The following is a 72,089-nucleotide window of genomic DNA, read 5'->3' on the forward strand; positions in this document are numbered from 1 at the left end:
ACAGCTCAGCAGACAGTATCACACAGGATAGGATTAGATACACAGCTCAGCAGACAGTATCACACAGGATAGGATTAGATACACAGCTCAGCAGACAGTATCACACAGGATAGGATTAGATACACAGCTCAGAAGACAGTATCACACAGGACAGGATTAGATACACAGCTCAGCAGACAGTATCACACAGGATAGGATTAGATACACTGGCTCAGCAGACAGTATCACACATGACAGGCTTAGATACACAGCTCAGCAGACAGTATCACACAGGATAGGATTAGATACACAGCTCAGCAGACAGTATCACACAGGATAGGATTAGATACACAGCTCTGCAGACAGTATCACACATGATAGGATTAGATACACAGCTCAGCAGTCAGTATCACACAGGATAGGATTAGATACACAGCTCAGCAGACAGTATCACACAGGATAGGATTAGATACACAGCTCAGCAGACAGTATCACACAGGATAGGATTAGATACACAGCTCAGCAGACAGTATCACACAGGATAGGATTAGATACACAGCTCAGAAGACAGTATCACACAGGACAGGATTAGATACACAGCTCAGCAGACAGTATCACACAGGATAGGATTAGATACACTGGCTCAGCAGACAGTATCACACATGACAGGCTTAGATACACAGCTCAGCAGACAGTATCACACAGGATAGGATTAGATACACAGCTCAGCAGACAGTATCACACAGGATAGGATTAGATACACAGCTCAGCAGACAGTATCGCACATTATAGGATTAGATACACAGCTCAGCAGACAGTATCACACAGGATAGGATTAGATACACAGCTCAGCAGACAGTATCACACAGGATAGGATTAGATACACAGCTCAGCAGACAGTATCACACAGGATAGGATTAGATACACAGCTCAGCAGACAGTATCACACAGGATAGGATTAGATACACAGCTCAGCAGACAGTATCACACAGGATAGGATTAGATACACAGCTCAGCAGACAGTATCACACAGGATAGGATTAGATACACAGCTCAGCAGACAGTATCACACAGGATAGGATTAGATACACAGCTCAGCAGACAGTATCACACAGGATAGGATTAGATACACAGCTCAGCAGACGGTATCACACAGGACAGGATTAGATACACAGCTCAGCAGACAGTATCACACATGATAGGATTAGATACACAGCTCAGCAGACAGTATCACACAGGATAGGATTAGATACACAGCTCAGCAGACAGTATCACACAGGATAGGATTAGATACACAGCTCAGCAGACAGTATCACATAGGATAGGATTAGATACACAGCTCAGCAGACAGTATCACACAGGATAGGATTAGATACACAGCTCAGCAGTCAGTATCACACAGGATAGGATTAGATACACAGCTCAGCAGACAGTATCACACAGGATAGGATTAGATACACAGCTCAGCAGACAGTATCACACATGATAGGATTAGATACACAGCTCAGCAGACAGTATCACACAGGATAGGATTAGATACACAGCTCAGCAGACAGTATCACACAGGATAGGATTAGATACACAGCTCAGCAGACAGTATCACACATGATAGGATTAGATACACAGCTCAGCAGACAGTATCACACAGGATAGGATTAGATACACAGCTCAGCAGACAGTATCACACAGGATAGGATTAGATACACAGCTCAGCAGACAGTATCACACATGATAGGATTAGATACACAGCTCAGCAGACAGTATCACACAGGATAGGATTAGATACACAGCTCAGCAGACAGTATCACACAGGATAGGATTAGATACACAGCTCAGCAGACAGTATCACACAGGATAGGATTAGATACACAGCTCAGCAGACAGTATCACACAGGATAGGATTAGATACACAGCTCAGCAGACAGTATCACACAGGATAGGATTAGATACACAGCTCAGCAGACAGTATCACACATGATAGGATTAGATACACAGCTCAGCAGACAGTATCACACAGGATAGGATTAGATACACAGCTCAGCAGACAGTATCACACAGGATAGGATTAGATACACAGCTCAGCAGACAGTATCACACATGACAGGCTTAGATACAATGATAAGATAAACACAGTGAATGTTGTAGCATTTATTGCTATTTGTATAATCACAAATAGCAATAAATAACAACAAAATACCATAAATAAATAAACACAATCCCAGGACCATATCATTCCTCATTCCTATACATTACAGAACCACCTAGACCAGGGATCAGCGACCTCCCGCACTCCAGCTGTTCTGAAACTACAACTCCCAGAATCCTCCTTTCACATCTATGGAAGTTACACGAACAGCCGAGTATTAGTGTGCATGCTGGGAGTTGTAGTTTCATAACAGCAGCTGGAATGCCGAAGGTAGATCAGCAGATAGTAACAGCATGACCATGAAGCCTAAACCCCCAGATCTCAGATGTAGTCGGGTTGTCTTGCTCCAGGGTCTTCTGTCTGATCTGTCAGGAGTCTATCAGAAAACCGTCCCATTAATAGTCTATATGCAGACCTATACAGGTAGCCTGCTGCCATCTAGTGGATGATTCTTACAATTACCACTGACAGCTGGCACTATGACTGCTTGAGGCACATATAGATGCTGACAACCGTTTCCAACAAATCCATGGAAGATAATTAGTTGTCAGATCAAAGCAGAAGTATAACACTGACTTTCACGGGATCCAACAGGTCCCCATGTTTTTTCTTACTAGAAAACTGCCCTACGCTGCTCACCAAAAGCAACAGAAACCTGATGAATAGATGACGAGAGGCTTACTGAATCCAACACATGTAGTTTACTGTAAGAAAAATCCCACTGGGGACATGAACAGGAAAAGAGCCTTAAAATGAGCAATATAGTGCCAAGATAAATAGTGCATGTAGAGCTCAGGTAGTGTCAGACAGTGCCAAGATGCAGAGTGCATGTAGAGCTCAGGTAGTGTCAGACAGTGCCAAGATGCAGAGTGCATGTAGAGCTCAGGTAGTGTCAGACAGTGCCAAGATAAATAGTGCATGTAGAGCTCAGGTAGTGTCAGACAGTGCCAAGATAGATAGTGCATGTAGAGCTCAGGTAGTGTCAGACAGTGCCAAGATACAGAGTGCATGTAGAGCTCAGAGAGTGTCAGACAGTGCCAAGATACAGAATGCATGTAGAGCTCAGAGAGTGTCAGACAGTGCCAAGATACAGAGTGCATGTAGAGCTCAGAGAGTGTCAGACAGTGCCAATATACAGAGTGCATGTAGAGCTCAGAGAGTGTCAGACAGTGTCAAGATGCAGAATGCATGTAGAGCTCAGGTAGTGTCAGACAGTGCCAATATACAGAGTTCATGTAGAGCTCAGGTAGTGTCAGACAGTGCCAAGATAAAAAATGCATGTAGAGCTCAGGTAGTGTCAGACGGTGCCAAGATACAGAGTGCATGTAGAGCTCAGAGAGTGTCAGACTGTGCCAAGATAGATAGTGCATGTAGAGCTAAGGTAGTGTCAGACAGTGCCAAGATAAAGGATGCATGTAGAGCTCAGGTAGTGTCAGACAGTGCCAAGATACAGAGTGCATGTAGAGCTCAGGTAGTGTCATACAGTGCCAAGATACAGAGTGCATGTAGAGCTCAGAGAGTGTTAGACAGTGCCAAGATAAAGAATGAATATAGGGCTCAGGTAGTGTCAGACAGTGCCAAGATAAATAGCGCATGTAGAGCTCAGGTAATGTCAGACAGTGCCAAGATAAAGAATGCATGTAGAGCTCAGGTAGTGTCAGACAGTGCCAAGATAAAGAGTGCATGTAGAGCTCAGAGAGTGTCAGACAGTGCCAAGATACAGAATGCATGTAGAGCTCAGGTAGTGTCAGACAGTGCCAAGATACAGAATGAATATAGGTCTCAGGTAGTGTCAGACAGTGCCAAGATAAAGAATGCATGTAGAGCTCAGGTAGTGTCAGACAGTGCCAAGATAAAGAATGCATGTAGAGCTCAGGTACTGTCAGACAATGCCAAGATAAAGAATGCATGTAGAGCTCAGAGAGTGTCAGACAGTGCCAAGATAAAGAATGAATATAGGGCTCAGGTAGTGTCAGACAGTGCCAAGATAATAGGTGCATGTAGAGCTCAGAGAGTGTCAGACAGTGCCAAGATGCAGAATGCATGTAGAGCTCAGGTAGTGTCAGACAGTGCCAAGATAAATAGTGCATGTAGAGCTCAGGTAGTGTCAGACAGTGCCAAGATGCAGAATGCATGTAGAGCTCAGGTAGTGTCAGACAGTGCCAAGATACAGAATGAATATAGGGCTCAGGCAGTGTCAGACAGTGCCAAGATACAGAATGAATATAGGGCTCAGGTAATGTCAGACAGTGCCAAGATACAGGATGCATGTAGAGCTAAGGCAGTATCAGACAGTGCCAAGATACAGAATGCATGTAGAGCTCAGGTAGTGTCAGACAGTGTCAAGATAAAGAGTGCATGTAGAGCTCAGGTAGTGTCAGACAGTTCCAAAATAAAGAATGCATGTAGAGCTCAGAGAGTGTCAGACAGTGCCAAGATAAAGAATGAATATAGGGCTCAGGTAGTGTCAGACAGTGCCAAGATAAAGAATGAATATAGGGCTCAGGTACTGTCAGATAGTGCCAAGATAAAGAATGCATGTAGAGCTCAGAGAGTGTCAGACAGTGCCAAGATACAGAATGCATGTAGAGCTCAGGTAGTGTCATACAGTGCCAAGATACAGAGTGCATGTAGAGCTCAGGTAGTGTCAGATAGTGCCAAGATACAGAGTGCATGTAGAGCTCAGGTAGTGTCAGACAGTGCCAAGATAAAGAATGCATGTAGAGCTCAGGTACTGTCAGACAGTGCCAAGATAAAGAATGCATGTAGAGCTCAGAGAGTGTCAGACAGTGCCAAGATAAATAGTGCATGTAGAGCTCAGGTAGTGTCAGACAGTGCCAAGATGCAGAATGCATGTAGAGCTCAGGTAGTGTCAGACAGTGCCAAGATAAATAGTGCATGTAGAGCTCAGGTAGTGTCAGACAGTGCCAAGATGCAGAATGCATGTAGAGCTCAGGTAGTGTCAGACAGTGCCAAGATAAAGAATGAATATAGGGCTCAGGCAGTGTCAGACAGTGCCAAGATACAGGATGCATGTAGAGCTAAGGCAGTATCAGACAGTGCCAAGATACAGAATGCATGTAGAGCTCAGGTAGTGTCAGACAGTGTCAAGATAAAGAGTGCATGTAGAGCTCAGGTAGTGTCAGACAGTGCCAAAATAAAGAATGCATGTAGAGCTCAGGTACTGTCAGACAGTGCCAAGATAAAGAATGCATGTAGAGCTCAGAGAGTGTCAGACAGTGCCAAGATAAAGAATGAATATAGGGCTCAGGTAGTGTCAGACAGTGCCAAGATAATAGGTGCATGTAGAGCTCAGAGAGTGTCAGACAGTGCCAAGATGCAGAATGCATGTAGAGCTCAGGTAGTGTCAGACAGTGCCAAGATAAAGAATGCATGTAGAGCTCAGGTACTGTCAGACAGTGCCAAGATAAAGAATGCATGTAGAGCTCAGAGAGTGTCAAACAGTGCCAAGATACAGAATGCATGTAGAGCTCAGGTAGTGTCAGACAGTGCCAAGATAAAGAATGCATGTAGAGCTCAGGTACTGTCAGACAGTGCCAAGATAAAGAATGCATGTAGAGCTCAGAGAGTGTCAGACAGTGCCAAGATAAAGAATGAATATAGGGCTCAGGTAGTGTCAGACAGTGCCAAGATAATAGGTGCATGTAGAGCTCAGAGAGTGTCAGACAGTGCCAAGATGCAGAATGCATGTAGAGCTCAGGTAGTGTCAGACAGTGCCAAGATAAATAGTGCATGTAGAGCTCAGGTAGTGTCAGACAGTGCCAAGATGCAGAATGCATGTAGAGCTCAGGTAGTGTCAGACAGTGCCAAGATACAGAATGAATATAGGGCTCAGGCAGTGTCAGACAGTGCCAAGATACAGGATGCATGTAGAGCTAAGGCAGTATCAGACAGTGCCAAGATACAGAATGCATGTAGAGCTCAGGTAGTGTCAGACAGTGCCAAGATAAATAGTGCATGTAGAGCTCAGGTAGTGTCAGACAGTGCCAAGATGCAGAATGCATGTAGAGCTCAGGTAGTGTCAGACAGTGCCAAGATACAGAATGAATATAGGGCTCAGGCAGTGTCAGACAGTGCCAAGATACAGAATGAATATAGGGCTCAGGTAATGTCAGACAGTGCCAAGATACAGGATGCATGTAGAGCTAAGGCAGTATCAGACAGTGCCAAGATACAGAATGCATGTAGAGCTCAGGTAGTGTCAGACAGTGTCAAGATAAAGAGTGCATGTAGAGCTCAGGTAGTGTCAGACAGTTCCAAAATAAAGAATGCATGTAGAGCTCAGAGAGTGTCAGACAGTGCCAAGATAAAGAATGAATATAGGGCTCAGGTAGTGTCAGACAGTGCCAAGATAAAGAATGAATATAGGGCTCAGGTACTGTCAGATAGTGCCAAGATAAAGAATGCATGTAGAGCTCAGAGAGTGTCAAACAGTGCCAAGATACAGAATGCATGTAGAGCTCAGGTAGTGTCAGACAGTGCCAAGATAAATAGTGCACGTAGAGCTCAGGTAGTGTCAGACAGTGCCAAGATAAAGAGTGCATGTAGAGCTCAGAGAGTGTCAGACAGTGCCAAGATAAAGAATGAATATAGGGCTCAGGTAGTGTCAGACAGTGCCAAGATAATAGGTGCATGTAGAGCTCAGAGAGTGTCAGACAGTGCCAAGATAAAGAATGCATGTACAGCTCAGGTAGTGTCAGACAGTGCCAAGATAAATAGTGCATGTAGAGCTCAGGTAGTGTCAGACAGTGCCAAGATAAATAGTGCATGTAGAGCTCAGGTAGTGGCAGACAGTGCCAAGATAAAAAATGCATGTAGAGCTCAGAGAGTGTCAGACTGTGCCAAGATAGATAGTGCATGTAGAGCTAAGGTAGTGTCAGACAGTGCCAAGATAAATAGTGCATGTAGAGCTCAGGTAGTGTCAGACAGTGCCAAGATAGATAGTGCATGTAGAGCTCAGGTATTGTCAGACAGTGCCAAGATAAAAAATGCATGTAGAGCTCAGAGAGTGTCAGACAGTTCCAAAATAAAGAATGCATGTAGAGCTCAGAGAGTGTCAGACAGTGCCAAGATAAAGAATGAATATAGGGCTCAGGTAGTGTCAGACAGTGCCAAGATAAAGAATGCATGTAGAGCTCAGAGAGTGTCAGACAGTGCCAAGATACAGAATGCATGTAGAGCTCAGGTAGTGTCATACAGTGCCAAGATACAGAGTGCATGTAGAGCTCAGGTAGTGTCAGACAGTGCCAAGATACAGAGTGCATGTAGAGCTCAGGTACTGTCAGACAGTGCCAAGATAAAGAATGCATGTAGAGCTCAGAGAGTGTCAGACAGTGCCAAGATAAAGAATGAATATAGGGCTCAAGTAGTGTCAGACAGTGCCAAGATAAAGAATGCATGTAGAGCTCAGGTAGTGTCAGACAGTGCCAAGATGCAGAATGCATGTAGAGCTCAGGTAGTGTCAGACAGTGCCAAGATAAATAGTGCATGTAGAGCTCAGGTAGTGTCAGACAGTGCCAAGATGCAGAATGCATGTAGAGCTCAGGTAGTGTCAGACAGTGCCAAGATACAGAATGAATATAGGGCTCAGGCAGTGTCAGACAGTGCCAAGATACAGGATGCATGTAGAGCTAAGGCAGTATCAGACAGTGCCAAGATACAGAATGCATGTAGAGCTCAGGTAGTGTCAGACAGTGTCAAGATAAAGAGTGCATGTAGAGCTCAGGTAGTGTCAGACAGTTCCAAAATAAAGAATGCATGTAGAGCTCAGAGAGTGTCAGACAGTGCCAAGATAAAGAATGAATATAGGGCTCAGGTAGTGTCAGACAGTGCCAAGATAAAGAATGAATATAGGGCTCAGGTACTGTCAGATAGTGCCAAGATAAAGAATGCATGTAGAGCTCAGAGAGTGTCAGACAGTGCCAAGATACAGAATGCATGTAGAGCTCAGGTAGTGTCATACAGTGCCAAGATACAGAGTGCATGTAGAGCTCAGGTAGTGTCAGATAGTGCCAAGATACAGAGTGCATGTAGAGCTCAGGTAGTGTCAGACAGTGCCAAGATAAAGAATGCATGTAGAGCTCAGAGAGTGTCAGACAGTGCCAAGATACAGAGTGCATGTAGAGCTCAGGTAGTGTCAGACAGTGCCAAGATAAAGAATGAATATAGGGCTCAGGTACTGTCAGATAGTGCCAAGATAAAGAATGCTTGTAGAGCTCAGAGAGTGTCAGACGGTGCCAAGATACAGAATGCATGTAGAGCTCAGGTAGTGTCATACAGTGCCAAGATACAGAGTGCATGTAGAGCTCAGGTAGTGTCAGATAGTGCCAAGATACAGAGTGCATGTAGAGCTCAGGTAGTGTCAGACAGTGCCAAGATACAGAGCGCATGTAGATCTCAGGTAGTGTCAGACAGTGCCAAGATACAGAGCGCATGTAGATCTCAGGTAGTGTCAGACAGTGCCAAGATACAGAGTGCATGTAGAGCTCAGGTAGTGTCATACAGTGCCAAGATACAGAGTGCATGTAGAGCTCAGAGAGTGTTAGACAGTGCCAAGATAAAGAATGAATATAGGGCTCAGGTAGTGTCAGACAGTGCCAAGATAAAGAATGAATATAGGGCTCAGGTAGTGTCAGACAGTGCCAAGATAAATAGTGCATGTAGAGCTCAGGTAATGTCAGACAGTGCCAAGATAAAGAATGCATGTAGAGCTCAGGTAGTGTCAGACAGTGCCAAGATACAGAATGAATATAGGTCTCAGGTAGTGTCAGACAGTGCCAAGATAAAGAATGAATATAGGGCTCAGGTAGTGTCAGACAGTGCCAAGATAAAGAATGCATGTAGAGCTCAGGTAGTGTCAGACAGTGCCAAGATAAAGAATGAATATAGGGCTCAGGTAGTGTCAGACAGTGCCAAGATAAAGAATGCATGTAGAGCTCAGGTAGTGTCAGACAGTGCCAAGATAAAGAATGCATGTAGATCTCAGGTAGTGTCAGACAGTGCCAAGATAAAGAATGAATATAGGGCTCAGGTAGTTTCAGACAGTGCCAAGATAAAGAATGCATGTAGAGCTCAGGTAGTGTCAGACAGTGCCAAGATAAAAAGTGCCTGTAGAGCTCAGGTAGTGTCAGACAGTGACCAGATAAATAGTGCATGTAGAGCTCAGGTAGTGTCAGACAGTGCCAAGATAGATAGTGCATGTAGAGCTCAGGTAATGTCAGACAGTGCCAAGATAAATAGTGCATGTAGAGCTCAGGTAGTGTCAGACAGTGCCAAGATAAATAGTGCACGTAGAGCTCAGGTAGTGTCAGACAGTGCCAAGATAAAGAGTGCATGTAGAGCTCAGAGAGTGTCAGACAGTGCCAAGATAAAGAATGAATATAGGGCTCAGGTAGTGTCAGACAGTGCCAAGATAATAGGTGCATGTAGAGCTCAGAGAGTGTCAGACAGTGCCAAGATAAAGAATGCATGTACAGCTCAGGTAGTGTCAGACAGTGCCAAGATAAATAGTGCATGTAGAGCTCAGGTAGTGTCAGACAGTGCCAAGATAAATAGTGCATGTAGAGCTCAGGTAGTGGCAGACAGTGCCAAGATAAAAAATGCATGTAGAGCTCAGAGAGTGTCAGACTGTGCCAAGATAGATAGTGCATGTAGAGCTAAGGTAGTGTCAGACAGTGCCAAGATAAATAGTGCATGTAGAGCTCAGGTAGTGTCAGACAGTGCCAAGATAGATAGTGCATGTAGAGCTCAGGTATTGTCAGACAGTGCCAAGATAAAAAATGCATGTAGAGCTCAGAGAGTGTCAGACTGTGCCAAGATAGATAGTGCATGTAGAGCTAAGGTAGTGTCAGACAGTGCCAAGATAAATAGTGCATGTAGAGCTCAGGTAGTGTCAGACAGTGCCAAGATAGATAGTGCATGTAGAGCTCAGGTAGTGTCAGACAGTGCCACGATAAATAGTGCATGTAGAGCTCAGGTAGTGTCAGACAGTGCCAAGATAAAAAATGCATGTAGAGCTCAGGTAGTGTCAGACGGTGCCAAGATAGATAGTGCATGTAGAGCTCAGGTAGTGTCAGACAGTGCCAAGATAAAGAGTGCATGTAGAGCTCAGGTAGTGTCAGACAGTGCCAAGATAAATAGTGCATGTAGAGCTCAGGTAGTGTCAGACAGTGCCAAGATACAGAGTGCATATAGAGCTCAGAGAGTGTCAGACAGTGCCAAGATAAAGAATGAATATAGGGCTCAGGTAGTGTCAGACAGTGCCAAGATAAAGAATGCATGTAGAGCTCAGGTACTGTCAGATAGTGCCAAGATAAAGAGTGCATGTAGAGCTCAGGTAGTGTCAGACAGTGCCAAGATAAAGAATGAATATAGGGCTCAAGTAGTGTCAGACAGTGCCAAGATAAAGAATGCATGTAGAGCTCAGGTAGTGTCAGACAGTGCCAAGATGCAGAATGCATGTAGAGCTCAGGTAGTGTCAGACAGTGCCAAGATAAATAGTGCATGTAGAGCTCAGGTAGTGTCAGACAGTGCCAAGATGCAGAATGCATGTAGAGCTCAGGTAGTGTCAGACAGTGCCAAGATACAGAATGAATATAGGGCTCAGGCAGTGTCAGACAGTGCCAAGATACAGGATGCATGTAGAGCTAAGGCAGAATCAGACAGTGCCAAGATAAAGAATGAATATAGTGCTCAGGTACTGTCAGATAGTGCCAAGATAAAGAATGCATGTAGAGCTCAGAGAGTGTCAGACAGTGTCAAGATAAAGAGTGCATGTAGAGCTCAGGTAGTGTCAGACAGTGTCAAGATAAAGAGTGCATGTAGAGCTCAGGTAGTGTCAGACAGTGCCAAAATAAAGAATGCATGTAGAGCTCAGAGAGTGTCAGACAGTGCCAAGATACAGAGTGCATGTAGAGCTCAGGTAGTGTCAGACAGTGCCAAGATAAAGAATGAATATAGTGCTCAGGTACTGTCAGATAGTGCCAAGATAAAGAATGCATGTAGAGCTCAGAGAGTGTCAGACAGTGCCAAGATACAGAATGCATGTAGAGCTCAGGTAGTGTCAGATAGTGCCAAGATACAGAGTGCATGTAGAGCTCAGGTAGTGTCAGACAGTGCCAAGATAAAGAATGCATGTAGAGCTCAGAGAGTGTCAGACAGTGCCAAGATACAGAGTGCATGTAGAGCTCAGGTAGTGTCAGACAGTGCCAAGATAAAGAATGAATATAGGGCTCAGGTAGTGTCAGACAGTGCCAAGATAAAGAATGAATATAGGGCTCAGGTACTGTCAGATAGTGCCAAGATAAAGAATGCATGTAGAGCTCAGAGAGTGTCAGACAGTGCCAAGATAAAGAATGAATATAGGGCTCAGGTAGTGTCAGACAGTGCCAAGATAAAGAATGCATGTAGAGCTCAGGTACTGTCAGATAGTGCCAAGATAAAGAGTGCATGTAGAGCTCAGGTAGTGTCAGACAGTGCCAAGATAAAGAATGCATGTAGAGCTCAGGTACTGTCAGATAGTGCCAAGATAAAGAGTGCATGTAGAGCTCAGGTAGTGTCAGACAGTGCCAAGATAAAGAATGAATATATGGCTCAGGTAGTGTCAGACAGTGCCAAGATAAAGAATGAATATAGGGCTCAGGTAGTGTCAGACAGTGCCAAGATAAAGAATGCATGTAGAGCTCAGGTAGTGTCAGACTGTGCCAAGATAAAGAATGCATGTAGAGCTCAGGTAGTGTCAGACAGTGCCAAGATACAGAATGCATGTAGAGCTCAGGTAGTGTCAGACAGTGCCAAGATAAAGAGTGCATGTAGAGCTCAGGTAGTGTCAGACAGTGCCAAGATAAAGAGTGCATGTAGAGCTCAGGTAGTGTCAGACAGTGCCAAGATAAAGGATTGCAAATAGAGCTCAGGTAATTCTTGACCTATTTCTTGGCGGGGATTTTTTAAAGTTTTTTTTTAAAGTTGTATGTATATATTGATCATTTGTTGGTAGTTTTTAATGTAGTATTTCCTGAGGCATAGCTTCCTGACAAATTTCTCTATACCTATAAAGGTATCAAATTTATTAAGTTTGTAGGGGCAAATTTCAGTCCTTTATTCAATAAATTATTTTGAGCTGGTGTAAGTATCACTGAACTTAAGTTAACTATTGCATCATTATTAGTTGTTTCACTGTTTAATTTTTGTAGTAATATCTTCCTTCCTCCTCTTCGAATTTACTTCTTTTTCCTTCGTATTCCCTGATTGGGTATCTGTGTTTGTGAGTGTACCTCTTTTGATATGTCCTTTCCATCTGTGATTGTGTTTGGTGTGGATAATATGGTCCGTGATTGTCCTCCTGTGGTTGATACCTGTGTCTCAGATTGTATTGGTGATTTTGTGGAGTCTTTTGTATGTGTGTTGGTGATGGTGACCTTCTCTGTCGAGTGCGAGGTTTGTGGTGTGGGTGGGGGGGGGGGGGGTTCCAACTAAAAAAGGTTGATCTTGTAATACTTCAAATCTATTATTTGTTGGGATAAAGTATTTAGTTTGTGTATTCGTGTTTGTCACCACAGTGTTTGTTTGTGTTCACCTTATTATATTGTTTTTTGATGATTTATTTGTGTCCTCTATCTCCTCAATGTGATAGGTGTTTATATTATGTTTCAACTTTTTAATTTTCTTCTCCATAATTTCTTGCTCAGATCTATCTAAATTTTTACATGATCTCTGTTGATAGGTATCATACTCTTCATTTTTGTAAATTTCTCCATAGTTACTTTTAATTGGTTAATTTGTGATGTAATTTGATAGAAATCAAACAACCAAGAATTGCTGCATTCTACCACAATCCAAAGATACATAAAAGCACAACAGACCCCCCGGGAAGACCAATAGTATCAGGAGTGGAATGACTGACGAGCAACTTGTCCGAATACATAGATTGCTTCTTACAACCATGTGTAAACCTGCTACCAACACACCTGAAAGACACCCAACATATTCTGAACATCCTAAATCAGGTGAAATGGGAACCAAACTACATTCTAGGGACCCTGGATGTAAAATCCCTATACACCATCATTGAAAATGATAAAGGATGCGATGCGGTAAAAACATGCCTAAAAAAACAAATTGATTTTATTGGAGAATGCTTCATTTTAAAAAGAAGTTATTTTTTATATGAGGATAAGTCTTACATACAGCAGTGGGGTACCGCGATGGGGACGAGATTCGCACCAGGGTTCGCTAATATATATGTAGGCCAGTGGGAACATCAGGTGATTTACCCCCACGGCCAGCTCCGGTCGAATCTCATCCTATGGAAATTGGAGAATGCATCATGTTCATTTTAAAAATAAAATTTTTTTTATTTGAGGATAAGTTTTACATACAGCAGTGGGGTACCGCGATGGGGACGAGATTCGCACCGGGGTTCGCAAATACACTCACCTAAATAATTATTAGGAACACCATACTAATACGGTGTTGTGCCCCCTTTTGCCTTCAGAACTGCCTTAATTCTACGTGGCATTGATTCCACAAGGTGCTGATAGCATTCTTTAGAAATGTTGGCCCATATTGATAGGATAGCATCTTGCAGTTGATGGAGATTTGAGGGATGCACATCCAGGGCACGAAGCTCCCATTCCACCACATCCCAAAGATGCTCTATTGGGTTGAGATCTGGTGACTGTGGGGGCCATTTTAGTACAGTTAACTCATTGTCATGTTCAAGAAACCAATTTGAAATGATTCGAGCTTTGTGACCTGGTGCATTATCCTGCTGGAAGTAGCCATCAGAGGATGGATACATGTTCTCATTCTGTTTACGCCAAATTCGGACTCTACCATTTGAATGTCTCAACAGAAATCGAGACTCATCAGACCAGGCAACATTTTTCCAGTCTTCAACAGTCAATTTTGGTGAGCTTGTGCAAATTGTAGCCTCTTTTTCCTATTTGTAGTGGAGATGAGTGGTACCCGGTGGGGTCTTCTGCTGTTGTAGCCCATCCGCCTCAAGGTTGTGCGTGTTGTGGCTTCACAAATGCTTTGCTGCAGACCTCGGTTGTAACGAGTAGTTATTTCAGTCAACGTTGCTCTTCTATCAGCTTGAATCAGTCGGCCCATTCTCCTATGACCTCTAGCATCCACAAGGCATTTTTGCCCACAGGACGGCCGCATACTGGATGTTTTTCCCTTTTCACACCATTCTTTGTAAACCCTAGAAATGGTTGTGCGTGAAAATCCCAGTAACTGAGCAGATTGTGAAATACTCAGACCGGCCCGTCTGGCACCAACAACCATGCCACGCTCAAAATTGCTTAAATCACCTTTCTTTCCCATTCTGACATTCAGTTTGGAGTTCAGGAGATTGTCTTGACCAGGACCACACCCCTAAATGCATTGAAGCAACTGCCATGTGATTGGTTGACTAGATAATTGCATTAATGAGAAATAGAACAGGTGTTCCTAATAATTCTTTAGGTGAGTGTATATATGTAGGCCAGTGGGAACATCAGGTCATTTACCCCCACGCCCAGCTCCGGTCGAATCTCGTCCTATGGAAATTGGAGAATGCATCATGTTCATTTTAAAAAGAAATTATTTTTTATTTGAGGATAAGTTTTACATACAGCAGTTGGGTACCGCGATGGGGACGAGATTCGCACCGGGGTTCGCAAATATATATGTAGGCCAGTGGGAACATCAGGTCATTTACCCCCACGGCCAGCTCTGGTCGAATCTCATCCTATGGAAACGTTTTATAGATGATATTATATTTATACGGGCGGGGTGTGGGGGAAGAAGAATTACACACATTTTTTAAAGAAATCAATAAAAATGAATTTTATCTGGAATTTACACCAACATTCAGTGCCAGCACAATAAACTTTTTGGATCTCACAATCTACATAGAGGATGGAAGACATATAATAAACCAACGGATGTAAACAGCTTCATCTCCCGTGAGAGCTGCCACCTCCCACAGTGGCTGGAAAACATCCCAAAAAGTCAATTCATGAGAATAAAACGCAATTGCACAAAGGAGGATGAATATCAAACAGAGGCAGACAAAATGCAGAAGAAATTTGAGCAGAGAGGTTACAACAAAGAGAAATTATTAATACAGAAAGAGCTGGTAGGAAAAGTGGACAGACAGGAGCTAATAAACAAAAAGAAGAAAAAACAAGAAGAGAACAACATAGAAGTGGGATCCTTTGAAATACCACCTATCGTCACACAGTTCAACGGCCAAGCGGGAATACTGAGAAGGATTATTAAAAAACACTGGGAAACCCTGAAGGAGGACAAAATAATAGGAGACCAGATCCCCAAAAAAACTAAATTCATCTATAGAAAAGCAAAAAATGTGGGGAGCCTCATTGCCCCAACAAACAAATGCGTGAGCAAGAAAAACGAAAGCCAAATAACTAGTGTGAACATAGGACAAAAACCGCAGGGAGGCTTCTTCCGCAGAAAATTAAAAACAAACAGAAAACAGCACACAAATATAATTATTATTATTATTATTATTATTTATTATTTAAACGCCATTCATTCCATAGGTCTGTACATATGATAAGCGGTGCACATACATAATACAGACAATTGCACTAATCATAAACAAGACGAGTTACAGACTGGTACAGAAGGAGAGAGGGCCCTGCCCGTGAGGGCTTACAATCTACATGGTATGGGAGATGGACACAGTAGGTGCGGGTGATGTTGGTCATGGCGGTATACAGGCAGCAGGGTCACTGGTTGTAGGCTTGTCTGAAGAGGTGGTTTTCAGGTTTCTTTTGAAGGATTCCAATGTAGGTGAGAGTCTGATATGTTGGGGTAGCGAGTTCCAGAGTATGGGGGATGCACGGGAGAAATCTTGGAGTCGATTGTGGGAAGAGGTGATAAGAGGAGAGAAGGAGGTCTTGTGAGGATCGAAGAGTGCGTGTGGGGATGTATCGGGAAAGTAGCTCAGAGATGTAGGGAGGGGACAGGTTATGGACGGCCTTGTATGTATTTGTTAGTACTTTGAAGTGAATTCGCTGGGCAATGGGGAGCCAGTGAAGGGATTGGCAGAGGGGAGAGGCAGAGGAGTAATAGGGTGAGAGGTGGATTAGTCGGGCAGCAGAGTTGAGGATAGATTGGAGGGGTGCGAGAGTGCTAGATGGAAGGCCACAGAGGAGAGTGTTGCAGTAGTCTAGGCGGGAGATGATGAGGCCATGTACAAGCATTTTCGCAGATTCAAATATGCAAATAAAAAATGAATGGACAGGGGACACAGCAACATACAAAATAAAGGACCACATGACCTGTAGGAGCCAGGGTGTAATATACACCATAACATGTCCAAGTAAAAAAACATACATAGGACGTACAAAAAGAACCATAAGCAAAAGAATAGGGGAGCATATTTACAATATAGGAAGAAAATATGAGGGTCACCCTCTCTCTAGACACTATAAGGATAAACACGGGGGAAATAACAGTGGTACCACATTTTGTGGAATAGAAGTGGTCAAAAAAGACAAAAGGGGAGGTGATTTTATAAAAAAAAATGTCTAGAGCAGAAAGCCGCTGGATATTTAATGTAAACACTTTGGTACCCTCAGGGTTAAATTCAGAGATCAAATTATTTGCCTTTGAATGACAAAACCAATGCGCGAGGGATGAAGGGGTTAAATAAGGGAGGAGATAATACGGACCTTTAAAAGCAGCACCAGGAGCCAGAAGATGCATCCCTGACGAAGAATAGCGTACTATTCGAAAAGCGTTGGATTAATTCTGGCCCTCCTAGCTTTGCCGTAGCTCCGTGCGAGCGCGAATAAGCGGCCTTTTCAAAAAATATCGAGCTGTGCCACCAGCCGGGGCAAGCTCCATATCTAATTAGAACCAATAGGGTCCAGCCTCCTGTACTTCCCTGTATCCCGGACGGGACCAAAGAAAAAGAAAACCAAGGAAGTAGCGACAGGTAGGGGAAGTATACAGGGAGCACGTCGCGCAGTACCTAATAGACATATTGTGCAAAAAAAATTGTCCTTCGTGGCCTAGCATTAGGAGAAAGGAAAGGGCACACGAGAGGACGCAGGCTGCGCTCAGTACAGCAGCGCGCAGCATTTCGCAAGCATTGTGCAAATTCTAGTCTACTGCATGCAGGGACGGCGATGAATCACTGCCTGACACTGGGAGCAGAATACTTTATTTATGGTGTTTCTTCTTACTTGTTCTTGCATTTTTTGTATATTACCTGTAATTATATTAATAAAGAAAACATTATTCATTTCTATCCTATAAAAGCATAATAATCACATCGCCAGAAATAGTGTCCATAAAAATAGTCAAAAGCAATAGAAACAATAAAACATACCAGTATGTTAATGCCCCCACTGCCCGCTATCAGAGGTTCTCTAAAGAGGACCTGTCACCACCCCGACTGTTAGCAAATACTTGCATTTCCTATGGAATCGCAACTCTTTTCTTGGAACTTGTTGTTGTGCAATTCCTCTATTATTCCTCTTGGAAAAGTGCGACTACTTTGACAACTAGGAATTATTGTTCACCTTGTCTCTACACTAAGGATCAGCAATCTCCGGAACGCCGTCTTTTCTGAAACTACAACTCGCAAGATAAAAAAATCTTGGACAACTCCTTTAACAGCCAGACAGAGCCAGGGGCAGGGTTGTTACACCCTCTTAGGCCTCATGCACACGACCGTTGTGTGCATCCGTGTCCGTTGTTCCGTTTTCCGTGATTTTCTGCGGACCCATTGACTTTCAGTGGGTCCGTTGAAAACTCAGAAAATGCACCGTTTGTCATCCGCGTCCGTGATCCATGTTTCCTGTCCATCAAAAAAATAGGACCTGTCCTATTCTTTTGACGGACAACGGTTCGCGGACCCATTCAAGTCTATGGGTCCGTGAAAAAACACGGAGGCACACAAGATTGTCATCCGCGTCCGTGATCCGTGTCCGTTTTTTTCCTATCATTTTCAAGGCAAACTTGAATTAGATTTTTTTTTCACTTTTCTGGTCTGGTGATCCTCCAAAAATCAAGGAAGACACACGGACACGGATCACGGAATAACGGAACCACGTTTTGCGGACCATGAAAAAATACTGTCGTGTGCATGAGGCCTTAGAGGGATAGTGTGGTTTCTTAAGACCCTTTGTCAGTTGCCTCTTAAAGCGATACTTAAACACAGCAGTCAATACAATATACTGTACTGTATATAATGGACCATATACGGTACAGCAAGGAGTTTTGCTTTGCACTTAAAGGGGTCCTCCAGAACTTAAACACAGGCCTTGACTTGGGGTAGGACACTATAAGTACCAGGGATCAATGCTTGAACGGTCAGACACCATGAAGGGGGATGGATATTTGCAGGTGGTCTGTGGCTGAATTTAAGCAAGCTCTTCAGAAGACACAGATCTGTGGGGTCCCTGTATGGTCTGTTGGTAAAACAATACAACCTTATATAACACTTACCGAAGCCATTACTATTACAAATAGACCAGGGATGATGATGCCAAGGATTTTTATTCCGACTTTAGTGTGATGTGGCCCTAGAAAACAGATAATGAAGTTCATACAGAAGACTTCCTTCTAGATTGACAAATCCTGGTTCCTGTGTAGTCATCTTACCTGATCTGTCAACGAAGACGGAGCTGAAAGAGAACACAGGAGGAGCAAAGGTGCACAGAGCGGCTCGGGTCTTGTTTTAAAGCTTAGCTGATAATCTAACCTTTAAAACAAGACTAGGATTGTGGCGCTAGCTGCCATAAAATTGGACATACAGCTTTTAGAATGCAGATCATGAACGAGAGCTGCAGTTTTATGAAGACCTCACTGGGACATGGTTCCACTGGATAGAGGATAAGTCTTAGTTCAACTAAAATGGGACCACTGGCACCCCCACTGATCACAAAAACAAGGCCTTGTACCCTGAAATGAATGGAGCGGCTGGTTGAGCATGTGTGCAGTGTAGCTGCATTCATCCTTAGGGACTGCTGGAGATAGGTAAGCTCTCTACTCTGATATCTCCAACAGTCCTGAGTGGAGCTGCAGAGTGCTTGCTTGACCAACCGCTCCACTCATTTTGGAGCATCAAGACCCTGTTCTCGTGATCAATGATTGTCCCAGAGGTCAGATCCCCAATGATCTAATAGTTATTTCCTTTCCAGTGGACAGGGGATTATATCCCTTAAAGCCTATTGTCTCTGTGGTGTAGGTCCTCAGGGTTGGAGCATGACACAGGTATTGTCTCTGTGGTGTAGGTCCTCAGGGTTGGAGCATGACACAGGTATTGTCTCTGTGGTGTAGGTCCTCAGGGTTGGAGCATGACACAGGTATTGTCTCTGTGGTGTAGGTCCTCTGGTGAGGAGCATGACACAGGTATTGTCTCTGTGGTGTAGGTCCTCAGAGGAGGAGGATGACACAGGTATTGTCTCCATGGTGTAGATTGTGAAAGGGTGCAGCATGACAGATATTGTCTCTGCGGTGTTCTCAGATTCCCTGTCATGCTCTGCCCCCTCGGGCAGTGCACTAGGCAGTTTTGTCCGGAGTGCCCCTTTAATGTTGTGTTTCTTACTAGACACAGGACTTAAAACTAGCCACGTACCTCTTGATGACATGGTATACTCCTGGATGTCTTTACTGGCTCTATTAGAGACAACCACCCTGTATACTCCAGTAGCAGTGCTCGGAACGATCAGGGTCTTGTTGTGGTTGGTCAGTAGGTGGCCCTCGGGTAGTCCTCCTCCAATCCTGCTCCAGATTACTATGGGCGGTCCATCCCCAGTATAGAAGACTGTCAGGGACGAGTTCTCCCCACGACAAGTCTCTGATATGTTAGTGATGCTGATGGGAGCTGGTGAGAGGAAAATGGAGTAGGGTTAAAATTCTGGTATAATGTAATGAGCAGTAATGGTGGTGGCCTGTGTTGAGAGTGGCGCCATAGTCCCTGAGTGTAGGGTTAGGAGAAGTGTCACCAAAGTGAAGAACTGCAGAAGATGGTGCTGGCATGCAGTGTTGGACTGGGATACCTAGGGCCCACCAGTAAAATTCATTCTGGGGGCCCATTGTACAGTGACATGCAAATATTAGGCTACTTTCACACTCGCGTTTTTGCTGGATCCGGCAGGGCTCAGCAAAAACGCTTCCGTTACTGATAATACAACCATCTGCATCCCTTATGAACGGATCCCGTTGTATTATCTTTAACATTGCCAAAACGGATCCGTCATTAACTCCATTGAAAGTCAATGGGGGACGGATCCGTTTTCTATTGTGGAAGATTGTGTCAGAAAAAACTGATCCGTCCCTATTGACTTGCATTCTCGCTCATGACAGATCCGTCTTGCTCCGTATCCCAGGACAGAAAGCAAACCACAGCATGCTGCGGTTTGCTCTCCGGTATGAGAACGGAATGGAATGCATTTTGTAGCCTGTTCTGTTCAGTTACGTTTTGTCCCCATTGACAATGAATGGGGACAAAACGGAAGCATTTTTTCCGGTATTGACACCCTATGACGGATCTCAATACTGGAAAACTAAAACACTAGTGTAAAAATAGCGTTACCTGACCTGTCAATGAAGGCGGAGCTGGAAGAGAACACAGAAGGAGCAAGGGTGGACAGAGCGGCTTTTAGTCTTGTTTTAAAGCTGACAATCTAAGCTTTAAAACAAGACTAGGATTGTGGCCCTAGCTGACATATAAAATTGGACATACGGCTTTTAGAATGCAGGTCGTGAACGAGAGCTGCAGGTTTATGAAGACCTCACTGGGACACGGTTCCACTGGATAGAGGATAAGTCTTAAAACGGTTAAAATAGGACCACTGGCACCCCCACTGATTGCAAAAACAAGGCCTTGTACCCTGAAATGAATGGAGCGGCTGGTTGAGCATGTGTGCAGTGTAGCTGCATTTATCCTTAGGGACTGCTGGAGATAGGCAAGCTCTCTACTCTGATATCTCCAACAGTCCTGAGTGGAGCTGCAGAGTGCTTGCTTGACCAACCACTCCACTCATTTTGGAGCATCAAGGCCCTGTTCTCGTGATCAATGATTGTCCCAGAGGTCAGAACCCCAACAATCTAATAGTTATTCCCTTTCCAGTGGACAGGGGATTATATCCCTTAGAGCCTATTGTCTCTGTGGTGTAGGTCCTCAGGGTTGGAGCATGACACAGGTATTGTCTCTGTGGTGTAGGTCCTCTGGTGAGGAGGATGACACAGGTATTGTCTCTGTGGTGTAGGTCCTCAGGTGAGGAGGATGACACTGGTATTGTCTCTGTGGTGTAGGTCCTCAGGTGAGGAGGATGACACAGGTATTGTCTCTGTGGTGTAGGTCATCAGGGGAAGAGGATGACAGGTATTGTCTCTGTGGTGTAGGTCCTCAGGGGAGGAGGATGACAGGTATTGTCTCTGTGGTGTAGGTCCTCAGGGGAGGAGGATGACACAGGTATTGTCTCTGTGGTGTAGATCGTGAAAGGGTGCAGCATGAAAGATATTGTCTCTGCGGTGTTCTCAGATTCCCGGTCATGCTCTGCCCCCTCAGGCGGTGCACTAGGCAGTTTTGTCCGGAGTGCACCTTTAATGTTGTGTTTCTTACTAGACACAGGACTTAAAACTAACCACGTACCTCTTGATAGCATGGTATACTCCTGGATGTCTTTACTGGCTCTATTAGAGACAACCACCCTGTATACTCCAGTAGCAGTGCTCGGAACGGTCAGGGTCTTGTTGTGGTTGGTCAGTAGGTGGTCCTCGGGGAGTTCTCCTCCAAATGACTATGGCCGGTTCATCCCCAGTATAGATGACTGTCAGGGACGAGTTCTCTCCCAGACTACTCTCAGATATGTAAAACTTTCACACTAGCGGCAGGACGGATCCGACAGGCTATTCACCCTGTTGGATCCATCCTGCCACTATTTCGCCGTGCCGCAACTCCTTCCCCATTGACTATAATGGGGATGGGGGCGGAGCTGCGGCGCAGCACTGCAGTGCATGGCAAGAGGCCGCCAGACTAAAAGTACTGCATGTCCGACTTTTTAGTCCGGCGGCCTCTCGCTGTGCACTGTAGTGCTGCGCCGGAGCTTTGCCCTTGTCCTCATTATAGTCAATAGGGACGGAGCAGCGGCACGGCGAAATAGTGGCAGGTCGGATCCGACATGGGATTATAGATCATACAACCTCCTCCTTAACCCCTTAAGGACTCGGCCCTATTTCACCTTAAGGACTTGGCCATTTTTTGCAAATCTGACCAGTGTCACTTTAAGTGCTCATAACTTTAAAACGCTTTGACTTACCCAGGCCGTTCTGAGATTGTTTTTTCGTCACATATTATACTTCATGACACTGCTAAAATTGGGTCAAAAAAGTTTTTTTTTTTGCATAAAAAAATAAAATTTTTACCGAAAATTTTGAAAAATTAGCAAATTTCAAAGTTTCAGTTTCTCTACCTCTGTAATACATAGTAATACCCCCAAAAATTGTGATGACTTTACATTCCCCATATGTCTACTTCATGTTTGCAGCATTTTGGGAATGATATTTTATTTTTTGGGGATGTTACAAGGCTTAGAAGTTTAGAAGCAAATTTTGAAATTTTCAGAAATCTTCAAAATCCCACTTTTTATGGACCAGTTCAGGTTTGAAGTCATATTGTGAGGCTTAGATAATAGAAACCTCCCAAAAATGACCCCATTCTAGAAACTACACCCCTCAAGGTATTCAAAACTGTTTTTTCATACTTTATTAACCCTTTAGGTCTTCCACAAGAGTTAATGGCAGATGGAGAAACAATTTTGAAATTTAAATTTTTGGGAAAATTTTCCAATATAATCAATTTTTTCCAGGAGTAAAACAAGGGTTAACTGCCAAACAAAACTCAAAATGGGTTGCCCCGATTCTGTAGTTTGCAGAAACACCCCATATGTGGTCGTAAACTACTGTTTGGCCGAACGGTAGCACATAGAAGAAGGGGAACACCATATGGGTTTTGGAAGGCAGATTTTGCAGGACTGGTTTTGTTTATACCATGTCCCATTTGAAGCCCCCTGTTGCACCCCTAGAATAGAAATTTCAAAAAAGTGACTCCATCTAAGAAAGTACACCCCTCAAGGTATTCAAAACTGGGTTTACAAACTTTGTTAACCCTTTAGGTGTTCCACAAGAGTTGATGGCAGATGGAGAAACAATTTTGAAATTTCTATTTTTTGGAAAATTTTCCAATATAATCAATTTTTTCCAGGAGTAAAACAAGGGTTAACTGCCAAACAAAACTCAAAATGGGTTGCCCCGATTCTGTAGTTTGCAGAAACACCCCATATGTGGTCGTAAACTACTATTTGGCTAAACGGCAGGACATAGAAGAAGGGGAACGTCATATGGTTTTTGGAAGGCAGATTTTGCTGGACTGGTTTATTTACACCATGTACCCTTTCAAGCCCCCTGATGCACCCCTAGAGTAGAAACTCCACAAAAGTGACCCCATCTAGGAAACTACGGGATAAGGTGGTTGTTGTTTTGGGACTATTTTAGGGGTAAATATGATTTTTGGTTGCTCTATATTACTCTTTTTTGAGGCAATGTAACAAAAAAAAAAAATCTAAAATTGTTTCTACATTCGCTATTTAGTTTTGAGGAACACCTAAAGGGTTAACATAGTTTGTAAAGTAACTTTTGAATACCTTGAGGGGTGTAGTTTCTTAGATGGGGTCACTTTTTTGGAGTTTCTAGTCTAGGCTACATCAGGGGGGGCTTCTAATGGGACATGGTGTCAAAAAAAAAACTGTCCATCAAAATCTGCCTTCTAGAAACCATATGGAGTTGCCTTCGTTCTATGCCCTGCCGTGCGGCTATATAACCATTTACGACCACATATGGGGTGTTTCTGCAAACTACAGAATCAGGGCCATAAATATTGAGTTTTGTTTGGCGGTTAACCCTTGCTTTATTACCGGCAAAAAGGATTCAAATGTAAATTTTGCCCAAAAATGGTTGTTTTGGCACCGTTTTTATTTTATATTTTTAACACCGTTCATCCGAGGCGTTTGGGCAAAAGTTATTTTTATAGCGACGACTTTTACGCACGCGACGATGCCCAATATGTATGGTTCTCAGACTTTGGAGACACTAAGCAGGCATCCTAAAAACTGCGGCCCTCCAGATGTTGTAAAACTACAATTCCCACCATGCCCTGCTCATGGCTGTAGGTTGTCTGGGCATGCTGGGAGTTATAGTTTTACAACATCTGGAGGGCCGCAGTTTGAGGAGGCCTGCACTAAAACTAATATTTTTTTGGGAAAAAAAAAATGTTTCCGTGTCTCCAAAGTCTGAGAGCCATAGTTTTTTATGTTCTCTAGTGGACTGTTGGGGATTATAAAAATTTAGTACTCCATGGAAGTGTGATACTCCCTGAAGCAATCGATAACGCAGAGGCCCGGATGATCGGGGCACGTGTCGCACTGAGTGGTGGTGTCCTTCCGTATCCCCCTCCTGCGACACACTCTGCACTTTTTTTGGGTTCGTCCCTTCTTACCAGTATGGGGGACCACACCTGGAAAGTGTTGGCCAGGGACGATCCGGGCGCCTCCAATTCCCGAGGTACTCCGGCCTGCTCTTTCCCGGTCCGAAAAGATCAGGTCCTTGAGGACTGCCTCATAGAATTGGAGGAATGTCCCTGTGCTGCCAGCGCTTCGGGATAGTACAAAAAAGAGTTGTACATGGCAACCTGCACCAAGTAGACCGCAACTTTTTTGTACCATGCCCGGGTTTTGCGCATGGCGTTATATGGCGTGAGGACTTGATCAGAGAGATCAACTCCTCCCATATACCGATTGTAGTCGACGATACAATCGGGCTTGAGGACCGTTGCCGCGGTACCTCGCACAGGGACAGGGGTGATGCCGTTACCGTGGATTGTGACCAGCATAAGGACATCCCTCTTGTCCTTATACCTGACCAGCAACAGGTTTCCACTGGTAAGGGCACGGGTCTCACCCCTGGGGATAGGTACCTGGAGGGGGTAGGCAGGGAGGCCGCGTTGATTTTTCCGCACGGTCCCACAAGCGAACGTGGATCTGGCGGCAAGGGACCTGAACAAGGGAATGCTGGTATAAAAGTTGTCCACGTACAAGTGGTAACCCTTATCCAGCAGTGGGTACATAAGGTCCCACACGAGTTTCCCGGTAACACCCAGAGTGGGGGGACATTCTGGGGGTTGAATCCGGGAATCTCGCCCCTCGTACACACGAAATTTGTAAGTGTACCCTGAGGTACTCTCACAAATTTTGTATAGCTTCACGCCATACCTCGCCCGCTTTGTGGGAATATATTGGCGGAAACTGAGTCTCCCCTTGAACGCAACGAGAGACTCATCAACCGCGACCTCCCTTCCAGGTACGTAGGCCTGCTGAAATGTGGCCCCAAAGTGATCGATGACCGGCCGTATCTTATACAGCCGGTCATAGGCAGGATCACCTTGGGGTGGACATGCTGCATTATCGGAATAATGCAGACATTTCCGGATGGCCTCAAACCGGGGGCGTGTCATGACCATACTGTACAGTGGGGTCTGGTATAGGACGTCCCCACTCCAGTATTGCCTGACACTGGGTTTTTGAACTAGACCCATATGCAGCACAAGGCCCCAAAATGTCCTCATCTCGGCTGCACTGACCGGCGTCCAGCCACCGGGTCTAGCCAAAAATGAGCCTGGGTTTTGAGCGACGAACTGTTGGGCGTACAGATTCGTCTGCTCCACCATCAGATTCACCAGTGGGTTACTGAAAAAAAAACTAAAATAGTCTATTTCAGTAAACCCCACTGTGGGAATCTGGATTCCAGGATTGCCAGCAAAATCCGGAATCTCAGGCTCAAAGTCCACTGGGGGACACCAGCTAAGTTCATCGGCAGGGGGCTCCGGTGGACTTATTTGGTGGGCCGGGAAACCAGTACGAACCCCAGGGCGGCTCGTACTAGGGTGGGCCACAGGATCCCTAGCATGTGGGGCCCCTGGCTCCGCCTGGCGGCGTCTCCGCCGCCTTGGTGGCTCATCGTCATCAGATGATGATGAGGAGGATGCGGATGATAAAAGGAACGTGGGGTCATCCTCATCCTCACTGGGGCTCTCAGAGTCGGAGGCAATCTGGGCGTATGCCTCCTCGGCCGAGAACATCCGGCGGGCCATGGGTGTGTGTGCGTGTATGTGTGCGTGTGTGGAAACCTTTATTATATGTGCGTGTGTGTGGGGGCAACGGGTGTTCGCGTACTAAAAAAGGCAAAAAAAGAAAGGGCAAGTGTTAGGAAAAAAAAAGTTCAAACTTGCTGATCAGCGGTCGGTGGGGTGGTGGGGCGGGCGATGCGCTAACACTGGACGGACGCTAAAAAGTGCCGGCCAGTCAGCGCACGCAGAAAAAAAAAAAGTGGTGGTAAGGGGGCTTGTGGTCAGGGGAGGGGGGGGGCTGGTGGTGGGGGCTGGTTGTGGGGAAGGGGGGGTCTGGTGGGGGGGGGGGCAAGTGGCAGGGGGGGATCTGGGGTCTGATGGATGTATCAAAGAAAGTTTGGAAATAAAAGTGTTTTTTTTTTTTTTTTCCTAACTAACTTTTCCCTTGGGTGCAGGAGGGTGATGGATTCCGATTAGGGGGACTCAGGAGCTGGACGCTGGACGGTGCTGCACGGTCAGGGTGCTGGACAGGAAGAGGAGGGGAGAGAGGAGCGCAGGAAGTTTGAATCTCGCGCCTCTCTCCCCTGCACCAATCAGGACCCTGGACAGCGGCGTTCAGCACCAGGGCCAGCACCGCCTCTCCAAATCCTCGGACTGCGATAGGTGGTGTATAATTACGCCACCGATCGCAGTCTTTTTCCGGAAACGCAGAAAACCGCAGGTCTGAATTGACCTGCGGTTTTCTGCGATCGTCGATGCGCGGGGGTCAAATGACCCCCCCCTGCATTGTTACGGGATGCCGGCTGAATGATTTCAGCCGAAATCCCGTTCCGATTAACCCCTGGGGCGCCGGAATGCCGATTTCAAGTTAGGACGTACCGGTACGCCCTGAGTCCTTAAGGACTCGGGAAATAGGGCGTACCGATACGCCCTGCGTCCTTAAGGGGTTAAATAACAAACTAATAACTGTAAAATAATAATAAGAGAAATGGACACATTAGTGCATGGATACAATTAGGCCACGGCCAACTTTATTAAAGAATAGCTTATACAAATAGATAATAACCAAATAGCTTCAAAACCACAGATTAGACCAGCCATAAACTCGGCCTAAGGCCTCTTTCACACTACCGTATGGCTATTTCAGTGTTTTGCGGTCCGTTTTTCACGGATCCGTTGTTCCGTTTTTTTGTTTCCGTTGTGTTTCGGTTTTGGTTCAGTTTTTCCGTTCTGTTTTTCCGTATGGCATATACAGTATACAGTAATTACATAGAACAAATTGGGCTGGGCATAACATTTTCAATAGATGGTTCCGCAAAAAACGGAACGGATACGGAACACATACGGATGCATTTCCGTATGCATTCCGTTTTTTTTGCGGACACATTGACTTTAATGGAGCCACGGAACGTGATTTGCGGCCAAATATAGGACATGTTGTATCTTTGCACGGAGCGGAGATACGGAAACACGGAAAGGGAATGCATACGGAGTACATTCCGTTTTTTTGCGGACCCATTGAAATGAATGGTTCCGTATACGGAACGCAAAAAACGGCCCGCAAAATGGAAACAAAAAACGGTAGTGTGAAAGAGGCCTAAATACCATAATCAACTCATCCACTCGCCACTATACGGCGAGCGACTTTACCCCTCCTTTCAATAAAGTGGCCGTGACAAACAAAACTTAAGGAAGGGCGGCAGGCGGGCGGCAGCTCCTCAGATTGCGATCCAGCAGACAGCACAATGCTGTCGGCCACCGCAACTATATACACATTTGGCCATAAACACTCCTGACCATCAGCCAATGCCCTACTGTTGCTGGGGTTCCTAATCTTCCTGACCCCAGCAACAATCCCGGGATAGGACATATAACCGTCCAATCCGGCCTCACCTTTTCTACCCTGGATACAAAGGCTATTTTTAGCCATCCACCATCCACTTTCGGCGGGAAAAATTCCCGCCAAAACGAATAGCCATTTAACCTGGGATGCTCATAAAACCATGAGGATCCCGACATATTGTCATATACGGGATCCTGACAGGGTGAACAGCCTGTCGGATCCGTCCTGCCGTCAGTGTGAAAGTAGGGAGCTGGTGAGAGGAAAAGGGGGTCAGGTTAGAATTCTCATATAGTATAATAAGCAGTAATGGTGGTGGCCTGTGCTGAGGGTGGCGCCATAGTCCCTGAGTGTAGGGTCAGGAGAAGTGTCACCAAAGTGAAGAACTGCAGAAGATGGTGCTGGAATGTCTGACAGAGAAGTTCAGGAGGAGTCTGTGCTCCAGTATGAACCAAACACATCAACAACACAGATCTCTGCTTGGTCTTTGTCCTGGGTTTAGATTAGATAAGAAGCCATGGCCTGTGAGACTGAAGACTTACTTACCCATGACATGGCAGTCTAGTGTGTTGTACGGTGTGTTCCTTTGGTTTTTATCAATGTAGTATATAAAGTATCTCCCGGCATCCTCGTACTGGGCATCGCTGACCCTGACACACCCGCAGGTTTTATCCAAGGTGGTCCTGATCTTGTATCGACCATAGACATGAAGAGACTGGTTTTGGCAATAATAGGTAAATACCATCGAGCTTCTATGATCCACGTTGTAATCCCCCTCGGCCTCGCAGGGTAAATCACAGAAGGTGAGGTTTCCTGAGGTGGTCACATAAGTGTCTGTCGTGGTGGACTCCTTTGGACAAAGAGGAATCCCCCGAAGAGCTAGAAAATATAAAAACTCATTGTGGTCATTGCCTTTATCATCTGCTGCTATCCTGCACCATGCCAGCCGCCTAACATAAAGGGCACCCGCCTGATACCAGGCAGGAGACCCCCAAAAGTCCAGGGTGTGCCCTGAGGGAAGAAAGGGGCGTGCACCACCTTCCCTATGCACGGCCCAGGGAGTGTCTGAGGAACGATTGCCATTGTGAACTGCGAGTGCCAAAACCATCACTCCTATCCCCTCTGCAGTCCTCCTGCACTAGTTCTTCCAGGCTCACTATACACAATGTGGCGCATGCGCAGTACATCACTGGTACAGCTGATAACAGAAGGAAGAGTACAGTACATGGCCCGGCCAGGGAGATTTCGGTGGTTCACACACATTGGTCTGCTTAAGGGCGAAGCCGCCCCCCCTTTCAATCGGCACAAACAAAAACTCCAGTGTGTTTCTTTAGTGCTACGTTTGTGCCGCAAAAATTTACATTTGTGCTGCTTTTATTTTAAAGATAATAGCAATTTTATATCAAGACACGGAGGCTCATATTTGCTTAACTCTTTCTTTACTGTACATTTAGCAGCAAAGATAACTGAAGAAAAAAATATCAGTGTAACCATGGCAACAACTCCACCCCCATAGCCCCTATATAAGGCGCATCACCACATGAACACTTCCTCTTTCTTTGCTGCTTCAGCTCAGATAAGTGGATGATTTATTTGCTGTTTCATTGGCTGTTTTCATATATATATATATATATACACTACTTGTACTTATATTTTATCTGTACTTTATTCCTATCCTAGTCCCTCTCTGGAAGACTTGTCTTCCTCCATTTTCGCTATATCCTATATATATATATATTTATATATATATATTTCTTTCTCTTCCTTCGGGGGGTTAATCGCTTTGTTGTTATCTTTTTTCTCTGCCTATTTGCGCTGTCGGCGCATTGTTAGGTTTTTCTTTTCCCCATTCCGGCGTCCCGTTTTGAGCTGTTGTTCCCTTTGGGTGTCTCGGCCATTTTACTGTTCCCCTTCCCCCCCTTTTTCCCCCCCCTCCTTCTTCATTACCTTGTCCTTGTTCCCGCTCCGTTTTCGCGGGCTTTTGCGGCACAGTCTCTTCAGGCGCCGAGATCTCGCGATACTGAGCGAGATTCTCGGCCACCGTCCTTTGTCTCACTTCACCTCATTGGAGATCCGGTGAAGGGGAGGAGTCTCGTCTCGGCTCTGCATCGCTGCGTCTCCCTTCTCTCTCAGTTCTCATCGCCGGATTCACAGTGCAGTTCTTCCTTACAGTTATTCCTCAGCGCCGTTATCTTCTGTCTATAGGGGTGACTTACTCCTCTAGATAGTCCTTCCAGCATGTCTAACGTCCCTGTGTCCCCGGCCAGCTCTATTCAGGTGAGGCACTCTGGTCATGTGTCACCAGTCCCTCCCCATAGGGTTAATGAACCCTCTGCCCAGGAGTTACAGGCTGCTAACCTCCAGCAGTCTATTTCTGAAGCTGTTGTAGCTGGTATGAGCTCAGTGTCAGTGACCTTATCTCAATCTATCTCCCAGGCCCTGAGGGCTCAACCTATAAACACTGACATGCCCCCTCCTGCCTCCAGAACACATGTGAATGTGGGCTCTGTCCCACCTAATGAATGCGCGTTTAAGTCGCGCAAAAGAGCTAACCCGCGCCCGGCAGAAAGGGTGCGATCTTGGAAAACCGCACGGTCTCAACCGGAGCCGGTTTCTGATTCAGACGCAGAGTCTGTTGAGGAGGCTTATGATGATTACCCCCACCAGTCTGGGGAGGATGAATTAATTGATGTGGCAGTTGATCCTGCTATTGAGGATGACCCGTCTTATGCAGCGGGGACAGGTATTGACCCTATAGTGTCTGACAAAGATACTATCCTGGATCCCATGGGGGACCCTCTGTTCGATCCCGACCAATTGCACCATCCGAGGTCCTCTGAATGGCTTCCCGCCACTCATGTGGCTCAATATCTGGAAGCAAGGATCCGTACTCCCCTGTCTAAAGAGGCTCGCAGTAAATTACGGGCGGAATGTCCGCGACCTCTGATTCCGCACAAAATATGCGAGACCCCCAGCGTGGACCCTAAAGTGGTTCAGTTTCTGGCTAAAACAGGGTTCAACCCGCGCAAGGGGTTGGACTCGGCATTGAAAGCTTGCCAAGACAAGCTGCTTGATTTGACCGGTCCTTTGGCAAAAATCTTTGATCTTGCCGAATGTGCTAAAGCAGCGGGCACACAGGTTGACCCTGAGACCCTCAGTGGTTGGGCCCAAAGGGCTATTTGTTTGACTGGCAATATAAATACCTCAATTGCCATTGAAAGAAGAAAGGCTATATTAATGAAAATTGAGCCTAAATTGGCAAATTTATCCCTGACAGAATCTGGGAAAGAGGCCCAAGGTCTCCTCTTTGGGGACCCATTCATAAAAGAATTAGGCTTTCACGGCCCTTGATAAAGCGCAAAGCTCCATGCGCCGCGTTTTCCAGACGCGTTTTTCCTCCAGGGCCGGCAATCTCAGGAGCCGACTGTCCGGCCGAACCAACTTCCAGCCCAGAGGTACGGGCCGTGGCTCCTTCAATTACCGCCAATCGCTGCAGGATTCCAAGTACCAACCTACCTTCTTCCCATCCCGCGGAGGTCCTTCGCGCTTCAGAGGGTTCCGAGGCGCTTCCGGGTCTAGACGCCCTTATGGTAAGTCGTCCTTGTGTGTCGTCTCTGATTCCCCAACAGGTTGGGGGAAGGATCCGTCTCTTTTCCCATGCGTGGTCAAAGATCACCTCAGACCAGTGGGTTCTCTCTACGGTCCGGGGTTTTACCATCGAACTGGTATCCTCCCCAACGAACCTTCCCGCTATTCTATGGGGTCCAGTCTCAGACCAAACGCTTTTACATGCAGAGCTTTCGTCCCTTCTATTCAAAGGAGCTATAGAGTTGTCCCCCGACCCTCACTTGGGGGTGCTGAGCAGCATCTTTTTAGTACAGAAGAAAGGTGGCCAGTTCCGACCGGTCATAAATCTCAAACATTTGAATGTCTTCGTTCGCTACAGACATTTCAAAATGGAGGGCATCCATCTTCTAAGAGATATGCTTCTTCCAAGAGACTGGTTTGTCAAGTTGGATCTGAAGGATGCGTACCTTACGGTTCCGATAGCTCCTTCGTCCCGAAATCTCCTTCAGTTTTTATGGAACGGTCAGACATGGAGGTTTACTTGCCTCCCGTTTGGCCTATCCTCCGCTCCGTGGTGTTTTACAAAACTCTTGAAACCGGTAGTGGCTTGGCTCAGAGCGAGAGGGGTGCGTCTAATCATCTATTTAGACGACATCCTGATCATGGCCCAGAATCCTTCCATTCTTTTAGATCATTTGGAAATGGCCAAATCCCTTCTTCAGGGGTTAGGTTTCATTCTCAATCTGGAGAAGTCGTGCCTCATACCAGCCACCACGGTGGAGTTCCTGGGTTTTGCCATAAACTCTTTGGATCTATCCCTCAGTCTTCCCTTAGCCAAAGTCAAGTCAATCCGCAAAGAGATTCGTCATGCGTTATTGCTCCCTCAGTTATCCCTCCGACACCTGGCTCGCCTGATCGGTCTTCTCACTTCTTCCATTCAGGCAATATTCCCTGCTCCCCTCCATTATCGTGCTCTTCAGAGACTAAAGATTGCTCACCTGAGAGCGGGAGCCTCGTACTCAGATACTCTGGTCTTGGATTTGGAGACCAGAGACGAGTTGATTTGGTGGATACACAATCTGTCAGTGTGGAACGGCCGGGCTATTTTCGGCCCACATCCAGATATGGTTATCGAGTCCGATGCCAGTCTGATGGGGTGGGGAGCACACTGTCAGGGAGTCTCCACGGGTGGAGCGTGGTCTCCCGGGGAGTCTCGTCTTCACATCAATGCCCTCGAGCTCTTAGCGGGTTCCTTTGCGATCCGCAGTTTCGCTCAGGGTTCAGTTCGGGCGTGTATTCGCCTGCGTATGGACAATGTCTCGGCTGTCCGATACGTGAACTGCCTAGGAGGGACTCGGTCCAGGGTTTTGTCTTGTCTGGCCAAAGACTTTTGGGAGTTTTGTCTTTCCAACAGCATTTCGGTGGTGGCGGAATACATTCCAGGCCTCCACAACACCTTAGCCGACTGGAGTTCTCGTTACATTTCGGACTCCAGCGACTGGAGGTTGGATCCGAGGGTCTTCCGAGATATTGTATCTCTCTGGGGCCCGTTTTGCATCGATTTGTTTGCGTCACGCCTGAACGCTCAACTACCCAGGTACTTCAGTTGGCGTCCGGATCCGCATGCGGAAGCCGTGGATGCCTTCCTTCAGAACTGGGGCGGTTCTCTCCACTATGCTTTTCCCCCATTCTCACTCATTCCTCGTGTACTCGCTCAGGTTTGTCACCAACAAGCGCAGTTAGTACTGTTAGTTCCCTTTTGGCAGACTCAGAAGTGGTTTCCACAGTTACTGAGTCTTCTCACGGAGGTACCTCGACTTCTGCCGTTTTTTCCTCAGCTACTAATCGACCCTTACGGTGGCCACCATCCACTCCTGTTGGACGGATCCTTGCAACTTCTAGCTTGCCAAGTTTCAGGGGTTCCTGGGATTCCTCACAATTTTCGGCTGCAACCAGGCAGCTGTTGGAGTCAGCTTGGGCTCCAGGCACTAGACGAGCCTATCAGTCTGCGTGGGACGTCTGGGTTCGTTGGTGCGATTCACGGGACTTGGATTCCCTGCAAGCCCCTGTAGCCGCTATTCTTCAATTCCTCACTTCTCTCTTTGAGGCGGGTAAAGCTTACCATACTTTAAACGTGTACCGCTCTGCTATTTCCTCCAGACATTCCGGGTTTGACGGTTGCCCCGCCGGCCAACACCCTTTGGTTTGTAGATTGTTACGGGGGTCTCGCCTGTCACGGCCTCCTAGACCGCGTTTTTCTACCACTTGGGATGTCGCTACAGTCCTTCGTTTCTTGGAGGATTGGCCTCTCAACTCTTTACTGTCTCTGCGACAACTGTCAGCTAAGTTAGTGACCCTTCTTTGTTTGGTGGCTTGTAAGCGCGTCTCGGATGTCCGAGCTTTAGACATTGACGCGCGTTATTTTACTCCTCATGGCGTTATGTTCAACATATCTCGTCGCACGAAAACGAGTATTAAGTCAGTTACTTTTCCGTCTTTTCCTTCTTCTCTGCAACTGTGCCCCGTTGCATGCTTAAAGGAATACCAGTCTCGCACTCTATCTCTTCGCTCTGGAGATTCCCCTCAATTGTTTATTTCTTTTCGGCGCCCTTTTGCTCCGGTAACCAGCGTTACGCTTTCCCGGTGGGTGAAGTGGATTCTTTCCCTCTCTGGGATTGACACTTCCATATTTACCGCGCATTCGGTACGGGGGGCAGCGGCTACCTCAATGTCGGTGGCCGGAGCTCGTTTAGAGGATGTCATGAAGCTGGCGGATTGGTCCCGAGTCTCTACCTTTCGGGAATTCTATTTCAGACCTGATCCGCATGTTTTTACCTCAGTCATTGCTCAGCTTTAAACTAGCAAATATGAGCCTCCGTGTCTTGATATAAAATTGAGGATTTTACTAAGTTATGACGTGAAGTCATGATTTTATGAAAGACACGGAGGCGAGTATTTCCCACCCTTTGTTTTATACCCACCCATCTGGTCTGTGGGATCTCTTGATCTTTTGAAATGTTATTTATATTTATTTGTTGATTGCTTTATTTTTTTCGCAGGGAATGAGTCCGGGTGTGGTTTTACCACTCTCGATTAGTTAGTATCCATATTACCATGATGTCTTATTTTCTCTTCAGGTTGATCGCCCCTGTCAGCTGCTTCCAGGTGTTCTCCTTGCTGCAATCCACTGTTGTTGTTCGCAGTCAAAGTTCGGGCTGTTGGTTGATCGGTCCAAGTTCAAGGTTCTCGTTGAAGTCCACAAAGAAAGAGGAAGTGTTCATGTGGTGATGCGCCTTATATAGGGGCTATGGGGGTGGAGTTGTTGCCATGGTTACACTGATATTTTTTTCTTCAGTTATCTTTGCTGCTAAATGTACAGTAAAGAAAGAGTTAAGCAAATACTCGCCTCCGTGTCTTTCATAAAATCATGACTTTACGTCATAACTTAGTAAAATCCTCAATTGTTTGTTTCAAGATGATGACATCACCAGCCCCCCTACAACAGCCAAAAGACATGAAACTTGCTGGATGGTTAGTGCTACGTTTGTGCCGATAAAATCTTCATCCTATCTCCTTTATTTGTCAAGTTATTAAAAGGTCACCAAAGGTCACCCAGCCCCCCACCACAGCCAAAAGACACAAAACCGTCTGGTTGGTTAGTGCTACGCTTGTGCTGGTTTGCGCTGTAAAAAATAACATTTGTGCTGCTTTTATTTGTAAGATAAAAATAAATGAAGAACAAATAAACCAAAACATAGAGATATCCTAGTGACCGTCACTATGTTGGCCAGAAGATAGGACCCTGTGTGGCCCCCGAAACGTTGGCTGTTTGACACATGTGACGATTGAATAAAAAGTGCTTTACTTCTTGCACATATCATCGAGTGCTGGTGACTGTATCTGACACGGCGCCATCCATGTTGTCACTTCAAGCACCGACCTCTTACTCAAGGTCTGGACGCTGTACGGCGCGCAGGTGATTTCGGATTATTAGCCGCTTGTAGTTCCCAATTACTATTTGTTAAGCGTAGGTAGCAAAGGTTTTAGATTGACTGACGTGCAGTTACCGTTTAATGAAGACTGTGAAAAAGTCAGAACTTAATATGGACATCTCTATGTTTTGGTTTATTTGTTCTTCATTTGTCATTGATTTTCATGAAAACTTTATGATCTACAGTTTGTAAAATGATTTGTAGAATAAAAATGTTTAAGACACATTTTACTCTTCTACTTCTTGATAGTTAGTATTTCGTTTTTTGGCTGTAGCTATAATCATTCTTACCTCAAGTGATGTCAGTCCATATTAACTTGTCTTAGGCTACTTTCACACTAGCGTTGTTTAAATCCGGCGTTCAATTCAGACACCGGAATTGCCCGCCGGATCCGGAAAAACGCGTGAAAACGGATTACATTAGGATTTTGATCACAATGAAAAAATGCATCGGAAAAAACGGATCCGCCATTTATGGACTTTAACTTTTTTTTCACATTTTTCGGGTTTAACATGCAAAAGCCGGATCCGGTTTGACTGAACACCTGGCGCCTGATCCGGCGTTAATGCAAGTCAATGGTGTTCAGTCAAAGTGTTCAGGATTTTTGGACGGAGGTAAAAATACAGCATGCTACGGTTTTCTGAAAAGCCTGATCAGTCAAAAAGACTGAAGTGAAGACATCCTGAACGGATTCCTCTCCATTCAGAATGCATGGGGATAAAACTGATCAGTTCTTTTCCGGATTTGAGCCCCTAGGACGGAACTCAGCGCCGGAAAAGAAAAACGCTAGTGTGAAAGTAGCCTTAGGGTACTTTCACACTTGCGTTGTTTGATTCCGGCAGGCAGTTCCGTTGCCTGAACTGTATGCAAACGCATGTCATTTTTTCTGACTGATCAGGCATTTTTCAGACGGATCAGGATCCTGATCAGTCTGAAAAATGCCTGATCAGTCAGCAAAATGCATTGCAATACCGGATCCGTTTTTCCGGTGTCATCAGGCAAAACGGATCCGGTATTTATTTTTCTCATTTTTAAAGGTCTACGCATGCAAAAAAATGCCGGATTCAGGCAAGTCTTCCTTTTTTTTTCGCCGGAGATAAAACCGTAGAAACATAGAAACATAGAATGTGTCGGCAGATAAGAACCATTTGGCCCATCTAGTCTGCCCAATATATCTGAATCCTATGAATAGTCCCTGGCCCTATCTTATATGAAGGATAGCCTTATGCCTATCCCATGCATGCTTAAACCCCTTCACTGTATTTGCAGCTACCACTTCTGCAGGAAGGCTATTCCATGCATCCACTACTCTCTCAGTAAAGTAATACTTCCTTATATTACTTTTAAACCTTTGCCCCTCTAATTTAAAACTGTGTCCTCTTGTGGTAGTTTTTCTTCTTTTAAATATGCTCTCTTCCTTTACCGAGTTGATTCCCTTTATGTATTTAGCAGTTTCTATCATATCCCCTCTGTCTCTTCTTTCTTCCAAGCTATACATGTTAAGGTCCTTTAACCTTTCCTGGTAAGTTTTATCCTGCAATCCATGTACTAGTTTAGTAGCTCTTCTCTGAACTCTCTCTAGAGTATCTATATCCTTCTGGAGATATGGCCTCCAGTACTGCACACAATACTCCAAGTGAGGTCTCACCAGTGTTCTGTACAGCGGCATAAGCACTTCACTCTTTCTACTGCTTATACCTCTCCCTATACATCCAAGCATTCTGCTGGCATTTCGTGCTGCTCTATTACATTGTCTTCCCACCTTTAAGTCTTCTGAAATAATTACTCCTAAATCCCTTTCCTCAGATACTGAGGTCAGGACTGTTTCAAATATTCTATATTCTGCCCTTGGGTTTTTACGCCCCAGGTGCATTATCTTGCACTTATCCACATTAAATTTCAGTTTCCAGAGTTCTGACCATTCTTCTAGTTTTCCTAAATCCTTTTCCATTTGGCGTTTCCCTCCAGGAACATCAACTCTGTTACATATCTTTGTGTCATCAGCAAAAAGACAAACCTTACCATCGAGGCCTTTTGCAATATCACTTATGAAGATATTAAACAAAATCGGTCCCAGTACAGATCCCTGTGGAACCCCACTGGTAACATGACCTTGTTTTGAATGTTCTCCATTGACTACCACCCTCTGTTGTCTGTCACTCAGCCACTGCCTAATCCACTCAACAATATGGGAGTCCATGCTCAATGACTGCAGTTTATTGATAAGTCTTCTATGTGGGACAGTGTCAAAAGCCTTCCTAAAATCTAGATATGCGATGTCTACTGCACCTCCACCGTCTATTATTTTAGTCACCCAGTCAAAAAAATCTATAAGATTTGTTTGACATGATCTCCCTGAAGTAAACCCATGTTGTTTTTCATCTTGCAATCCATGGGATTTTAGATGTTCCACAATCCTATCCTTTAATAGGGTTTCCATTAATTTGCCTACTATTGATGTCAGACTCACTGGTCTATAGTTGCTCGATTCCTCCCTACTACCTTTCTTGTGAATGGGCACGACATTTGCCAATTTCCAATCTTCCGGGACGACTCCTGTTACTAATGATTGGTTAAATAAATCTGTTAACGGTTTTGCCAGCTCACCACTAAGCTCTTTTAATAATTTTGGGTGTATCTCATCAGGACCCTGTGACTTATTTGTCTTCACTTTAGACAGCAAACTTAGAACATCTTCCTCTGTAAAGATACATGCATCAAACGATTTATTAGTCATCCTTTCTAGTGGAGGTCCTTCTTCTTTTTCTTTTGTAAAAACTGAACAGAAGTATTCATTAAGGCAGTCGGCTAGCCCTTTATTCTCTTCTACATACCTTCCGTCCTTTGTTTTTAATTTAGTTATTCCTTGTTTTAATTTCCTTTTTTCATTTATATATCTGAAGAATGTCTTATCCCCTTTTTTCATAGACTGAACATGCTACGGTTTTATCTTTTGCCTGATCAGTCAAAACGACTGAACTGAAGACAACCTGATGCATCCTGAACAGATTACTCTCCATTCAGAATGCATGGGGATAAAACTGATCAATTCTTTTCCGGTATAGAGCCCCTGTGACGGAACTCTATGCCGGAAAAGAAAAACGCTAGTGTGAAAGTAGCCTTAGGCCTCTTTCACACTTGCGTTGTCCGGATCCGGCGTGTACTCCACTTGCCGGAATTACACGCCGGATCCGGAAAAACGCAAGTGTACTGAAAGAGTCTTCAAAATGCTTTCAGTGTTACTATGGCACCCAGGACGCTATTAAAGTCCTGGCTGCCATAGTAGTAGTGGGGAGCGGTATACTTACAGTCCGTGCGGCTCCCGGGGCGCTCCAGAATGACGTCAGAGCGCCCCATGCGCATGGATGACGTGATCCATGTGATCACGTGATCCATGCGCTTGGGGCGCCCTGACGTCACTCTGGAACGCCCGGGGAGCCGCACGGACGGTAAGTATACCGCTCCCCCGCTCCCCGCTACACTTTACCATGGCTGCCAGGACTTTAGCGTCCCGGCAGCCATGGTAACCACTCTGAAAAAGCTAAACGTCGTATCCGGCAATGCGCCGAAACGACGTTTAGCTTAAGGCCGGATCCGGATCAATGCCTTTCAATGGGCATTAATTCCGGATCCGGCCTTGCGGCAAGTCTTCAGGACATCCTGATGCATCCTGAACGGATTTCTCTCCATTCAGAATGCATTAGGATAAAACTGATCAGGATTCTTCCGGCATAGAGCCCCGACGACGGAACTCTATGCCGGAAGAAAAGAACGCAGGTGTGAAAGAGCCCTTACTACCTGTTGTGGTAAGGTGCAGGGTACCGTAATGGATGGCAGATACGTGTCACCGCGGTTCCTGGCCTCGGTGAGGTAAGAGCCGGATTTTGTGTGTTAACAGCAGTAGCTGTTGACACCTTTAATACTTAGTATGGCTGCAAAGCCAATCCGGGCCGGCTTTTACTGGGAGTAGGTAAAGAATTGGGCGGGTGCCTACTCCCCACGTTCCAGAACCAGGTTTTGGAGCTGGGATTTAAATTCCCAGGCAGCAATCTCAGCTGAGAGGAGAAGAAAGGGAAATCACTGTGGGGTGGTTTTTGCAGTGTGTGGAGCTGAGGCCTGGACCCCGACACAGGCGTACAGAGCGCCCAGCATCGCGTGAGAAATCTTTATGTGGCTGTGCGATCGGCCAGGACAGGACTCATTCCTGCCGTAAATTCACCCCAGCCGAGATCAGGTATAGTATAGTGGAGAGAGAGTGCCTCGCCATCAAATGGACACTCGAGGCTCTCCGTTACTATCTGTTGGGCACAGTGGCGTACCTACCAGGCAAGCAGATGCTTCGGGGCCCGGGCTGACAAGGGGCCCGAAGCAGTAGTAAACAGTCAGACTGGCCACACCCCCTCTACACTCACTTCACTGCTGCTTTAGAACGTCCTCGGAGCAGAGCAGGGAGCTAAGCCCCGCCCATCACCACGGACCATTAATAGAGGAGCCTGGCTGCTTAAAGGGCTTCCGTCACCCCACTAAACTCTTTTTTTTGTGTACTTATAATCCCTATCCTGCGATATATCGATACATTATGTTATTAATCATTTTCGTTCAGTAGATATGTCAAAAAACATACTTTTATAATATGCCAATTACCTGTCTACCAGCAAGTAGGGCGTCTACTTGCTGGTAGCAGCCGCAAAAAAACTCCCCCTCCTCCTGTTGATTGACAGGGCCAACCGCGATCTCCTCCTCCGACTGGCCCTGTCACAGCATTTCAAAAATCGCGCGCCTGTGTTGATTCGGCGCAGGCGCTCTGAGATAAGGAGGCTCGCCTCCTCAGCACTCCCTCGACGTCATCGGCTGCATTCATCTGCTGTCCTTTGCCCCCCCCAGCTGCATTCATCTGCTGTCCTTTGCCCCCCCCCCCCCCGCTGCATTCATCTGCTGTCCTTTCAGAAGCCCCCCCCAGTCCTGTCCTGTGGGCCCCCTACGTATCTGATGCCCTGCCCTCTAGGCCCCCTATCCATCTGATGCCACACTCCTCTGGGCGCCCATGTGCAGCTTGGGGACACCAGTATGAGGCCAGAATGGGGACTGGAAGATCACGGAGCGGCGGGGAGCAGGCGAGTATGTTTTTTTCAACAACTGTACAATGCACCGCTAGTTCACATCACATTTTTGTCCCACATTTAAGGCTGGGTTCACATCACGTTTTTCCCATCCGTTTAACGTATACAAAAAAACGTATTCGGATGCCTCATACTGATGCCATGACAGTGACATCCGTTCACCATAGAGTTTCATTGAAAAAAATAAAAATAAAATAAAGTATCCATTTTTTTACCGGATTGTGCAGGATACAAGAACGTGGAGTACTGCATTTTTGTATCATGTACGTCATAGTCCAGTAAAAACACATGTATGTTAAAGAATTAAATGCCACCGTATGACGCCTGCCTGCCCGTTTAAAAATTTGCTGTGGGGCCCAGTCATTTCTAGCTACTCCACTGGTTACCAGGGGCTCAGACCATGGGGACAGACTACAGTCGGTGTCAGCCCTGCAGCAATACATAGAATGGGCGCCTATCCTACAGCAGGGGTCATACTAGGCTTGTGATTCCGTTTCGCACCCTTCCGCATCTCCGGATTTGCGGACCCATTGAAGTGAATGGGTCCGCATCCGTGATGCGGAGTGCACACAGTAGGGTGCCCATTTATTGCTGATCCGCATATGCGGTCCGCAATACGGGAATGGCTGGCCCCTTTCACACGAACGATACGGGTTGGCTCCGGATGCGTTCAGTGAAACTCGCACCATTTTTCAAGCAAGTTCAGTCAGTTTTGTCTACGATTGCGTTCAGTTTTTTCCGCGCGGGTGCAATGCGTTTTGATGCGTTTTTCATGCACGTGATAAAAAACTAAAAAAGTTTACAAACAATATCTCCTGGCAACCTGGTGGTGAGCGTGGCGACGTCGGCGCAGGTCCTGCTGAATGAAGATAGGAGATTTCTATCTTCATTCAGCAGGACCTGCTCCGACGTCACCGCGCTCACCGCGTTGTGAGCGCGGTGACGTCACCAAAGGTACTTTTCCTGCCAGGTCCTGAAAGAAGACCAGCCGGGCTGCGTGATCAAGTGGATGAGGTGAATAATTAAATATTTTATTATTTTTTAACCCCTCAAGCCACATGCTACTAAGAATTCTGTATTAAGAATGCTATTATTCAAAAATTTGCTGTGGGGCCCAGTCACCTCTAGTTACGCCCCTAGTTACGCCTGGTGACCGACCACTCCCCTCTCAAGTGGATGAGCCAGGCCAAAGAAAGGAATGCTCGAGTCACCAGGTGGTTTCTGTTTCTACAGAATTACAAATTTATGGTGGCGCACAAAGCTTGCCGATTACTGAGGAATGCGGACGCCCTCTCCCGGGTACACTGTTTTTCGTGTGTCCACCCCCTCAGGGTTAAACAAAGGGGGGGAGTATGTGTGGTAAAGAGTTACAGCCAGCTCACCTTCCGATCCTGTGTGACGGTGCACAGGGCGGACTCAAGCCAGTCCAGAGGTAGATGCACAGTTGAAAGAAAGCTCCGGCACCAGAAGGACATAATGAAAAAGTTCCCGGTCTTTATTTTAGTCACCACAATACAGGTGCATACAGCAACAGTGACACTGAACCCACTTATCCCCACGATCTACGCGTTTCGAACGATGTTGTTCTTAGTCATGATCTGAGGTGTCTGGCGTGTACCGGGCTGAAATAAGGGTCACCTCAAGAGTGTCCGCCCAGAGGGAGGGACCTCAAAATCAGTCCGGTCAACGCAAGACACCTGTGCAAACATATTCACCTGTGACATACAAAAAGTTTCTATACCCCACAGTACTACAAGGCATAATACAATACAAAATATAAAATTGTGTAATTACTCTCCTCCAGAAAGAAAATGATTATATTGGTTGGGAAAATATAGTTCATGATTTTTCAACTTGACATGGCATGGATATACTAATACCGCTCACTGAAAGTCAGCAAAAAGGCACATCCTGGGGTCAAGCTGAAAAACAAGTACAAACCTACAGAAATGCAGAAGTACAGACACAATTAGCATAAATCAGAGATGGTGGTTTGTTATAGTTCTGTGTCAGTGAGACTCGAATGCAAGAAGTCATCTCAAAATTAAACAGGTCTGATTTGATCCGGTCATTCTGTGCGAATTACTGCAGGGTGTGAACATGCGCCTAGATTCATGCATAGAGGATAATCGGACACATTAAGATGACTATGGTGCATTCAAGGATCACCGATCAGGCTGGAGTATATCATCTGTTTTTGTTCACATCCATCTACTGAGAGAGAAAAAACCCATTTCATGTCAACTTTGCCGCACACTCCAAGGTACGGAGCAGTCCACATAAAAGCAACATGTTAATTCATTATAATGAAATCTTGAATAGCTTAATATTGACAGAAAAAAGTTTGTATAATATGGATTAAAGCAAAATCTGTGGGTATTATGTATTTACACGCATTTTGAAAAATAAACCGATACTATATATTCTGTTGCTGTTGCCTGTAATTTTTATCATGATATAATTATATTATTATTTTGATATATTATGCCTTCAGTCGTGACATATTTTTCTATTATCATTATCATCATTTATCTATGGGAGCTAAATTCTCCCCGTCTCTGGCGTTTTGGGAGGAAAAGTATGTTTTCTCAGTTGATAATCCCTTTTCTGGGTGTCTTGTCCGGTATGGCAGATACATCGATGATTTGCTCCTCATTTGGGGGGGGGGGGGCGATGTATCTGCCATACCGGAATTTACCCATTATTTGAATCAAAATACATATAATCTGAGGTTCACTTGTGTGCACCATCCTACAACTATCCATTTTTTGGATTTAACATTAACTGGAATTGCGGATCAGATAGTGCTGACAGAGACCTATCGCAAAGAGGTATCTGGCAACACTACCCTTAAGGCGAATTCTCACCATCCATTCCACACTATTAAAAGTATGCCTGTCGGTGAATTCATAAGAGCTAGAAGAAACTGTAGTACAGATGGAGCATTCAACAAGGAATGTATGAAAGTGTGGAGACGTCTCAAAATGCGAGGTTACCCACAATAGATGCTTCATAGGGGTTTTAAAATTGCCAAAAATAAATCTAGAGCTAATGTCACTACCAGAGCTTTGAGACGTTCTCACAGCTCTGTTTCTCCACCCCTGTGATGATGTCACTACTAGAGCTGGGAGGAGTTCTCACTGCTCTGTTTCTCCGCCCCTGGGATGAGGTCATTACTTTCTGTTTCCTTCCTCCCAGCTGTTCCTCCTATGTTTGATTTCTCTGCCTTTAAATCACCCCTCCTCCTTTGTAGGGTGTGGATTATATTTCTCATTTGAGTTGTAGCTCTTGCTTGAGTATCTTCACTTGTAAGCTATCATTTCACTGGACCTGTGTTCTGCTGCAGCAAGTACTCCGGATATTGCCACCTGTCTTTGGATCCGTCTTCTCTGCTGCTGCAGCTCCTTCAGCTAAGTGTGCAGACATTGTAGTGTATCTGTTTTCTGACCGGATCCGAGGCGACCACGGTTCCCTCCATATACTGAGCAGGGCACCGGTGGCCGTGCCCCTTCCACTATTGTAGGGGTTACAGTGGTCATCAGTCTTAGGTACGCGGGCATGCCTCGTTCCACCATTAGGATCCGGGTATGTGATTAGCAGCATAGGGAAAGCTTTGAGGGTCTGACAGGGGTCACCCTTTATCCTCCCTAGTTTGGGTCCGGTCAGTAGCTCTATTTACTGTGTATGCTCTAGTTGCTCACATACAGCCGTGACAGCTAAATTATTAAACCTCAAATCCAATATAGAGAGAGAATCAGCAAATGAAGATAATAATTCCGCTATTAATGGGCAAACGGATGAATATAACAACAAAAGCTGTATTAAATCCGATATCATCCGAAAAAATAATAATACCATACCAACAATTGTACTCACATACAGTAGACAATTTGCAGAAATTATGAATATCATTCATAGATGTCTCCCTATCTTGTATGAAGAGAACATCCTGAGGGAAACTTTGAGACATGGCTGCCGGGTAGTATCTAAAAGACCTGATACTCTCGGCAAAACACTCTCTCCCTCTATGTACACTCCTACACATTCTAAAAAACCAGCTACATGGTTAAAATATACCGGTTTCTCAAAATGTGGACATACAAGATGTAAAACATGTAAAGTCGCCAAAAACACCAAAGAATTCCATAATTCAATGCACACGGAAATTTTTCCTATTAAGAGTTTTATAAACTGCAACACAATAGGAATCATATATATTATCACCTGTACATCATGTCACCTGATATATGTAGGTTGCACTAGTAGGAAATTCAAAGATCGACTACGTGAACACCTTCATTACATTTTGAATCCAACAGCTACAGGAGTTTCTAAGGCGGCACACCATTTTATAGATGTCCATAACCGTAATATAGATACACTTAGTACCTTTGCTTTCGAACGTGTCACATTGTCCCAAAGAGGGGGTAATATCAAACAAAAAATCCTCCTTAGGGAAGCATTTTGGATTTGGAGACTTAATACAAGATTTCCATACGGTCTCAATCTTAAAAAAGAAGTAATGTATTTGTACTAATATCCACATGCAACACAGCCAAAGTTTCGCCTTGTTTTTACACATACCCATATATATATATTTTTTATGGTTATGTTTAATTATTTGTGTGTACTCTTTCCGAAATTCATGATTGGACCATCTTATGACTAATGTATGGGTTCGCCATGCATATAATTATGGGGATCATCCTCAGGATGGTTATGCATGACTTATCCAATACATTGGTGTCGTGATAGTATGTGTGTCCAGTACACATGTGAATCCTCTATCACATGTTAGCAGGCAGACTCAGAAACAGGCATATTATCTGTCGCTGCCCACCTTATTCTCATTTTATTTGTTTTTGTGTCTTTTTGTCTTGCTAAAGCTTGACCCCAGTATGTGCTTTTTTGCTGACTTTCAGTGAGCGGTATTAGTATATCCATGCCATGTCAAGTTGAAAAATCATGAACTATATTTTCCCAACCAATATAATAATTTTCTTTCTGGAGGAGAGTAATTACACAGTTTTATATTTTGTACTGTATTATGCCTTGTAGTACTGTGGGGTATAGAAACTTTTTGTATGTCACAGGTGAATATGTTTGCACAGGTGTCTTGCGTTGACCGGACTGATTTTTTTGCCTGCCCTGATTTTGAGGTCCCTCCCTCTGGGCGGACACTCTTGAGGTGACCCTTATTTCAGCCCGGTACACGCCAGACACCTCAGATCATGACTAAGAACAACATCGTTCGAAACGCGTAGATCGTGGGGATAAGTGGGTTCAGTGTCACTGTTGCTGTATGCACCTGTATTGTGGTGACTAAAATAAAGACCGGGAACTTTTTCATTACGTCCTTCTGGTGCCGGAGCTTTCTTTCAACGGGGGAGTATGTGGTAAGGTCCAGGGTACCGTAATGGATGGCAGATACGTGTCACCGAGGTTCCTGGCCTCGGTGAGGTAAGAGCCGGATTTTGTGTGTTAACAGCAGTAGCTGTTGACACCTTTAATACTTAGTATGGCTGCAAAGCCAATCCGGGCCGGCTTTTACTGGGAGTAGGTAAAGAATTGGGCGGGTGCCTACTCCCCACGTTCCAGAACCAGGTTTTGGAGCTGGGATTTAAATTCCCAGGCAGCAACCTCAGCTGAGAGGAGAAGAAAGGGAAATCACTGTGGGGTGGTTTTTGCAGTGTGTGGAGCGAAGGCCTGGACCCCGACACAGGCGTACAGAGCGCCCAGCATCGCGTGAGAAATCTTTATGTGGCTGTGCGATCGGCCAGGACAGGACTCATTCCAGTAAAGGAGCCAGGTGAAGCTCTCTGTTATTTTGTGTGTGAACTAACACCAAGAGACTGTTCTGCTTTTTTCGTTGGAGCAATAGACGCTCTTTTGCTTCATTACCTGGACTCCATTTGCCTCTATACTTCACCCGCACCCCTGTCTACCGGAGTAATTCCCCACATTGTGTAAAGTGAGTATGCTTCAGCCCTGTTAGGGTACTTTCACACTTGCGTTCTTGTCTTCCGGCATAGAGTTCCGTCGTCGGGGCTCTATGCCGGAAGAATCCTGATCAGTTTTATCCTAATGCATTCTGAATGGAGAGAAATCCGTTCAGGATGCATCAGGATGTCTTCAGTTCCGGAACGGAACGTTTTTTGGCCGGAGAAAATACTGCAACATGCTGCGCTTTTTGCTCCAGCCAAAAATCCTGAACACTTGCCGCAAGGCCGGATCCGGAATTAATGCCCATTGAAAGGCATTAATCCCGATCCGGCCTTAAGCTAAACGTCGTTTCGGTGCATTGCCGGATCCGACGTTTAGCTTTTTCTGAATGGCTACCATGGCTCCCAGGATGCTAAAGTCCTGGCAGCCATGGTAAAGTGTAGTGGGGAGCGGGGGAGCAGTGTACTTACCGTCCGTGCGGCTCCCCGGGCGCTCCAGAGTGATGTCAGGGCGCCCCACGTGCATGGGTCGCTCTGACGTCATTCTGGAGCGCCCCGGGAGCCGCACGGACGGTAAGTATACTGCTCCCCCGCTCCCCACTACTACTATGGCAACCAGGACTTTAATAGCGTCCTGGCTGACATAGTAACACTGAACGCATTTTGAAGACGGATCCGTCTTCAAATGCTTTCAGTTCACTTGCGGTGTTACGGATCCGGCGGGCACCTCCGGCAAATGGAGTACACGACGGATCCGGACAATGCAAGTGTGAAAGAGGCCTTAATGGAGTTTATAAAATTAAGCAGCACAAATGCAGCACTAACCAACCAGCCCGGTTTCGTGTCTTTTGGCTGTGGTGGAGGGCTGGTGACCTTTGGTGACCTTTTAATAAATGGTTAATAACTTTTTTTTAATTATTATTATTAATAATGTTTTATTTGTTATTCCTTTCATAATACAAATTTAAAATTAGCTTTGACAATACAAAATCTGAGTTCAACATTCAACACAATCTGTAGGTTGTCTACCCTAATATACGCTTAAAAGCAATTTTATTAATAGTATCTTAAAAATCGTGGCGAATCTGCCACATATTGAATTCGTCAGGCTAAACCTGGACAGGTGGCTCACTCCACAATTATAAGGGTATAGCCACTCCTTCCACGTTTTCAAAGACGTGCAAAACTGGAATTATCAGTGTAGTCTGCTGTGTATGCGTCTCCTGATAATGCGCTCACTATGTGTGCTGGAGTTGTTTATGGAATATCAAAAGCACCAGCTATAACATTAGTAGCAGCTTGGGCTGCAACAATGTATCACAATTAGACCTCATGCACACGACCGTTGTTGGGTTCCGTGATTTTCTGCGGACACATTGACTTTCAATGGGTCCGTTGAAAACTCGGAAAATGTACCGTTTGTCACCCGTGTCCGTAATCCGTGTTTCCAGTCCGTCCAAAAAATATGACCTGTCCTATTTTTTTTACGGACAACGGTTCGCGGACCCATTCAAGTCAATGGGTCCGTGAAAAAACACGGAGGCACACAAGATTGTCATCCGCGTCCGTTTTTTTCCTATCATTTTCAAGGCAAACTTGAGTTAGATTTTTTTTTCACTTTTCATGTCTGGTGATTCTCCAAAAATCAAGGAAGACGCACGGACAAAAAAATGGAAACGGATCACGAAACAACGGAACCCTGTTTTGCGGACCGTGAAAAAATACTGTCGTGTGCATGAGGCCTTAGTGAGTGAAGAACGATAGTAGATGGGATAGATAAGTTGCGGGTGAGAGCTTATTGTTTGAGCTCTACTTACAACCCTGCTGCTCTTTATCTCTATTATCCCATCACTAATAGCAAAAGGACCGTCTCTGCCTATTAGGGCGTCTCCTCGACGCGTTTCTATGTCACTATATAAGTAGTAACATGTCCTCAGGAGCAGAGTTACAGTGGCATCAGTGCAGTTTTATTTAATCTTAGATAACGTGCGCTGTGTCCACTGGTAGAGAGAACGCTGCGCGCGTCTGTTGTTGCGCGCGTGCAGCTCAAAAGAGATACAGCCTCCGGCACTATGTTTGCAGCCGTCTCGCGGCCGCTCATATCAAAATCGCCACTCCCACTGGGCGGAGCTTCATCGGCCGGCGGTGACGTCACCCAGAAGGGGTGAAACGTTCTGCGGATCCGCTCTGACCAATCTCCTCTGCTAGTCGCTGTTGTGGGTATGTGTTATCGTGGGCACAAATTGCCTACTATCGAGGGGGAACACTGAATGTTGGTAACATATCAGGGTGAAGGTTGGACAATAAAGAACCGCATATTAGTGAATATAAGTATATTATTATAAGTCCCATATATTAGATCCTAGGACAGTTAGTATATACAAAAACTTCATAGTAACCAGGTCATATATGAATTCCCACCTACAGTGGTGCAGTAGATATATAGGATGGTTTACAAAGTATCTCATATGTCCTGGTATCCATGTGATGTGGTGACTGCCACTCTCATATAATTCCCATCGCACTGATTATGTACCTGGTATTGAAGGACTGTACAGGCTGTGCACCAATTGATCTCGCAAGTTGCTTCCTCTTCTAAAAGTGATCAATGGAGAATCACTTATAAGGTGCCCGACTATCGGATCAGATTTGAGGATGCTCCAATTCTCCCTTATGAGGTTTCTCACCTCCTTTTTGGCCTGATCATAGGAGCCTATAATTCTTATTTTATTGTCTGCAGTTCTTTTTTTGGGGGCCAGGAGATCATCTCTGTTGCTAGCTGAGGCATGCTGATATGCCTCAGCGAGACAGGGGCCGGGGTATCCTCTCTGACTAAACCGTTTTTGTAGGTCAGAGGAAGCTCTCTTGAAATCAATCCATTCTGAGCAATTTCGTCGGGCTCTCAGATATTGCCCCTTAGGTATTCCAGATTTTAGTTTGGTGGGGTGTGCACTCTCCCATCTAAGTAGGGTGTTTGTGGATGTTGGTTTACAAAACATTTTCGTTACAATTTTTCTGGATTTGTCAATACTAATGCATAAGTCCAGGAACGTCAGTTGCATGTTATTAATCTCGCTCGTGAAGAATAGACCCAGATCATTTTGATTAAGTTCACTCACAAAGTTATTAAAGGCCGTGCTGGTACCGTTCCATAGAATGAACACGTCGTCTATGAATCTTATCCATAGGATAATAGACGACGTCCATTGTTCCATTGTCTCACTAAAAACGCATTCCCTCTCCCACCAGCCCAGGTAGAGGTTGGCATAAGTCGGAGCACACGGACTACCCATGGCCACTCCCCTGAGCTGGTGGTAGAACTTGCGGTCAAAGGTGAATACGTTGTGATTCAAGATGAAATCCAGTAGCTCGATCACAAAGCCATTGTGATTGGTCAAATGTGATCCTCTTTCCGTAAGGAAGGCGCTCACTGCCTGGCAACCCCTCTCATGGGGTATTGAACTATACAAAGCCTCATCGGAGCTACAGGAATGTATTGAGTCAGCAAAAAAACTGGCTGCTGTCACAGACTTTGAGAAAAGAGAACTAGTGCTTCAGCAATCTGTCGAAAGATTCACTGGGTTCCTAAAAGAAAAGAAACATTTTCAATTTATAAGGGACACAAAAGATTTCAAAGAAGGTAAAATATTTGACTTCATTAAAACGGACAGAAAAGCCAGAAGTGAAAGTGAAGCTGATCAGTCATCCTCGGACTGTGACATTGAGTCTGACAGTCAATCCAAGAACAACTTTGGTAATAGAGGGAGAAAAAGAGGGGGTTACAGGAATCGCGGCCGTGGCCGTGGAGGCAGCAAAAGGGGGAATAGAGGTGGTTTTTTAGGGCCTATGCTAATGACCTCAGAATACCCATTGAGGAACAGAAGGGGCAATTAGAACAAAAGGAGCCCGATAAACTACAAGTTATTAACATCTCCAAACGCACCAGTACCAGCACGGCCTTTAATAACTTTGTGAGTGAACTTAATTAAAATGATCTGGGTCTATTCTTCACGAGCGAGATTAATAACATGCAACTGACGTTCCTGGACTTATGCATTAGTATTGACAAATCCAGAAAAATTGTAACGAAAATGTTTCGGAAACCAACGTCCACAAACACCCTACTTAGATGGGAGAGTGCACACCCCACCAAACTAAAATCTGGAATACCTAAGGGGCAATATCTGAGAGCCCGACGAAATTGCTCAGAATGGATTGATTTCAAGAGAGCTTCCTCTGACCTACAAAAACGGTTTAGTCAGAGAGGATACCCCGGCCCCTGTCTCGCTGAGGCATATCAGCATGCCTCAGCTAGCAACAGAGATGATCTCCTGGCCTCCAAAAAAAGAACTGCAGACAATAAAATAAGAATTATAGGCTCCTATGATCAGGCCAACAAGGAGGTGAGAAACATCATAAGGGAGAATTGGAGCATCCTCAAATCTGATCCGATAGTCGGGCACCTTATAAGTGATTCTCCATTGATCACTTTTAGAAGAGGAAGCAACTTGCGAGATCAATTGGTGCACAGCCTGTACAGTCCTTCAATACAATCTACGTGGCTTCCAAATAGACCACCCGGTACATTCAAATGTGGCAAGTGCATTGCCTGTAAAGCCATTAAAAAGGGCAACGTGGTAAAATGCACTACCACAGGCCGAGAGTTCACAATCAGATCTTTTATAAACTGCAAGACGGTAGGAGTGATCTATGTGGCCACATGCATCTGCCTCAAACAGTATGTAGGCAAAACGAAGAGGGAGTTCAGGAGACGGATTGGCGAGCATTTGCTGAACATCACAAATGAAGATGATACGCCTATTGCCCAGCATGTGGCGGAATGCCACCCAGGAGTGAAACGATGCATCTCTTTCCAGGGCATAGAACATGTCAGAACATCTCCAAGAGGTGGAGACATAGACAATCTGTTACTGAGAAAAGAGGCTCAATGGACCTTTACATTGCGCACAGTGAAACCATTTGGTCTAAATGACCATATATCATATACCTGTTTCATTTGATGCAATTCCCCCCCCCCCCCCTCTAATTTCCAGATGGGAATTATATGAGAGTGGCAGTCACCACATCACATGGATACCAGGACATATGAGATACTTTGTAAACCATCCTATATATCTACTGCACCACTGTAGGTGGGAATTCATATATGACCTGGTTACTATGAAGTTTTTGTATATACTAACTGTCCTAGGATCTAATATATGGGACTTATAATAATATACTTATATTCACTAATATGCGGTTCTTTATTGTCCAACCTTCACCCTGATATGTTACCAACATTCAGTGTTCCCCCTCGATAGTAGGCAATTTGTGCCCACGATAACACATACCCACAACAGCGACTAGCAGAGGAGATTGGTCAGAGCGGATCCGCAGAACGTTTCACCCCTTCTGGGTGACGTCACCGCCTGCCGATGAAGCTCCGCCCAGTGGGAGTGGCGATTTTGATATGAGCGGCCGCGAGACGGCTGCAAACATAGTGCCGGAGGCTGTATCTCTTTTGAGCTGCACGCGCGCAGCGTTCTCTCTACCAGTGGACACAGCGCACGTTATCTAAGATTAAACAAAACTGCACTGATGCCACTGTAACTCTGCTCCTGAGGACATGTTACTACTTATATAGTGACATAGAAACGCGTCGAGGAGACGCCCTAATAGGCAGAGACGGTCCTTTTGCTATTAGTGATGGGATAATAGAGATAAAGAGCAGCAGGGTTGTAAGTAGAGCTCAAACAATAAGCTCTCACCCGCAACTTATCTATCCCATCTACTATCGTTCTTCACTCACTAATTGTGATACATTGTTGCAGCCCAAGCTGCTACTAATGTTATAGCTGGTGCTTTTGATATTCCATAAACAACTCCAGCACACATAGTGAGCGCATTATCAGGAGACGCATACACAGCAGACTACACTGATAATTCCAGTTTTGCACGTCTTTGAAAACGTTGAAGGAGTGGCTATACCCTTATAATTGTGGAGTGAGCCACCTGTCCAGGTTTAGCCTGACGAATTCAATATGTGGCAGATTCGCCACGATTTTTAAGATACTATTAATAAAATTGCTTTTAAGCGTATATTCAGGCAGTTAAACATATTCTTCATACATATACGCAAAATTTAGTTCATAGTTACACACTGTATACCATAATAAACACAAACAATACCACAATGGTAGATAATCTGTTCTATCTTGGGGAGTTCCACGACTCCCCATTGGACTCCACAATACATTTAGCTCAGACCTCTTATTGTCTATCCAAATTAACTTATCCCCCACCTTAAATAACTGATCCCCCTCCCCATAGCAGTGTCATCCACTGATCCCCCTCCCCATAGCAGTGTCATCCACTGATCCCCCTCCCCATAGCAGTGCCATCCACTGATCCCCCTCCCCATAGCAGTGTCATCCACTGATCCCCCTCCCCATAGCAGTGTCATCCACTGATCCCCCTCCCCATAACAGTGTCATCCACTGATCCCCCTCCCCATAACAGTGTCATCCACTGATCCCCCTCCCCATAACAGTGTCATCCACTGATCCCCCTCCCCATAGCAGTGCCATCCACTGATCCCCCTCCCCATAGCAGTGCCATCCACTGATCCCCCTCCCCATAGCAGTGTCATCCACTGATCCCCCTCCCCATAACAGTGTCATCCACTGATCCCCCTCCCCATAACAGTGTCATCCACTGATCCCCCTCCCCATAGCAGTGCCATCCACTGATCCCCCTCCCCATAGCAGTGCCATCCACTGATCCCCCTCCCCATAGCAGTGTCATCCACTGATCCCCCTCCCCATAGCAGTGTCATCCACTGATCCCCCTCCCCATAGCAGTGTCATCCACTGATCCCCCTCCCCATAGCAGTGTCATCCACTGATCCCCCTCCCCATAGCAGTGTCATCCACTGATCCCCCTCCCCATAGCAGTGTCATTCACTGATCCCCCTCCCCATAACAGTGTCATCCACTGATCCCCCTCCCCATAACAGTGTCATCCACTGATCCCCCTCCCCATAGCAGTGCCATCCACTGATCCCCCTCCCATAGCAGTGCCATCCACTGATCCCCCTCCCCATAGCAGTGTCATCCACTGATCCCCCTCCCCATAGCAGTGTCATCCACTGATCCCCCTCCCCATAGCAGTGTCATCCACTGATCCCCCTCCCCATAGCAGTGTCATCCACTGATCCCCCTCCCCATAGCAGTGTCATCCACTGATCCCCCTCCCATAGCAGTGTCATCCACTGATCCCCCTCCCCATAGCAGTGTCATCCACTGATCCCCCTCCCCATAGCAGTGTCATCCACTGATCCCCCTCCCCATAGCAGTGTCATCCACTGATCCCCCTCCCCATAGCAGTGTCATCCACTGATCCCCCTCCCCATAGCAGTGTCTCATCCACTGATCCCCCTCCCCATAGCAGTGTCATCCACTGATCCCCCTCCCCATAACAGTGTCATCCACTGATCCCCCTCCCCATAGCAGTGCCATCCACTGATCCCCCTCCCCATAGCAGTGCCATCCACTGATCCCCCTCCCCATAGCAGTGTCATCCACTGATCCCCCTCCCCATAGCAGTGTCATCTACTGATCCCCCTCCCCATAACAGTGTCATCCACTGATCCCCCTCCCCATAGCAGTGTCATCCACTGATCCCCCCTCCCCATAGCAGTGTCATCCACTGATCCCCCTCCCCATAGCAGTGTCATCCACAGATCCCAGTCAGTTCCCTGGACTGGAGAAGATTGTCTTGAAGACAGGGAGGGCTGGGCATTCAGGGGTAGTCTTATACGGCGAGTATAGCCCAAACCCTATATTTTAAATGGAAAAGTTGGGGGTCGTCTTATACGCCGGAAAATACGGTAACTCTTTTAGTGCTCTGATTTTCCCCATTCTTAACTAACTGATACGTAAATGATACCATACTTTTCCCAAAACTTATATTCAGCAATTAGTTGAAATTCTCTAATATTACTATTACACCACAAAGGTGAGAAATGTGAAGTGTTCAAAATTCCTAATATTCTTTTAATTTTTCCCCAGGCCAAGTCAACCATTCGACATATTGGACACTTTTTCCCTTTCTTTTCAATAAATCCCGTCTCGAATATACTAAATATGTTATATTTTGGGCCTATAAAACCCCTTTCAAGGTATTGATTTATAGTATTTTCAGGGAACTTGAGAGGCCAAATAGTATCCCTGAAAAAAGGGAACCGATAGCCCTCCATCCTCTTCCGCGAACAAGAGATATTTCTGTTTTAGTTTTTTCCTCCCCACATTAAGTCGTTCTTAAGAAATAATCATCTTATCCAAACTGGGCATACTGGCAAAATATACAAAATCTAGGGAAGTAGCACCATTCTTATTAATGCGATTCTGTCCGCCTGTCCTATCGGTAGCTTCTGTCAAACCCTTATTTTATTTTTACATTTATTCAGCAAAGGAGAAATATTTAATTTCGTAAAATCAAGGAGGCTTGCACTCAACTTTACACCCAGATTTTCAAAAGATTCCATAAGTTTCAATACCCTGATTTCTGGGGGGTTCGGTAGAGTTGCCTGATCGAGCGGTAGCAATACTGATTTGGCCAAAACGTTTAGGCCTCTTTCAGACGGGCGTTGCGGGAAAAGGTGCGGGTGCGTTGCGGGAACATGCATGATTTTTCCGCGCGAGTGCAAAACATTGTAATGCGTTTTTCACGCGCGTGAGAAAAATCGCGCATGTTTGGTACCCGAACCCGAACTTCACAGAAGTTCGGGCTTGGGATCGGTGTTCTGTAGATTGTATTATTTTCCCTTATAACATGGTTATAAGGGAAAATAATAGCATTCTGAATACAGAATGTATAGTACAATAGCGCTGGAGGGGTTAAAAAAAAATATATAATAATTTAACTCACCTTAATCCACTTGTTCGTGCAGCCGGCATCTCCTTCTGTCTTCTTTTTTGCTGTGTGCAGGAAAAGGACCTGTGGTGACGTCACTCCGGTCATCACATGGTCCGTCACATGATCTTTTACCATGGTGATGGACCATGTGATGACCGGAGTGACGTCACCACAGGTCCTTTTCCTGCACACAGCAAAAAAGAAGACAGAAGAGATGACGGCTGCGCGATCAAGTGGATTAAGGTGAGTTAAATTATTATTTTTTTTAACCCCTCCAGCGCTAGTTTACTATGCATTCTGTATTCAGAATGCTATTATTTTCCCTTATAACCATGTTATAAGGGAAAATAATAATGATCGGGTCCCCATCCCGATAGTCTCCTAGCAACCGTGCGTGAAAATTGCACCGCATCCGCACTTGCTTGCGATTTTCACGCAACCCCATTCACTTCTATGGGGCCTGCGTTGCGTGAAAAACGCACAAAATAGAGCATGCTGCGATTTTCACGCAACGCACAAGTGATGCGTGAAAATCACCGCTCATGTGAACAGCCCCATAGAAATTAATGGGTCGGGATTCAGTGCGGGTGCAATGCGTTCAACTCACGCATCGCATCCGCGCGGAATACTCGCCCGTGTGAAAGGGGCCTAGGGGGGAAAGGGGGCATCCCTGTCTTGCTCCTCTATACAACTCCATTCTCTCAGACCATACCCTGTTAATATTAATTCTAGCTTTGGGGTGATTATATAAAATTTGGACCCACTTAATAAAATATTGGCCCAAATTCATCCTATGCATTATTTTCCAGAGATATTCCCACTCCACCCTGTCAAACTCTTTCTCAGCGTCTAATGACAGGATGGTTAATAACTTGACAACGAAAGGAGATGGAGATTTTATCGGCACAAACGTAGCACTAACCATCCAGCAAGTTTCATGTCTTTTCGCTGTTGTAGGGGGGCCGGTGATGTCATCATCTTGAAACAAACAATTGTATTATCTTAAAAATAAAAGCAGCACAAATGGTAATTTTTGCGGCACAAACGTAGCACTAAAAAAAACGCACCGGAGTTTTTGTTTGTGCCGATTGAAGGGTCAATCGATGGGCTTGGGAACGCCCTAGGGCAGTGATGGCTAAACTCCAGCACTCCAGCTGTGGTGAAACTACAACTCCCAGCATGCTCCATTCATTTCTACGGAGTTCTGAGAACAGCCTAGCAAGTGTGCATCTTGGGAGTTGTAGTTTTACCACAGCTGGACTGCCGGAGGTTAGCCATCACAGCCCTAGGGGCACTTGATATGAGATCAACTTCATTTTCTCTGCAATGCTAACGCTATGTCCACCAAAATAAGGTACGGTAAATAATCATATGGCGGCATTATTATCTATACACTATGAGGTACACACAAATACTACCGTCGCATTACACACAAGGTTCTATAGGAGGTACATAAAATGTGATCTGTAGTCCAGACCCCCTGATACTCCCAGACCGGGGGTCACCCCTCCTGTACAATACACCTTACATGGTTGATTATTTTATAACCACCACCACCCGCATTCCGACCAGCAAACCTTTTCCTCTTTACGTCGTAGAGGTTGTTCTTTTGGATTACACACAAGCTATGGTTATTCACAGAGTATTCTAAGCTCCATGTGAACAGTGTCCTAAGTTCTCACTAAGACATGGGTGGGGGAAAGTGTCTGAGATGAGAACCTCAGCCGTGTTAGCCCCCCCATATCAAAATTTTTGAACAAAACATATACAGTTGGTTAGATCTTTGTTAGATCAATTGTTGTTTGTATTAGATCTCATACAGAAGTAGAGATATTAACAGTTATTTGCAGGGGGGGCTAACCAGTCATTAGCCCCCCCCCCCCCCCCCCTTATCAAAAAATTTACCAAACAATTAGCTATTTTGGAAGATATTTGTTAGATCCGGTATGATCAACTAGTTGTTTTGTTAGATCTCACATCATTACAGACTTATTAAGATAAAATTTGATGCAGACTAATAGGCCTTCGTTAGATCCGGTAAGATCAAGTGGTTTCAACGTTAGATCTGATATAATTACAGAGATATTATGGATATTTGGTATTACATAAGGGGGGGCTAGCCCCCCCCCCACATGCAATTTTCTGGTAAAATTTCATTCAGGCTAATAGGCCAAATATCTCTGTAATTATATGAGATCTAACGTTGAAACCACTTGATCTTACCGGATCTAATGCAGATCTATTAGTCTGAATCAAATTTTACCAGAAAACTTTATGTGGGGGGGCTAGCCCCCCTATTTAATACTACCTAATATCTGTGTTTTCATGTGAAATATCTCTGTATTTATATGAGATCTAACGTTGAATCCACTTGACCTTATCGGATCTAACGAAGGCCTATTAGTCTGCATCAAATTTTACCAGAAAATTGCATGTGGGGGGGGGGCTAGCCCCCCCTCATTAATCACTTAATAAGTCTGTAATGATGTGAGATCTAACAAAACAACTAGTTGATCATACCGGATCTAACAAATATCTTCCAAAATAGCTAATTGTTTGGTAAATTTTTTGATAAGGGGGGCTGATGATGGGTTAGCCTCCCCCCCTGCAAATAACTGTTAATATCTCTACTTCTGTGTGAGATCTAACGCAAACAACAATTGATCTAACAAAGATCTGACCAACTGTACAGGGTGGGCCATTTATATGGATACACCTTAATAAAATGGGAATGGTTGGTGATATTAACTTCCTGTTTGTGGCACATTAGTATATGTGAGGGGGGAAACTTTTCAAGATGGGTGGTGACCATGGCGGCCATTTTGAAGTTGGCCATTTTGAATCCAACTTTTGTTTTTTCAATAGGAAGAGGGTCATGTCACACATCAAACTTATTGGGAATTTCACAAGAAAAACAAGGGTGTGCTTGGTTTTAACGTAACTTTATTCTTTCATGAGTTATTTACAAGTTTCTGACCCCTCTAAAATGTGTTCAATGTGCTGCCCATTGTGTTGGATTGTCAATGCAACCCTCTTCTCCCACTCTTCACACACTGATAGCAACACCGCAGGAGAAATGCTAGCACAGGCTTCCAGTATCCGTAGTTTCAGGTGCTGCACATCTCGTATCATCTGAAGGCAATCGTCTATGCTGTGAAGATACGAGATGTGCAGCACCTGAAACTACGGATACTGGAAGCCTGTGCTAGCATTTCTCCTGCGGTGTTGCTATCAGTGTGTGAAGAGTGGGAGAAGAGGGTTGCATTGACAATCCAACACAATGGGCAGCACATTGAACACATTTTGTAAGTGGTCAGAAACTTGTAAATAACTCATGAAAGAATAAAGTTACATTAAAACCAAGCACACCATTGTTTTTCTTGTGAAATTCCCAATAAGTTTGATGTGTCACATGACCCTCTTCCTATTGAAAAAACAAAAGTTGGATTCAAAATGGCCGACTTCAAAATGGCCGCCATGGTCACCACCCATCTTGAAAAGTTTCCCCCCTCACATATACTAATGTGCCACAAACAGGAAGTTAATATCACCAACCATTCTACATTTTATTAAGGTGTATCCATATAAATGGCCCACCCTGTATATGTTTTGTTCAAAAATTTTGATATGGGGGGGCTAACACGGCTGAGGTGAGATGTGATGGAGCCTCAGACACAGAATGACACATCTCACATCTCAGCTCTCTTATCTATCTCTTATGTTATATTCCCCCGTTTCTAGTGATATTTAGTACATTACCTGGGATCAGCAGTGTGAGGAGCATGGAGAGAACGTCGGCTGCTGCCACCATGGCCTGCCGCTGCTGATGTGAGCAGAGAGAGGAAGGGCATGAGCAGTGCTTACAGGGCGGCTCTCCTGACACAAGTTCTGAAAATGTTTGCATAGTTCATTCATTGTGCCATGTGACCACAGATTGAGAGTGAAGAGCTTCCTATTACTCACACTCCGTGGTCACCAGCCTGCCTGCACATCGCTGCACTGGGTCCTAATGTACACACATCGTCAGGACGTAGTGCATCAGGGGCAGACTGACAACTCATGGGGCCCCCGGGCAATAGGAGATTATGGGGCCCCTGCATCCCCGCCCACCCTCAAGCCACACCCACACACAGCCCCACCCACATATCGCGCCACGCAGGCTCATGTTGGCCCTTAGACGATAAAGTCTCAGTGGGGCCCCCTATACAGTGATAACTCTCTGAGTACAGATAATATAGTAGATGTCCCCTGCAGTCCTATGTAAAGCCACAGATAACACTAGTGCTGATAATGCGGTGGTGTTACCTGCAGTCCTATGTAAAAACACAGATAACACTAGTCCTGATAATGTGGTAGTGTTACCTGCAGTCCTATTTAAAAACCCAGATAACACTAGTGCTGATAATGGGGGGGCCCCCCCAGAGCGCATAGCTTGGGGGGAGCATGGGAACATGATCACTGAGTCTTTTGGTGGTTTTATTGTTTTGGCTGGTATGGCTATTTTGTGTGTCTCGCCCCCCCCCCCCCCCCCTTTATTTGTGTTTACAGGTCTTACCTGAGGGAAAAAAATCTGGTTCCAGCTGGTCTGTTCCAGTGACAGGTATCTTAGAATCAGCTGTTCTATTGGTCAACTGTCCAGTGGCGGGAAGAAGTCTATCAGCTGATTGGATGACAGCTGCTGTGGCGGGAAGCCTGCGGGTTTAAAAGAAGAGACATCGCTATTAGTCACCAGCAGTTCTAAGAATAATGTCTTTATTACCTTCTAGTAAAATGAAAACTCCAGCTCTGTGCGTCAAAAAAATTGTTGTGTTTATTTGAGATGCGGCGTCGAAATGTAACGTTTCGGCCCGGATGGCCTTTATCAAACTGTGTGACAATACAATCCAAAAAGGTGACAATTATAATCGTGCATAATATCCAACATATGGTGTAAATTATAGACGTAGTATCCGTAGGACAATGTATAACACACAAGCCCCACAAGAAAACCAAAAGCACAAAAGCATTAATGTCAAGAGAATTATTTGAATAAACATCAAAGAAAAAAAGAAAAAAGAAGAAAAAAAGAGAAACAAATGTTAACCGCATATTCAAGAAGAAGTCCATCAGCAGATTGGATTGTGGCAGGAAGCCTGCGGGTTTAAAAGAAGAGACATCGCTACAAGTCACCAGCAGTTCTAAGATTACCTTCTAGTAAGGAGCAGTTTTTAAGTAGTGAACAAAAAAAAAGATTCGAAATCAGAGGAAGCTAGAAGGCGTAGTCAGCCTCGCCCTTTTAACAATTTGGCTGCAAGCGTTTTGCATTTATGCATCAGTTTTAGGATTTATTTTGGATATAATTCTGGAAGCATATCGTAATTTTGGTGGAATGGCCTGGTTCCATTATGATGAGATGTTCGGACAGAAATTGGCTATCCACCCTTCTTTGTAATGGGGTTCCAAGGACATTGGGCTTTGGATTAATTTAATGCTTCCTTAAAGATCTGCTCCTTCTTCTTAAAACTTGAGGAAAGGAGTTTGCTTTGCTTTTAATGAAAGTGCTTGCAAGTGGTTAACTAACTGCCGCTACAAACATGAATGCTCCTTTTGTGGGGGCACCCACAGACCAGGCGAAGGCTAGATTAATTATTGATGGTTTTATTAGTAGTGTTGAGCTTGAATATTCGAATAGTGAATATCGCAACTTCGCTAATTCGCGAATATTTCTAATATAGTGCTATATATTCACTATTTTGAATATTCGTCATTTTTTTACATCTGAAAACATGATTCCTCCCTGCTTCTTTCTTGTGGGTCAACGAGTCATTGGCCCAAAAGCAACTTAAGCAGGAAGGAATCATGTTTTCATATGGAAAAAAAAAAAAGACAAATATTCTAATAAACGAATATATAGCGATATAGTGAATATATTCATTATTTAGCATATTTGCATTATTTTTTCCTATCTGTACAGTTGTTTGCATACTCCTCCCCGACAAGCTCACAACTACAATCTCTTAATGCCCCATTCTAAATCCCAGAAATCAAGAAAACAATTTCATCGCTCCCTTTGGGCAAATCCCCGGGGCCTGATGGACTCTCTAATGAGTACATCCACCAATTCCAACCCATTCTTACACCCTACCTACTGGACATGATTAATGGGGTCCCCGTCACCATGGGAACGCCTGTGGTTTAGAAAATACCAGGGTGGATAAAAATCAATGATTTTTTTAAAAAAATCTAAAAAAAAATTGGATTTTTTTAATTTAAATCGGATTTTTTTAATTAAAATCAGATTTTTAAATAAAAAAAGGTTTTTGAGGAAAATATATTACCATCCAAAGGTTATTTCATTATGAAATAAAGATTACTTTTTTAATTATGTAGAATAAGGCTGTATATGTTTAGTTTTTTGTTAAATTCCATTAATCCATTCACAATGTCATGCTCTTCCAGAGGTTTTTGTAAGATTACTGGGTAGTTTCTCTGCCTACAAGATATTATCACAGATGCTTGGTTTAATTTTGGAGTTCTCAAAACTGAATTTATAACATGAAAAGAGTTGAGAAAAAGATCTTAATCCTAACTTCTACAAACCTATAAATACAGAATCAACCCCTTCAGTGCTAAGTTTAAAGTTCAGTGAATAGAATATAAACAATATTTCTTCATCACTTTCACTTCAAAATATCACTTTCTTGTGTAGGCTGGGCTGACAGTCTAAGTTTCTTAAAATATATATTTTCTTTAGCCAAATTAGTTAACAAACATGGATGTTTAAGCAAATAACATGCTGTAATGTTATTGTTTCAGTTGAATAAATCCTATTTAAATTGTTATTATTAAGGTAATGATTATTTTTCTCCTTCCTAAGTACAACAGAAAAAATGTCCAAATATGAATCTTTATGTAAAAAACTATGGTTTAAATCAAGCCTTACTGACTAGTGATTTAAATTGTGATTTAAATCGTGATTTCAATCGGTTTGATTTAAATCAAATCCACCCTGGAAAATACCATCGGATCTGAGTTTTCCCTGAGATCGTGAAAACTCAGATCCGATGGTATATTCTAACCCACAGGCGTTCCCATGGTGACGGGGACGCTTGTCAGGGAGCAGTATGCCAAAGTGGAATAACAGTACAGATTGAAAAAAAAAAAGACGAATATTCTAAATAATAAATATATTCGCTATATTGCTATAACTTTGTTTTTTAGAATATTCGTCATATGCTAATATAGCACTATATTAGCATATGACGAATATTCTAAAAAACAAAGTTATAGCAATATAGCGAATATATTCATTATTAGAATATTCGTCTTAGCCCCACAAGAAAACCAAAAGCACAAAAGCATTAATGTCAAGAGAATTATTTGAATAAACATCAAAGAAAAAAAGAAAAAAGAAGAAAAAAAGAGAAACAAATGTTAACCGCATATTCAAGAAGAAGTCCATCAGCAGATTGGATTGTGGCAGGAAGCCTCTATAGTATTTTTTTTTATTAGTGTACATTTTTTCCAAAACTGAAGTTCAGAAGAGGCAAAAAAAAATTGACAAAAAAAAAAAAGATTATAGCACTATATTCGCTAAATTACAGTCTATATGTGTATTTTACGAATATTCGCTATATTACGAATATTCTAAAAAACTAAGCTATAGCAATATATAGAATATTCGTAAAATACACATATTAGCTGTAGCCATAGCCAACCAATAGGAAAGCTGCCTTATACAAAATCGCAATATGCGAATAATTAAATCGTATATTATTCGCGATAAATAGAATAATGACGAATATTCGATTTCAATCGAATATTCGCGAAATCGAATATGGCACCCCCTGCTCATCACTATTTATTAGAAGGGTTTCTTGTCTGAATTTTTGTCTAGTAGATAATTTAATATCCGTCACTAGATTTTCCAATGTAATTAGGGAGAAGATCAATAAATAATTGTTTAGCGGTAGAATAGCAGGCGCTTTTGAGTCTCCACCGTTTGTGAATTTTCGGTTATCTCCTTTGGGCATTGTCCATAAGAAGTAACCGGGTGAGTACAGGTTAATTCATCATTTGTCTTTCCCTGTGCTTTCTTTAAAAAATTGGCAGGGATTGGGTTCGGGAGGGCCCGAAATATGTCAATGAGTTTGGGAAGGGTCATTATTTGAAAAAGATGCCACCCTACCCATCCATGATATAGCTTTCATTGAGAAGCTTTTAAAATCATTTGATATAGTGGTAAGGAGGGGGTCATAGTTCCTAGTATATAGTAGAGAGCAAGGCAAAATAATTCTGACTCCCAGGTATGAAAGTTCAGATGATTGCCAGTCTAGATTATGGAGGGATTTTAGTGTGGTCAATTCTGCTAATGGGATTTTAATGGGAAGAGCTTGAGATTTTGTGTTGTTGATCTTATAGTAGGAAAGAGATCCATAATGGGAAATCACATCAAGGGCACTATCAAGCGAGTTGAGAGGGTCAGTTAATGTGAGAATGATATCATCTGCGTAGAGTGTGATTTTATGGGACCTGTCCCCTACTTCTACACCAGAGATAGTGGTTAAGTTCCTGACATTTTGTGCTAGGGGTTCTAATGCAATAATGAATAATTAGGGTGAAAGGGGGCATCCTTGTCTGGATCCATTGGTTGCGTAAGAGGGATCTGAAACTACCCAGTTAACCCAGACTTTCGCGGAAGGAGAGGAATACAGGCTGCGGATAGCCTGTAGTATTTGTCCCGAGAAGCCCATTTGACGAAGGGTAGAGAATGCGTAATCCCAGTGTAAGCGATCAAATGCTTTTTCTGCGTCTAATGTCACTGCAAGCACATTTCGGCATAATTGAACAGATTCACAATCCGTCTGGTGTTATCGGATGCTTGTCGCCCAGCCACAAAACCAGTTTGGTCTGGGTGGATCGGAGAAGGGAGTAATGGGGATAGCCTGTTTGCAACGAGTTTGGCAAAAAATGTATTATCAGAGTTAAGCAACAAAATAGGCCTAAAATTCTGCGGCATGTCTGGCGTTTACCAGGTTTTGGAATAGTGACTATTAGTGCTTCCAGCATGTCTGGGGGGAAGGGATTTCCCTCTAGTACCTCATTGAACATGTCCAGTAGGTAGGGTGTAAGAAGGGGTTGGAGTTGGTGAAAGTACTCATTAGAGAGTCCATCAGGCCCCGGGGATTTGCCCAAAGGGAGCAATGAAATAGTTTTGTTGATTTCTGGGATTGAGAATGGGGCATTAAGAGATTGTAGTTGTGAGTGGGTAAGAGCAGGAAGAGATGCTTGTGACAAAAAAAATTCTGCAACCAGAATAGAGTAATTTCTGGTAATAGGGTACTTTCTTTGAGGTTATAAAGTGTCTGATAGTATAATCTAAATTGGTTAGCGAAGTCTTTTGGATTTATCAACTTTGCCTTAGTTGTGGGATGTAATAAGTGTGTTATTTTGGATTTAGATTGTTGTGTTTTGAGTTGTTGCGCCAAAAGTCGACCCGCTTTGTTCCCTTGGGAGTAATATTTAGATTCAAGTCTGAGGAGACATTTGTGGTAGTTTTGGAGCAGTAAGCTACTAAATTTATTTCGTGTTAATCTGAGTTCATTCGAGCATTGGGATGTGGGGGCGGTCTTGTTTATGCTTTCTAGACTAGCTAAGTTTCCGTAATGTCTTTCTCTCTAAGTTTGCTTAATGTAACACCCAGTTTAATCAGAGATCCTCTCATATATGCTTTATGTGCTTGCCACAAAACAAATTTGTTTGAGACTGACCCATCATTAAAGTGAAAGTACTTTTTTAGGTGCGCTGAAAGCTCCGCTATGTGTTTCGGATTACTGAAAATAAATTTATTATTCCTCCAGATCGGAGCTCTATGTGATTGGAATTGCTCATCGAGGGTGATGGTAATTGGGGCGTGATCAGACCACTTCATGAGGCCAATGTCAGTGGAAAGGGTATGAAGCAGGAAGGTATGATCTATCATAAACATGTCTATGCGTGAGTATGCTTGGGAGAAAAAGGTAAAATCCTTTTCTAGACTGTGTTGGGCTTTCATGCATCCGTAAGACCTTCTGAGTGTAGGAAAGTGGCCACTCCCGTATCGGTTCTTCGTGTAAAAGATGTAGAGTCTAGGGATAGTTGTAAGACAGAGTTGAAGTCACCACAGAGGATCACTTTCCCTTGTTTAAGTTTGTTCACATTGTGCAGAAGTTTATGTAAGAAAGCTAACTGGTGAGAGTTGGGTGCATATAGGTTAACCAGCGTGTATGTAATGTTATTGATGGAGCATACTAGAACGATGTAACGACCATTTGGGTCAATTTTGGTAGTAATGGGGGTGTAGGCAACAGTGTTCTTGACAGCAATTAGGGTACCTCTCTTTTTCTTGCTGAAATGTGAATGCAAGATATTGGGGAATAGGCGGTGATGCACTCTAGTAGCGTCTGCTTGTAGTAGGTGGGTTTCCTCTTTGCACAAGATATCAACATTTGAGGTTAGCGCTTCTTTCGACACATAAGATCTTTTCTGAGGACAATTGAGACTTTTAACATTGAGGGACGTGATCTTAAGACCCATGATGCTGAAGAGGAGGTAGATATCTAGATGCTAGAGAGACAATGGAAATACAATGCTATCATGTAATACCAAGATAATGTCACTGCGTTCAAATAAGGCTATAGGGCAGGTGGGTGAGAGGAGGAAAAAGTTGAGGGAGAAGGGGAAGAGTAAGGGAAGAGACAGGTAACAATAACAAATGGTACGGTAACGACCGTCTAAAATCTGGTAGGGCGAAAGTCCAGTGCTAGGGCTGGAGGAACCGGGGGAAGTAGGTAGTTGGTGTCAGAGGGCCTGCACCGTGTTTTGAGTAGGGTACTTTGAAACTGCCCAAATGAGGCAGGGTAACAGGCACCAACACAGGTAATGGTAGGCAGTACAGCGCAACTGCAGGAATTATGTTCTCTTTGGAAGATCATCCGTAGGAGATCATTCTAGGGCATCAGTCCTCTGATGTTAACGGAATTGAAGGAGCTGATGAGGTGGGATTATCCTCTATGTTCCCCGGCGACAATGGGATCCACCACAGTTGGAGGAGTTGTCTTCCTTTATCAAGTGTCTTGATGGCGTGGGTTTGTCCGTTTCTGCGGATGAGTACTTTCAAGGGGTAACCCCAGTGCCTCCTTGGTGTGGAAGAAATGAATGCGTGCAAGGGTGTCACGCAGGATATTAGGGCCTAGGTGCGGAGGCTTAGGGATCCTGTGGGCTCTATCAATAATCATGTCAGGGGCTAGGATCTGTGGTAGAAGCACTTTCATTAGTCCTTTTAGGTACGGTTGCAGTTCCTGGGGAGCAACATCTTCAGGAATGCCCCTAAATTTCACGTTATTTCGCATGGTGCGATCTTCTAAGTTTGCCATCTTTAGTTTAATGGCTTTAAGCTCATCAGCCATGTCATTGTGGGCATCTATAACTGCGTTTTGGGCGATGCAAATTCGCCCATTTTTGTTTCCATATGGTAGATTTTATCCTCAGCTGTCTGCAATCTAGCAGAAAGTGGATTAATCATTTCCGCAATGTCCGCATGCAGGGAGGACTTTAAAGCTAGTAGCATGGCTTTAAGTGTATCCTCTGTGACAGGTTTGTCTGAGGTAGGTAATAGATGAAAGGGGTCAGAGGACGCCGTGGTGTGAGATGCATGTGTGCACTCACAGAGCTGCGGTTGGCCCAGGGTGTCCGATGCAGTCATCTGAAGATGAGGGCCTCCAAACAGGTGGTCTCGCTGTACATGAGGTCGGGCGCCATTTTGGATCTCAGGAGCTGTGCGCACTGGAGCTCTGGTATCCTCTGGAGTTGGTGGGAACGACGGAGGCGATATGTTCAGCAGGTTAGTGCTGGCAGATACTTTTGGTGGAGACGGGGAGCGAGCTGTTGGAGCAGGCGACATGGCGCTAATAGGGTATTCTAACAGGGCCTTGATGGTGGAGTCGGCGCCATCTTTAGATCTTCCCCTGTCAAAATAGCTCTCCAGGTTGCCGTCTTGTAGCTTCGGCAGCTGCTTCTTTGACTTCCCCATTGTGATGGGGGAAGGATTGGGCATCTGTGGGAGGGGAAAGCGAGATTGCAGTCGCTGGGGTGCAGGAGCTCTGTGGGAGTTTTAGTTTTACAACAGCTGGAGGGCCGCGAGTTTGAGATGCCTGATTTAAACGGTCTGTACTTAATCCCGAGTGGGGAGGATATGAAGTTACCCCATTGTGACGATACCGGTCTGTTGATTATTGTTTATCTTGCAACAAAGGGAAGTCCTTAAGAGCGAAAGTCTCCCTCAAACTCCTGGAACGTTTATATATTTTAATGCTGGAACTGCGTTAAAATTCTATATGCTGAATAATTGTTAGTTGCTCTATAGATAGTGAGCGAATTTGGGCGAGGTGTATATAAGTTACCCAATAGCGAATTTTAACCATTATTTACATGGTGGGTTATGGCTGGTTAGAACTGCTCAGATCTGAGAGCGCCACAATGATAATAGTAATACCAGAACCAGACAACTAAAGCCCCTTTCACACGAGCGAGTATTCCGCACGGATGCGATGCGTGAGGTGAACGCATTGCACCCGCACTGAATCCTGACCCATTCTTTTCTATGGGGCTGTGCACACGAGCAGTGATTTTCACGCATCACTTGTGCGTTGCGTGAAAATCGCAGCATGCTCCTCTTTGTGCGTTTTTCACGTAACGCAGGCCCCATAGAAATGAATGGGGTTGCGTGAAAATCGCAAGCAAGTGCGGATGCGGTGCGATTTTAACGCACGGTTGCTAGGAGACGATCGGGATGGGGACCCGATCATTATTATTTTCCCTTATAACATGGTTATAAGGGAAAATAATACATTCTGAATACAGAATGCATAATAAAACAGCGCTGGAGGGGTTAAAAAAAAAAAAAAAATTTGTTAACTCACCTTAGTCCACCGGTTTAATACCATGGTGATGGATCATGTGATGAGCGCAGTGACGTCACCACAGGTCCTTTTCCTGCACACAGCAAAGATGAAGTCAGAAGAGATGCCGGCTGCGCGATCAAGTGGATTAAGGTGAGTTAAATTATTTTTTATTTTTTTAACCCCTCCAGCCCTATTGTACTATGCAGAACACTACAGAACACCGATCCCAAACCTGAACTTCTGTGAAGAAGTTCGGGTTTGGGTACCAAACACGCGCGATTTTTCTCACGCGAGTGCAAATGCATTGCAATGTTTTGCAGTCGCGCGGAAAAATTTGCGCGTGTTCCCGCAACGCACCCGCACATTTTCCCGCAACGCCCGGGTGAAAGAGGCCTAAGAGTGAGACGATCTGCGGGATACTGGGCGGACAACTCAGTCATAATATACCACAGATTGTTATATGTTTTTAAGGTCATCTTTGACCTTAATTTGCAGACCGCACATCACAGACACTATAATAATGGTCAAGAATAGGACATGTTCTATTTTTTTCAGGAACGGAATTGCGGATCCCAAAAAAACCGGATGCGGATTTCGAAAAATACGGATGCCGGAAAAGCGGATTTGCATCCTTTCCAGCCCCATTGAAAGTGAATGGGTCCGCAAATTGCGGAACGAATGCGGACCCAAATTACGGACGTGTGAATGGACACTTACTGTGATCTTATGTATATTTGTGTTTTACGGAAATAAAATATTTCACTCCGCAGTAACACCAGTGGCCGAGTACCAGTCTGTAATACTGTACAATTACTTTTTAGTGACCGGGAGCCAAGTCCCGACCAGTGCACCGTATTCATTTCCTCAAACAATAGGGCCATCCCTCATCTAAAATAACTAAAAAAATGTTTTTATTTTTTTTACGTTTTCTTTTTTTCCCAGTATTAAAACACAAGAAAAACTATCCATATGTGGTATTGTCGTAATCCTACTGTCCTGGAGAATGAAGAGCACGAGTCAGTTTTACCACACAGTGAACGCCGGTCAAACAAAACTCCTAAAACGGTGGCAGTATTACGTTTTTTTCCCCCCCAATTCCACTCCACTTGGATTTCTGCTGCATGTGGATAAAATCTCATCCAGCAGGTGGCGCCATACAGATACATTTCTGCTGCATGTGGATAAAATCTCATCCAGCAGGTGGCGCCATACAGATACATTTCTGCTGCATGTGGATAAAATCTCATCCAGCAGGTGGCGCCATACAGATACATTTTAGTGAATAACGCAGTGGCTTTAAAACCTTTTTGATGACATGCCATGACAAAATTCTTGGTTTGAAAAAGGTAGGTTATTTTTTTGTGGCACAACCCCAAACGGTTTTAAGTTTTTAAAATAAATTTACAGATTTTTTTTTTTCTTTTGTGCCGCTATGGGATTTGTGTGATCTTTTGATCACTTATATAATACACTGTGATACTTTTGTGTAGCGAGTATAGCAGCTAGCATCTCCTTAGAGTAAAACGTCATCATCTTGTCTATTCTTATGACTTTATTGTTCCTACTAAAAGTTACCAGTAGTTTGCAATAAAGGTCCAGCTGGGTGTTACCAGTTGGAGTGTGTGTCTCTGCACAGTCTGACACTATCCGATCAATGCTGTCCAATCATGCCATTAACTGGTAAAGCCCAATAGGACCTTTATTGTAAACTGTTAGCAATGTATTCATAACTTCTAGCAGGAATAATAAAAGAATGGCACGATATGGCGTCACAAGAAGAGAAGCTTCAGAATTGTTATTACAGGGAGGGGGCTCTTTAAAACTCTACTCAGTTTCAGTGAAGGGAGCCGTCTGTGACCTGAACATTGCAGCAGCTTCCCTGTTTTTAGCCGATCGATTTGGACGATTTGAAGAAAATTGATAAAAACCTGGTGTTGCTTTACCTTAACTGACCACTAGATGGCAGCAGTTCATTTTCTTTACTGCAGGAGGACAAGAGAGACCTTCCTTGTGATCATATTAAACCAAAATCAAAGGTAAAAATTGAAGAAAAATGGAGATTTCATCCATGATAAACCATCTGATAAAAAAGACACTTATCTTAAGAATTACAAAATAAAAGATAAAAGTAAAACTGTAGCAGTCCTTTAAACAGCTATAAGACTGCTTATTAGGAATTAGGCCAGGGCGTTTAAAGGGAATAACTATAATGAGATAGTGACATTTGATTTGCAGTCAGCAGGTGGCGCCTTCTTCTAAAATTGCATTTATAGGCCTTTTTATGTTCTACTATTTCTTTGTGTCTATGTCTTCCCTATAATTTATACCGTATCTCTCCTGTCTGCCCCATGTTCTATAAGCTACAGTCTCGCCACCCACATTAAAAATACCGAAACATTGGCTTTAAATACTGCCCATATCCATATGTTTGGCAACTTGACCATCTGTATTCTGCACGTAATGCCTGGCGACGGGGTCTTTGGGGACGGTCAGGCACAGAACAGTTGACGCCCCCTTCCGGCAGATTGTGGGTGTTCATTAGAACGTCCGGATTGGTGTAGACTGAAGTGAACTCTCACCTAACATAAGTGCAGGACTTCATGTCCATATCCTCCTCTCCACAAATCTGTTGCCCCTTCCAGCCTTTGTACATTACAAGCAGAACGTACAGACTGTACATGTACGACTGGTAATCCCACTGATACCGCAACATAATACTACAGTACAGAGATATGGCAGTATATCCTATTTAAAAAATATATAAATCTAAGAATTAAAAACAAAACTGCTAAAGTAAAATCCCACTAATGAAATTAACACTGATACACAAACATACATACATTACATTACTTATCCTGCACTGATGCTGAGATACATCCTGTATTATACTCCAGAGCTGCACTCACTATTCTGCTGGTGCAGTCACTGTGCACATACATTACTTATCCTGCACTGATGCTGAGATACATCCTGTATTATACTCCAGAGCTGCACTCACTATTCTGCTGGTGCAGTCACTGTGCACATACATTACTTATCCTGTACTGATCCTGAGTTACATCCTGTATTATACTCCAGAGCTGCACTCACTATTCTGCTGGTGCAGTCACTGTGTACATACATTACTTATCCTGTACTGATCCTGAGTTACATCCTGTATTATACTCCAGAGCTGCACTCACTATTCTGCTGGTGCAGTCACTGTGTACATACATTACTTATCCTGTACTGATCCTGAGTTACATCCTGTATTATACTCCAGAGCTGCACTCATTATTCTGCTGGTGCAGTCACTGTGTACATACATTACTTATCCTGTACTGATCCTGAGTTACATCCTGTATTATACTCCAGAGCGGCACTCATTATTCTGCTGGTGCAGTCACTGTGTACATACATTACTTATCCTGTACTGATCCTGAGTTACATCCTGTATTATACTCCAGAGCTGCACTCTCTATTCTGCTGGTGCAATCACTGTGTACATACATT

At 44.5% G+C, this 72,089-nt stretch overlaps 1 protein-coding gene across 1 annotated transcript; it reads right to left on the reverse strand.

The window, feature by feature from the left end:
- Positions 1 to 17,286: 17,286 nt before the first annotated feature.
- LOC120982325 lies at positions 17,287 to 59,514 on the reverse strand. The gene is made up of 5 exons (XM_040412384.1): positions 59,437 to 59,514; positions 28,684 to 29,016; positions 19,749 to 19,997; positions 18,617 to 18,693; positions 17,287 to 17,375 (listed from the first exon to the last, which is right to left on the reverse strand). The coding sequence occupies exons 1-5, from the start codon at positions 59,486 to 59,488 to the stop codon at positions 17,346 to 17,348; spliced, it is 741 nt and encodes a 246-aa protein (XP_040268318.1). The 5' UTR covers positions 59,489 to 59,514; the 3' UTR covers positions 17,287 to 17,345.
- Positions 59,515 to 72,089: the final 12,575 nt, after the last annotated feature.

The sequence above is a fragment of the Bufo bufo genome, chromosome 11 (assembly GCF_905171765.1).
Source record: "Bufo bufo chromosome 11, aBufBuf1.1, whole genome shotgun sequence".
NCBI classification, from domain to species: Eukaryota; Metazoa; Chordata; class Amphibia; order Anura; family Bufonidae; genus Bufo; species Bufo bufo.

Bases quoted from the DNA above. Each gene is read 5' to 3' on its own strand.
- LOC120982325 (XM_040412384.1), bottom strand. From the start codon at position 59,488: ATGGTGGCAGCAGCCGACGTTCTCTCCATGCTCCTCACACTGCTGATC. The intron at 19,998-28,683 runs GTAAGTAAGTCT...TCCTCTCACCAG, and splicing joins ACTAGACTGCCATGTCATGG to CTCCCATCAGCATCACTAAC. The intron at 17,376-18,616 runs GTAAGTGTTATA...ATATAATTACAG, and splicing joins TTGTAATAGTAATGGCTTCG to GTAATATACAAAAAATGCAA.